At 32.5% G+C, this 55,092-nt stretch overlaps 2 protein-coding genes and 1 pseudogene across 5 annotated transcripts in view; 2 read left to right on the top strand and 1 right to left on the bottom strand.

Moving 5' to 3' along the window:
• Positions 1–6,077: 6,077 nt before the first annotated feature.
• On the top strand, positions 6,078–8,140 carry LOC145952755 (uncharacterized; annotated as a pseudogene).
• A 26,897-nt stretch (positions 8,141–35,037) lies between these two features.
• On the top strand, positions 35,038–47,077 carry LOC109805770 (structural maintenance of chromosomes domain protein). Of its 2 annotated transcripts, XR_002240345.3 has the most exons (6): positions 35,038–35,922; positions 36,429–36,592; positions 36,857–36,939; positions 37,297–37,415; positions 44,487–44,543; positions 46,608–47,077. XR_002240345.3 is itself a non-coding variant. In XM_020367965.3 (4 exons), exons 1-4 carry the CDS (start codon positions 35,297–35,299, stop codon positions 37,387–37,389), a joined length of 966 nt encoding a protein of 321 aa, XP_020223554.2. In that variant the 5' UTR covers positions 35,038–35,296; the 3' UTR covers positions 37,390–37,604. The 2 variants fall into 2 exon arrangements, 1 of the variants encoding a protein (XP_020223554.2); XM_020367965.3 differs by lacking the exons at positions 44,487–44,543; positions 46,608–47,077 and having other exon boundaries at positions 37,297–37,604.
• Positions 47,078–52,252: 5,175 nt separating this feature from the next.
• LOC109805769 (protein N-terminal asparagine amidohydrolase family protein) overlaps positions 52,253–55,092 on the bottom strand; it is a 6,016-nt gene continuing 3,176 nt past the window's right edge. For all 3 annotated transcript variants that reach the window (XM_020367964.3, XM_029272911.2, XM_083065772.1), the window contains exons 7-9: positions 53,888–54,066; positions 53,347–53,466; positions 52,253–52,650 (exon numbers count right to left, since the gene is read on the bottom strand). In XM_020367964.3, the coding sequence (XP_020223553.1) occupies positions 52,545–52,650; positions 53,347–53,466; positions 53,888–54,066 (405 nt within the window). In that variant the 3' untranslated portion in view covers positions 52,253–52,544. The remainder of the gene's footprint in view (positions 52,651–53,346; positions 53,467–53,887; positions 54,067–55,092) is intronic.

Below are 55,092 nucleotides of genomic sequence, written 5' to 3'. Positions count from 1 at the left end.
CTCTATAAGGTAGAAGCTCAACCTTATCTCTTATCTCAAAAGTCAAACCACTCAAAAATCTAGCAATGGTAATATTTTCTTCCTCCCTAATGCCAGCCCTCAATAAATACAACTCCATGGTTTGTCTATATTCTTCCACAGTCATATTCCTTTGATGGAGTCTTTGGAGCTTGTTGATAAGCTCCCTAGTGTAGTATGATGGAATGTGTCTCCTTCTCAAGACACTCCTTAATTCATTCCAATACTGTATTAGAGGGTCATTATGGAGACGCCTATCCCTAACTAGGGATGTCCACCAATACATGGCATGGCCTTGAAAACTTAAGGTGGCTAGAGACACTTTTCTTTCTTCACTCACTTGACGGCAAGTAAAGATTTGTTCAACCTTCATTTCCCAATCAAGGTACCCCTCTACATCATCTTTGCCATGAAAATAAGGGAGATCTACCTTAGATTCCCTAGCTTTGGGGGTCCTATGAACTCTCCTAGGAGGTTGTTGGTAATGATCACCTAAGGCTAGGCTATCATCATGCATAGATTCTCCTATGGTTGAACTATGAGCTTGAGAACTATGTTTACTTTGGTGTCTATGGTGCAATTTTTCTTCTTTTTCCTTTAATAAACGAATTTCCTCCTCTAAAAGAGCAAGTTGAGCTTCTCTTTCAAGTTTTTCTTTAAGTCTTTGTTTGGACTCTTGCTCTTTCCAAATTTTGAGTGATCTTAATTCATGTGATACTTTTGAAATATCATTGTAATCACTTGAATTACTATCAAGGAGTAGAAAATTCCTCCATTATAGGTGAAAGATTTCTTTTGATGAAAGATGTTTGTAAAGCAATTTTCAAAGGTTAAGACTAAGTACTTGGAGGACTAAGTATACAAATTGAACTTTGGAGGGAGGTGAGCTACTAGGAGCCACTTAATAACCAAGCCTCTTCAAGTAAAAATTACTAATCCTCCTTGTAGTTAATCCTTACCAAAAATCTTTTCAATGAAAATATTTTTAATGAATTGTGATATGTGAATAACTAGACAAATTAGCAACTAAACAAATAATGATTGCAAGAAATTAAAAGCTATCTAAACGTTTTCCTAAGGTGAGAGCTTGAGAGGTACCAAAGACCAATCAAGGACCACTCCCACTAAGTCTAACGAAATTAGGAACCTAAGGAGAGATGGTTGTGTACCAAAGACACTTCCAAGACACTCCTAAATGGCCAATTACAAAGAAATTAAAAGCTGAACAGAAAATTAAACGAGTGGCTTCAAAGAAAAGCAAAAACAGCCACCAAAATTAGTGAACAAATTAGAGACCACTTTTGTAAGGAAAATTCAAATTAGTAAGGAAAAATTAGTCTCTAAATCCGTCACTAATGCTCTATTTTTTTTTTTAAATCAATACAAATTAAATGAAACTCCAAGTTGTCTCCACGAATTTGATTAGGTGCAGCAGCCACAAAAACAATTTCCAGCAACAAAGTGTTTGGTGTTTGATTTAGTAGCCAATCCGAGAAGCTCTTTGTCACTTTCCTCCTCCTTATCTTAGTCCTCTTTTGATGACCCTTGTAGAGCTAGCTTCTATGGAGATAGACTAGGTCAAAAGTAGGCCACACTTTGAGTATAATATGAGCATAAAAACAGCCAAGAAAATTGAGATTTAACCAAGACAAAATGGAGTATAAGAGTAGATAAGATAGATGAGCAAATGAATAGGCTAGCACAAGAAGGAATAAACCTAGATAGGTTATAGAATTTGAATAACAAAACAAACACTCAAAGTTTGCAAGCTGAAAAAAAAAATGTATAACACAAATGATGCAATGTCAAACCGAGAAGAGCATTAAAACAATTCAACACAATCTCCTTTGTTTGGCTTTTACTTTGACAATTAAGTTTTGACTATTTTTTTTAATCAAATTTCTTTTGCATTTTTCTTTTGAACTTTGTTCTATATTTTTTTTATATATATGTTTAGGAGATGCCTTTTTCCTTTGTAAATTTGAAAGTCCAACTCTCGGTCACTCCTTTTGTTTTGGAAAGCACAAAAACCGTTTCAAATTAAGATGTAAATGAGAAGCAAATTAGGTCAAAATGAAATGAAATATAACATGTTTTTGTTACTTGCTTTGTCTCAAACACATGTCACGATTTTGGCTCCAATTTTAAATTTCAAAATATTCTGAACAAAAATTTTCAGCAAATACAAGTTACACAAGATCAAACTCACGGATTGAAACAAAAAAATTGTAAGACATTTTATAGTATAGGAAACCTAAAACTAAGAAAACTACTAATGATCTAATAGTAGTTTATGAACTCAAATCAAAAGCAAATTTATGAGCACACAAGGACTAAAAGGATCTCGGCCAAATCCAGAAAAAAAAAATTTCACAAGAAAATGAAAACAAAAAGTTAAACAAGCATAGCTAAGAATTAACAACAAAGAAAGAACTACACATGACTTCTAAACATTGATTCAAAAAGAAAATGACTCAAACACACAATTGACCGAAATTTTTTTTCAAATAAGACTCAAGCAAAACAAAATGTTCATAGGCAGAATTTTCCTAAAAGCATAAGAGATGGAGCATGATTCATGAAAAACACTTGATATAAACGCATATATGAATCATTCAAGCAACATCAACAACTAGATCCATCAATTTAAGGCACAATTAGATCTAGGAAAGAATCAACTCAACAATTGACAAGAACACAAAGATGAACACGGATCATGTGACACCTTCTACCCCAACATACATATATAGTAATTGTATAAAATAAATAAAATAAAATACAATTCTTCAACATAAGACGATCAAATCTCCAACAACATAAGGGTAAAGAGTTCACATTCATGAACTTAATCCAAATAACATGTAGAGAAATTACAAGGAAATGAAACTGAGTTTTTTTCAAAATGATTTAATAAAAATAACATTCCAATCTATTCCTATTTAAGCCCCGATGTCACATGTCCTATCAGAGCAAATCCCAACATAGAAGCCTAAGTTTCATCACCAACATCCTCAGCCTCATGCTGATAATAACCTGTATGACAGTTAGAGAAAACAACACAAGAGAAAAGAGAGTGAGAAACATCTCACTCTGACTCACAGTGTAGAAATATATGCCAAAAAGCCAAACACAAACAAAAACAAGTATAACATAGATAAATTAATAATAACATCACACTCATCCAAGACATAAACCATCACTTTATCATATAACATTAAGAATGCATATGCATGGACACAGACTACATATTATCATGCATGTGGCGCCAGTAAAACATCACATGGCATATTGCCGCTAGCAATACACGAAGAGTAGTCTAGGAGTACATGCCGGGTCACACCCTCTGCACACTCTCACTAGAAGGATATACTACCAGAGTCTCGTCGGGATAGCTAAGCCGCGCAAGATACATCCCATGCACACAATGGGCGAGACTGGGACTTCCAAACCAAGCTATCCCCAAGGACTAATCCCCAAAGCTTTTACACTAGGGGGCCTTCTCTGGCGGTGTATTCCATATCGTACCCTTAAAACACTTATGCAAATGATGCATGTCACTCAAGACTCTATGCATTCTCATATCTCATTATCATTTCTCATGGTCATTTTACATCATATTTCATTATCACATTTCATATCTCATGTTTCAATCACATTTCACATTATCTCATCATATTCACAAGGCCTCCACAGAGTACTTTAATTTATATCAAAACTCATTTATTTATAAAATTAAATACATATTTTTACATCTCATCAAACAAGAAATATAATAGAGCAATCAGAAATCAAAACAGAAAATATTTATATTTTGCCTATTTCTCATAGGGTTTCCCATAGGAACCCATAGAGCACTCTAAATCATATCAAAACATATTTATTCTCAAAATTAATCACATACTTACGCATCACATTCAACAAGGAACATAATAGAGCAATCAGAAATCAAAACAGAAAATATTTATATTTTGCTTATTTCTCATAGGGTGTCCCATAGAAACCCATAGAGATCTCAAATCATATAATTAATTGCATATAAGAAAAATAATAAACAAAACAGATACAATTGGGAGAAACCCCTCATACATGAGCATACAAAAAAAATATAGCAAACACAGGATTGGGGGCCAATCCCACTACCCAGCATATATTCCCACACCCAGAGCAAGATTTCTCACTCCCCCCCTTACCTGGATGAGCAGAAGACGGATGGTCTTGGTGTGATCTAAGATCGTTCCTGAGTACTCTTCCTTAGAGCTCTTTGTTTCTCCTCTCTTTTTTTTCCCTAACCCCTCAGAATGCAAATGAGGCAGATGGGGTTAACACTACCTGATTCCTTTCTTAAAATTAATCTATTGGGCTGGGTCAACCCAACCCATTTTCCTTCTCTTCTAACCCACTTCTCTTTCTCCTCAAAATATTTAAATAAAATAAATATATGTATATTATAAAATATTTTTCCTCTATAATGATAATATATTTCTGACCCAAAATATAATAATAAATTTCAATAACAAAATATCATATAAAATCAACCTTCTCTTAAAACATATAAATATTTATTTAAAAATACTAATAAAAATACTTATTTAATACGTACAAAATAATTTTCCAAAATAATAATTATTTAAAACGTACAAAATAATATTTCTATATAATTATTAAAATAATTATGATCAAATACCATATAATAATAATAATAACAATAACCTTTTTGAAAACTAGGGTGTTACAGATCATACAACCATTCAAAAGACAAGAACACTTATCTCTTGATGACCGAAGCTCTAGATATCACTTGATGAGGTTCTACTTCAAGAATCCTCAAGGAATGCTTCAATTCTTCTTGGATCCTTGGATGAAGTGCAAGGAATAGGAGCTTCCAAGAAGAACAAGGTAGCCAAGTCTTGACATAGCTAAGTCCAGATAGAAGAACAATGACCTAACTCTACAAGGAGAGGAGCTCAAGTAGGGTAGAGGTAGGTTTAGAGAGACTTTCGGAGGGAGCAATTTCAAATGAAGAAAACTCATTCAATTATGTCCAAAAGTATTTACAAATCTCGGCCAACTAGAATTTATAGGAAAAATTAGGTTAAGGTATACCATGGGTTAGCCTAAGGTTAAGTGAAACCATGGTATGGTTTACTTAACCTTAGGCGCCCAAAATTTGAATTCAAAATTCAAATTTTGGAGCCAACCCGATCACCCACCCATGTGCACTCATTTGGGATGTAATTTGGCATCCATTTGAGTTGCATTTCGATCACACCATGTGCATGTGTGCACATGGCCAAAATGCATACCAAATGTTATGCTAATTACATTCAAATGACTATATGTAACCCTAAATTAACCCTAAATTCAAATGACCATGAAATGAAATTCCTAGTCTAAGTGGCCAAAAATACAAGGCCTAAAATGAAATGTCAGCCCTAAGGCCCAAACTTACACTACTCCTACTCTACTTGGGCTTGAATCAAAGCCCAACTAAAAAGTGTGATGGGCTTTCCTTGAGCTTGGGCCCACTCCTCTTGGATCCTCTTTGCCATAACCCTAGTAGTTGGGCCCTTGGCCCATGGGCCTCCTCCATCATTTTCAATGGTTATTAATGTTTATATGTGACTATTATTGTGGGGAAAAGATAAAGTAAAAGGAGTTGAATAGTATATATCAAAAATTCGTACAATTTTTTGTAGTAAAGTAGTAGCTCTAGTCAAATAGAATATGAAGAATCAGATAGAACATTGAAAATTTTTATACTGATTCATCTCAATTACCAAGACTACATTTAGTTCTCAATCTAGCTAAATCCAACCAGATTGAGTTTTACTGTTTTTAAACAAAGATACAAGTATTCTTTGACTTGCTTCTTCAAACAACTATCCAAATATTCTTTTAACAGCAAGCTTCTTCAATGAGATGTACTGTATGTTTCGTCTTATTTACAACGTCTTATAGATGATCTATGTCTTACATTTCATCCGATAATATTTTCAAAAATATTTTTCAAAGACGTTTTTGTACACATTTTCTCTTTATAAGAATGTTTTGTTTGTTAGCATTCAAATTCTAAGTTCAATGGATCCATGATCATCTTTTGACTTAATAGTTACTATTTCATAAATTAAAGAGCCAGTAATTTATAAACCTTATAATAAATTATAAAATTAATAATTTTTTTAAATGATATATACATGTGCATGCATGTGTATACATATATACATAATATTTATTATTCATTAAATATATTCAGACAATCAATAGTAGATATATAAAAAAAAATTATATCAAAATAATTTTTTATTTTGATTGTTGAAAATAAATACTTTATTTCCATTCCTGAAATCTATTATTGCTATGATGAATTTAGACAATCAACACTACTAGTCTTATTATGTGATTAAAAATTTATTATTACAAAGTTTATTATGTATTTTTTCTTTCAAAATTAATGCAAAGTCATGTTACAACATTACTACTTTTATTACATAATTAACAATATTTTTTTTAATTATTTTGGGTAATACAAACCTAAAAAAGAAGAAAAAAAAAACAACTTCGATGTCATGAAAAATATTATGCCTATCATAATGAAGTATGAAATCATAATGAAGGACACAACTGACATGTCTAAAGAGCAACTTCGGTGTCATGAAAAATATTGTGCCGATCTTAAGCAAAAACATGGATTTTAAAAATTGTATTAGTTATTTAAGTTTACTTGTTTTGTTTGGGTAATGTAGCTATTGGAAACTAACCGTTGTAAAAGTAGTCATTGGAAACTAATCATTATGAATCATGCTATATATTTATGTGATGCTTTGTCATTCTCACATCTTCTCTTAAGCTTACATAATATTTCTCTCTTAGTCAAACACTTAAGTTATCCATAAAATGGACCTCAACGATGAGTTGGACGCACTATTGGATCAAGTCTTAGATGAGTCACTTGAAGAGAACACAATGGAAGAAGTGATAAGGTTGATCCTTGAATCAATAGGATCCAACAACATTTTTCGTTGTTCACATAGAAGAAAGGTGGTACATTGTAATCAGGAGAAAGGTTATGATCAATTGTTCAATGACTATTTCTCCGACAATTCGGTGTATACAAAGACTCAGTTCCAAAGAAGGTTTCGTATGCGAAGGCATGTATTTTTGAGAATCGTAATAGTCATAACCAATCACGATAAGTACTTTTGAATGAGGGTAGATACAACATGTAGAAGAGGCCCATTACAAAAGTGCATTGCTGCTCTTCATTTTTTAGCTCATGGCTCACCTGCTAATAATGTAGATGAATATATTCACATTGGTGAAAACACTGTTGTGGAATGCTTTCAACGATTTGTATCAACTATTTGTGCAATATTTGGGGATGAGTACTTAAGGAAGCCCAATAATGAAGACATAGAATGACTTCTACAAATAGGAGCAGCATGTGGCTTTCCAGGTATGTTGGCTCAATTGAATGTATACATTAGGAATGGAAAAATTGTCTTGTTGCATGGAAAGGTCAATTTTGTCAAGGTGATCATGCAAACCCGACAATCATTCTTTAAGCAATTACATCACAAGATTTGTGGATTTGACATGCTTTTCTTGGTACTGCAGTGTCAAACAATGACATTAATGTGTTAAATGCATCTATTGTGTTTAATGAAGTTATTTCGGGTCGTGCACCTACAGTGAATTTCACCGTCAACGAACCTAATATGATATGGGATACTATTTGGAGGATGACATTTATTTAGAATTTGCCACATTTGTGAAGACCATTTCAATGTCACAAGGGGAGAAGCAAAAATTATTTGCAAAACGACAAGAGTCGACCATAAAGGATGTAGAACGTGCATTTGGGGTGCTTCAATCGCGATTCACAATTATTCATGGTCCGTCACATTTTTGGGATGCTCATACCATGAAGAATATATTTTATGCATGTATCATATTGCATAATATGATCGTTGAGGATGAACAACACACTTATCAGAATCATATTGATTATGATATTGTTAGAAATGAAATGTTGACATTGGACGTATCTTCAGATTCCCATTCCAATTTCAGATATACATACTTTGAGAGGAGAACAACAGTTCAAAACAAAAATAAACATTGACAACTTCAAGCGAATTTGGTCAAACATATTTGGCAACGATTTGGAGTAGAAAATAACAAAAATTAATTTAATGTAAAATATTAAAATTTTCATTATAATGTATTTTTTTCAACGTTTTTATTTTAAATTTTTATATTAGTATGTATTTCAATTGTTACCATTTTATTTATATGTTATTTAAATATCATTATTTATAAATTAAAAAATTATTACATATTTTAAATATTAATTTTTTTTTCAAAATTAAAAAAAATTGTTACTTGATATGCAATAATTAAAAGTAAAATTTTAATTTAAAGGTACCATAATTTTAATGAAATTCAACATAAAAAAATATAAAATATTAAGTTCCTTAGAGTTGCTTGCAGAAGCTCTTGAAGTGAAAATAGAGTAAAGTTACTGACCACTAGACACATGAACCCATGCACCAAACAATTATTTAGAGTTGCTCTCATTGGAGATGCTCTTATAAGGAGGGATAACCCCACATGCGTAGTCTCTAAAACAAACAAATATGACCCATAATTAGGACCTAATTTAGACATAAAGTTTACATACTAATTTTCTCTCAGAGAATGGCGAAAAATAACCTTTCAAGCTTGCTAAAGACAGTCTTTAATCTTGATAACAATCACCACATACCTATGGTAAGGAAACATATCTCCTTGAAGTAAATTGATAGCATTTAGAGAGTTTGAGACACAAAAGAATATCTAGAAAATTATATCTCCATGCCAACTCCAAGCAATGTAGTATCATCAATAATTCAGCCTCAAGATTATATGTAACTCTAGCATCTCCATTAAACCATTTAAATTATGGTTGGTTAAATATTAAAAAAAATTGTGCAACATTAATATTAGAAAGAAATAATTATAAATATATATATATATATATATAATAATTTCCATACCTAGTGGTGAAAAATTAGAATACCATGCATAGAAAGAAAATATATATAAATACTTATAATAATAATAATAGATATTAAAAATTTCTAATTAATAAGTTCACATTAAATTAAGAGTTGTATTTTTATTTGCTAAATGTCATATGTGTAGTAATTAATATTCATAATTTTGTGAACAAAATTATACAAATTTATACTAATATATAATTTGCATAAGATACGTTGTTTTTTTTTTAAATACTTGTTATTGGGTGTTTATATTTAGCTCAATTCTCTATGTATGATTTGTCAATATTTATATATTATATGCAAAGAAAAATTACTTCAATCAAATTATTCAATTGTGAAAATAACACTTTGATAAAGTAACACAACACCAAACCAAAATTTATTGTAAAAATTATTTCTCTACGACAATCAAAATTCACTTTAATTAGATGGTTAAATTTTGACACAAACTTTTTTTGAGCCCTTAGTAGAAAATTTTTATTATTACCCAAACAAACAATGTATCTTATATCAACTTCATCAAATAATCTTTTGAATGTAGGTTTTGTGATAACAATTTCATTTACACTTTGTAGATTTAATGAACTTTTGGTTTTAGAATCTCCATCTTTAATATCAATCTAAAAAATGTCATAATAAATTTAATCAATAATTAATACTATATTTTATTAAAAAAAATTAAAGCCTAATGTATTCTATAAAATGAATTGTATCAAAGATTTGACATTAGCTAATGAATTGAAGGTGTCCATTAATTTTGCTTCCTCCTTATGTGACACCCTCTATCCCTTATACATAATAATAAAAAAATCTAAAAAGGAAATAATTTATAAAATAACTCAACACTAAGGTAAAAATACCACATTCTAAATTCAAGATTCAAAAGACTAAATCAAACTATTACAAGAAATTGCAGAAATATTTTCAAAGGAAATTAACTAGAATCCTCATTGCAAAAGAATAAAAAAGTAATCCTATATAAATCCCAATGTCACATGTAATCAAAGCATTCTCATCCACCACCTAAACTTCTTCAAATTGGAAACCACTTGTATATACATCAGAAAATAAGCACAAGGAAATAGGGGAGTGAGAACATATCTCACTTCGACAACTGGTACATGAAAAATGCCATGTAGCCACACATAGACACTGTGTACTTAAGTGATTATGATAAGTGATAAATTGATGAGTGATGAATTGTGAAGTGATAAAGTGATAATTGATTAATTGGGAAGTGATAAAGTGATAAAGTGATATGTAACAAAACGTGATGTGCTATGAATTATAAGTGAATTGATTATGCATTATAAATGCATTGAGTCTATGAAATATCTTGAAATTTAAAGAAAGTTTACTACTTAAAAAAATATCAATCTCTATTTTACAAACATAGTTCAACTGAGATATTTAATTCAAATATAATAATTAAGAGTTACATTTTGGATATTTAAATTTATATGATGCAATATATGTTGTTTGAAGTATCCTTGAAAAGTTTTTTGTGTTTTAAAATTGATTTACTATGTCTAATAATTTTTTTGCATGTAATTCGTGTACAAATATGCAAAACGATTGTTTATTGAATTGATTATAAATGCATGGGGTACAAATCTTATATAATAGTGAGAAAGGTTCTTTTTAATAATAGGATTTAATTAACTAATTAACTAATGACGCCAACATGCCCCCACAAGATGGTGGTGGAGGAATCAACATCAATCTTGGATGTCAGGCCATTGGTCTCTAGTAGAACTAAGAGGTTTGGTGAGGAGATTTGCTAGTTGGTGGTTGGAAGGAACATGAGAAACACCGAGTTTCGTCTTGTTGACTAAGTCACGAACAAAATGATAATCAATAGCAAGATGTTTCATACGAGAGTGAAAAACAAGATTGACACAAAGATACGTAGCTCTAATATTGTCATAGTAAATATGCAGGTTATCTAGAAGTGGCAGATGAAGTTTCTTAAATAGTTCTTGGAACCAAAAAAGTTTAGTTATGAATGACCCAATGGTGAGATACTCTGCCTCTATGGATGATTTGACCACAATTTTTTACCTTTTGCAAGACCAAGAAATAACATTTGATCCTATGTAAATGATGTATGCAATAGTGGATTTCATGTCAACAGAATCTCCAACCCAGCTATAGTCACAAAGGCATGAGGCGAAGAATCTCCACCCCACAAGATGGTGGTGGAGGAAGCAACACCAATCTTGGATGTCAGCTACTGGTGTCTGAAATTAGCAGAAAAACACATAGAAGGGGGTTGAATGTGTGTGTGCGAGAACGAAGAAATTTTAAAACTGTTTTCACAAAGAGATATTTTCCGTCTAAAAACAATATTATCTTGAACACTTGAAAACTGTGCAAGGTTGGCTCAACAAAAGATTTTTCGTCTAAAGGTTTATTGTCTGCACAAGGAAAATGTTTCTCAAGAGGAAAATGTTCTTTAAGATGAAAAGTTACGCAAGTATATTTTTCGTCTGAAGATAGTTGTAGTGAAAAATAATTAGTGGATGAAATTTTTAGTATGATATAATAGCTAAATAAAATTATGTCTGAAAATAGATAAAGAGTGTAAAGAGTTTTATACTAGTTCGCTCAACCTGAGCTACGTCCAGTCTCCTTCAATTAAAGGGTTCCACTAATCACAACAAATTACAAGCATTATCAACCACTTCTGGTTTCCCAAGTATTATCAACCACTCCTGGTTCGTCAACTTCACTTGTCAATGCTAGTATTCTTAAACCACTTATGGTTCATCGAGTATTCTCAACCACTCCTGGTTCTCCAAGTATTCTTTCAAATAGCCTTTCTAGGCTTTACAATAAATGAATGATTTGAGTGTGTGTATAACTCTCACAGAGAGGATATGATAATTTTTACACTCGCTTAAGGTATTCAACTTTAGTTTTACAAAGATGTGTATTCTGAGTGTGTGTGTGTTACTCTCACAGAGAGGATAGGATAATTTCAACACTCACTAAGATAAGTTATCTTAGATCTACACAGATATTCAAGACTTTACAGGAAGAGATTTAATGTTCGTTTTTGCTTATTACTCGTTTATTCACTTTTCTACATTCTTCTCTTGTTTGGTCTTGATATTTATAGCTTCGTGGTAAATTTACCCGTTTGAATTTGAAAGTGTTCATTGGAGCGGAGCTTTCCATTGGTGCAGATAGTAGTTCGTTCATGGCCATATGGATCTTTTCATTTAATGCATTTGATCTTGCATTAAATGTTTGCTTTGCCAAATCTGTGTTACGTGAAGTCTTTTGCGTAATTTGTTCACTTTTATGTCTAACTTCTGAGGTTAGAAGAAATACACACAGAATGGGGGGATTGAATGTGTGTGTTCGGATTCAAAGGAAAAATTTAAAGTTATTTCGCAAGAGTACTTTTGGTTGGTAAATTTAAGCAGAATTTTTCGTCTAGTGATTTTTGTTTAACAAAACTAATTTTCAACGTAGAAGATTAAGTAAACTAGTTTTCAGTTTGGAAAATGTTATCGTCTAGTAAAATAATTTTAACAAGGTCAAGTAAGTTTTCGTTCAAAGCTTTGTAGAAAAACAAAGTAGATCAATAGCAAAGTATGTAATGCTGAAAAGTGAAGAGAATGCATAGACAGTTATACTAGTTCACTCAATCTGAGCTACGTCCAGTTTCCTTCCGCATAAGGGTTCCACTAATCACAAAGGATTACAAGTATTCTCAGTCACTTATGGCTCGTCAACTAGACGTTAGTATTCTTAACCACTTCTGATTCACCAAGTACTCTCGACCACTGCTGGCCCATTGGCTTCACTCACCAACGCTAGTATTCTCAACCACTTCTGGTTCATAAGTATTCTTTCTACCAGCCTCTTCAGGCTTTACAATAATTGTAGGTTTTGAGTGTGTGTATAACTCTCACAAAGAGGATAAGATAATTTCTACACTCACTAAGGTGCGTAACCTTAGTTTTTCAAAGATAAGTGTCTGAGTGTTTGGTTACTCTCGTAGAGAGGATGAACTATTAGCAACACTCACTAAGATAAGCTATCTTAGTTTTTACACAAATATACAGGAATTTCTTATAGAAGAAAAAAAATAGTTTATGTTCTTGATTTTCCTTTTTGTATTGCACGTTTCTCTATTTCTCAGTTCTCTTCCTTCTTCTTCTTGGCCTCGATACTTATAGACTTTTGATAAATCTGCCCGTTACTTTTAATTTGAATTTTTTTCGTTAGTGTAGCCTTGTGTCGTTGCAGATGGAGGCTTTGTTCATGTTCATGCAGATCTTCTCATTTAATGTGTTTGATCTTGCATTAAATGTTTGCTTGTATTTGTGGAGCTTCTCTATGTAGTTGATTTCTTTGATATCTGACTCCAATCATGATCTAGGTATATTTGTACTTTCCTCATTAGTTTAGCCGTTGCGGTGCTGTCTTTTTCTGAAAAGTAAGTGTCCTTTCTCTGACGCACTCAACTTTGACTTGTGAATGCATGCTTGCCCAATTTTTTATTCATGATGATGTCCTCTTGTGTTTTTTGTATAATTTCTTTCAATGTGATTAGTGGACTTTAGACGTGCTTCAACATTCTTGACATCGTCTAGTTACAAGATACTACGTCTGATCTTGACTACCCTTTTCGTTTGAGTATGGAAGTGATAACTTCGTCTTCTAGTTTATATTGATTCTTTTTGATGGTCACTTCATGTTGAAGTCTTGGCCATTCATGTTGATGTCTTGGCCAATTTGCGTCTGATGCCTCAAGCTTCTATTGATAGGCTTTGTATTTTCTTTAAGCTTGAATCAACCTTAGTCTTGATGTTGGCCTTTCTATCATTTGATGTTTTTTCTAGCTAGATTATGCTTGAACATATTCCACTATTTAAACTTTTCGTTATCCGACTGAAACACTAATGCACATGTTAGTAATAACAATATGTATTATATTTGTCATATTCAAAACCTTGGTGGGAATTGTGAATGCGCTTCGTCTGACTTAACAATCTCCCCCTTTTTGATGATGACAAATATAATCTATCAAGTTCATATCAGATACAGAGCAGTGTCATGTAATATCATGTAATGTAAGGGATACTATAATCATTTTGTTTCTTGAAGTTCTTCCCTCTATGTTAATATTCTCCCCCTTACTACGTGATCGATTTAGTTTGATAGATTTTTTTTTATATTACTTCTCTCCCGCTTTGAAATCAACAAAAATAAATAGAGGGTGAGTATGAAATTCTAGTGATCATCTATCAATTCCATTCCTAGCCTATCTCTCAGCCAAACATATTTATCTTCTCGAAGGGGTTTGGTGAAGATATCAGCATGTTGTTCTTCAGTCTTAACATAAATCAGTTCAAATGTTCTTTTTTGCACATGATCTCTAATGAAGTGATGTTTAATCTCTATATGCTTAGTTCTAGAATGCAGAACAGGATTTTTAGAAATGTTAATAGTAGCAATGTTATCACAGAGTACAGGAATACTGTAATAGCCTGATTTTCACAGATTGTTTGAGGGCCCAAAAGCCCAATAGGGGTAATTTAGTAGCCCAGAATGGGTCGTTCTCAAATTAGAATGGGTCTTTCCAAACTACTAACATGAGAGTGATTTTGTAGTCCAGTACGGGTTGTTCCCAAACTGGAACGGGCCGTTCCAAAATACAAAAATTGTCTACAAATTTTAGATGGGAACGGGGCATTCCCAAATTGGAACGGGGCGTTCCAAATCACCAAAAATGCCTATAACCCTAGTTAGGAACGGGCCCTTCCAAGTATGGACGTTATGGGTTAAATGCAACCCTAGAACGGACCGTTCTGGTTTGAGAACAGGTCGTTCTAGATGTGAATTTTACACATGTCATCAGAGTCTAGAACGGGCCATTCCAGATTTGAAACGGGTCGTTCCGACGACGCTTGATACCTATAAATAGAGAGCTCTAGCACTCCCAAAAAACACACCTTTCAATTCTGACTTCTTTTAGTTTTGACTCCTTTATTCTACATTCTTTTCTTTTCCTTCTACACTCTCTAAAGACCAAGGGGCACTTAGAGGAGGAGATCAAGGAGATCTCTTTTTTAGTTTCAGCTATTGTTTATCCAGGTACGGGGGAAAAAGGGATTATTTGTATGCAGAGTTACATGAGGGAATTGGGTAGAGAAAGAGTCCCTTAGAATTATGGGTAATTTTATAATTGTTTCTATTTGAGGAATTGATGATCCCATTAGATTCTGTATGTATTAAGGATTAGAAATATATATTTCATTTGTGAAAATGATGATTTGGGAGAGAGAACGAAATTGTAGAAAAGTGCATATGAGTTAGGTTTTGGAAAAATTGGGGGTTTTACTATTTGATTTAATATTGTATTAAATTGGTGAATTAATTGGGTTTTATATTAATTTATAAATATTATTGTTATATTATTGTTATAGATGTGTATTCATGGTGAATTGCTTGATGAGTATGTGAATCATTGTATTGTGTTGACTTATCTGTATGTAATATGGAATTTGAGTTATGAAATGAGATGTGTGGAATGTGAATGAGATGTGATTGTGGATCCTCATACTGATGACCAGGGGTGAGCACGACCCTAGAAGGTTAAAAGGGTAGCGTGACCTTGGTACAGTGTTATGTCAAGGGTGAGCACGACCTTAGGCTGCTTAAAGGGTAGCGTGACCTTGGCACAATGTTATGTCAGGGGTGAGCACAACCCTAGGCTAAAGGGTAGCGTGACCTTAACATAGTAAGATTTGTGATGATTGTGATTATGATGTGATTGTGGTTCCTCATACTGATGACTAGGGGTGAGCACGACCCTAGACTGTTAAAAGGGTAGCGTGACCATGACACAGTGTTATGTCAAGGGTGAGCACGACCTTAGGCTGCTAAAAGGGTAGTGTGACCTTGGCATAGTGTTATGTCAAGGGTGAGCACGACCCTAGGCTGAAGGGTAGCGTGACCTTGACATAGTAAGATTTGTGATGATTGTGATTGTGATGTGATTGTGGTTCCTCACACATATGACCAGGGATGAGATGACCCTGGGTAAGTGATGCTACAGGGATGGCGTGCCCTTGGCATAGTGTGGGATGAGTGAGGCAATTAATACGTATCACTTGTGTCTAGAGTGGCACGACCTTGAGGTGGTGTGACCATTGACATAGTGTTAATTGTAAGATTTGTGATAGACTGGTGTGATTGTGAAATTGTGATGTGAATATGATACATGATTGATAGAATTAGAATGTATGGATATGCTTGTAAAGACTTCATTAATTGATGAGATTATGTTGTGTTTTTCCTTGTGTGCTTTACATATAGATGTTTTCTTTTCTCACCGTGCAATTGTGGATGTTTTAGGTGAGGAAGATCCAGCTATGAGTAACATCTAGAATGCCAACGGTTGAATTGTGGGTATACTTTGATATTGTGACATCGGGGCAGAAGATTTCTAGATTATTAATTTTTATATGGATTTGGAGTTGTACTTATTACTTTAAAAGTAATTTGTAAACTCTTACGTTTTATTTTTCAATGTTCATTTTCAATCATTTTGGATATTGAAGAACATTTGTGAAAGTTTTTACGTGAACCCTTTTACTAGTGTTGAAAATTTTATTTCCTTAATTTAATTACATTATTACGCTATATGTATTGGGGTAGTAAGGGTGTCACAAATACTACTTTCGTAAATGTCATAGTCTTCCAGTTGATGTTTAATCCATAGTAGCTGCGTGAGACATTGTCCTGAAGCAACATACTCAGCTTCACAAGTGGATAGGGTAATCGTGCTTTGCCTCTTGCTAGTCCATGAAACTAAGCAGCGACCAAGAAAATAGCATCCTCCGCTAGTGCTCTTTCTCTCCCATTTGTCTTCTGCATAATCTACATCACAATATCCTAGAAGAGAAAAGTTCTGGCTTCTATAGAAGCTGATGCCTAGGTTAGGTGTTCCTTTTAGATATCTTAAAATTCTTTTAATTGCTTGCAAGTGTACCTCCTTATGTCGTACTTGGAACCTAGCACAAACGCAGATGCTGAACATGATGTCGGGTCTCGACACTGTTAGGTACAAGAGAGAACCAACCATTCCTCGGTACATTGTGCTATCAACATTTGGTGATTCTTCGTCTAGACCAAGAGTTATTGAAGGATGCATTGGTGTCTTCATTGGTTTCGCATCTTCCATCTTAAACTTTTGTAGCAGTTCTTTGGTGTATTTTGTTTGATGAATTTTAACACCTTCGTCTGACTGTATGATTTGGAGTCCTAAGAAGAATTTCAGTTCTCCCATCATGCTCATTTCAAATTCATCCTGCATAAGCTTGGAAAATTCTTGGCAAATATTTTCATTAGTGGCACCAAAAATTATGTCATCAACATAGATTTGGACTATTATGAAATCATCCTTGATTGTTTTCCTTGATTGCAGCAGTGTTATCACAAAGTACAGGAATATTACTCTCATAGATGTCGTAGTCTTCTAACTGATGTTTGATCTAAAGCAATTACGTGAGGCATTCTCCTACGGTGACATACTCAGCTTCGCAAGTTGATAAGGCAATCGTGCTTTGCCTTTTGCTAGTCCATGATACTAAGCATCGTCCAAGAAAATGACATCCTTTGCTAGTGTTTTTTCTCTACCATTTGTCCCATGTGTAATCTGCATCACAATATCCTAATAGAGAGAAATTTTGGCTTCTATAAAAGTTGATTCCTAGGTTAGTTGTTCCTCTAAGATATCTTAAAATATGTTTAACAGCTTGTAAATGTACCTCCTTAGGTCTTACTTGAAATCTAGCACAAACGCACCCTGAACATAATGTCTGGTATGGATACTGTTAGGTACAAAAGTGAGCTACCATTCCTCGGTACATTGTGTATCTACGTCTGGTGAATCTTCGTCCAGACTAAGAGTAGATGATGGATGCATGGGAGTCTTCATTAGTTTTGCATCTTCCATCTTATACTTTTTCAGCAGCTCTCTTGTATATTTTGTTTGATGAATTTTGATCCCTTGGTCTAACTGGACGATTTGAAGTCCTAAAAAGAACTTCAGTTCTCCCATCATGCCCATTTCAAATTCATCCTGCATAAGCTTGGAAAATTCTTGGCAGAGATTTTCGTTAATAGCACCAAATATAATGTCATCTACATAAATTTGAACAATTATGAAATCATCTTTCATTTCTTTTCTAAACAAGGTGCTATCAATTTTTCCTCTAACGAAATTGTTTCTTATTAGAAAAGAGCTTAGTTTATCATACCACGCTCGTGGTGCCTGTTTTAGTCCATACAATGCTTTGTTTAATTTGAAAACATGTGATGATAGCAAATCATTTTCAAAACCAGGGGGTTGGCTTATGTAAACTTCTTCTGAAATTGTTCCGTTTAAGAATGCGCTTTTAACGTCCATTTGATATAGTTTCATGCCAGTACATGCAGCAAAAGCAAGCAATATTCTAATTGCTTCTATCCTAGCAACTGGTGCAAAAGTTTTGGTAAAGTCAATACCTTCTTATTGTGAGTACCCTTTTGCAACTAACCTGACCTTGTTCCTTACGACATTTCCTGTTCGTCCAATTTGTTTCTATACACTCATTTCGTACCAATGATCGTTCTATCCTTTGGTATTGGAACGAGTTTCCAGACGTCATTTTTCTGGAATTGGGTGAGTTCTTCTTGCATGGCTTGAACCCAGCTTTCGTCTAACAAAGCTTCATCTGTGGTTCTTGGTTCTTGATTTATGAATCTGTTAGGAGTTATTTTATGAGTAAATAATGTAGGCAAATCTTGCATATAAACTGACAAAGCAGATCAATAAGGGGTAGAGAGTTTTGTTCTCTTTTATTTTATTAACAACTTGGTGACACAATAGGCAATATCAAGTCAAGTTAAGGATAGATATTGTAGAGACCCAATAACTTGGCGAAACTCATGCACATCAAACGATGAGGTGTCATTACAGTTAGAAGGATTGATCAAAATGGACATTGGTGTACAAACTGGCTTGGCGTCGTGCATGTTGTGTTTATGCAGCTTATCACGAATGAAGTGATGTTGGGTGGAGAAAAGTCCATCCAATGTAGGGATCAATTCAATACCAAGAAAGTGACTTGGTGACCTAAGATCTTTAAGAGAAAATTGGTGGCCAAGTGATAACTTAAATGAATGAAGAAATTTGGGATCATTACATGTGAGCAAAAGATCATCAACATATATGAGAAAGTAAGCCGATATGAGGCCTCAACAATACACAAATAAGGACATGTCGGATCTTGAATTGGTGAATCTAACTTTGAATATAAATTGTTTTAGAGCAAGGAACTAGGCCCAAGGGGCTTATTTAGGACTATATAATGCTTTGCGAAACTTGCGCACATGATCAGGGAATCAAAGATGAATGAAGTTGGTGGTTAAGACATGTAAATGTCCTCTTCAATAGTGTCATGAAGAAATGCATTATTAGCGTCCATGTGAGATAAGGGCCAATGTTTGGAGAGAGTCACACATAGGATCAACTTGATTGTTTGGGGCTTAGTGATAGGGCTGAATGTATTAGTGTAATCAATACCAAGTCACTGATGAAATCCTTCAACCACTAGACGAGCTTTGTAACAAGCAATGGAACCATCTATGTTCTGCTTGAGACAATATACCCATTTATTACTAATGATGTTGTGTTGTTGCTTGGGAACTAGAGCCTATGTGTCATTCGCCATTATTGTATTGAATTCATCAAACATGGTAGCTTTCCATTTAGGGACTTTAAGAGATTGAGTGAGGCAAAAAGGTTCAATGTGTTTTGGCATTGGATATTTGGTGGTTATGTTAATTTGTTTGGGTTTAAAAATATCATTTTTAGAATGACTAATCATGGGATGGGTTGAACGGGGGTGCAATTCATCTGCAAGAGAATAATTATCAGAAGAAAAAGTGTGCAAGTTGCATTTTGTTGACCCAAGGGTAGTGAAGTGATAAGGGGTTGGACAGGCAAAAAAGGAATTGATAAATTTGGTTGGATGACAGGATTTGGTGAATTTGAATGGATAATAGAGAAATTAAGGACCCTTGGTGGTGGAGTGGTACAATCTGAAATTGGAGTATTGCATTGGACAGTGGGTTGCGACACATGAGTGGGACCTGAAGAAGATTGGGTTATTTGTGTGATGATGTAGGTGGGGAATGTTGTTTCACATAAGTGGTAAGGGACAAGGAAGTAAATTCGATAGATAAGGGAAAAATCGTTTCGACAAAGTGAACATGATGGGAGGTGTAGATCTTTTATGAGGGTGGATGAAAACAAAGATAGGCACTTTGTGTATTGTTATATCCAATAAAGACACACAGTTCAGATATTGGCTAAAGTTTGTTTTTTGTGTATGGTGCAAGCCATGGAAAACATGGACATCCAAAGAATCGTAACTTTGAGTAGTTTAGGGGTGTTCGAAATAAAGTTTCAAAAGATGTTTTAATTATGAGAACAAGGGTGGGCATACAATTTATTAAGTAGGTTGTAGTTTGTAATGCATATGACCAAAAGATGAGTGGTAGTGATGCATGATGAAGTAGGGTTTGGGCAATTTCGACTAGGTGGCGATGTTTACATTCAAATAGGCCATTATGTTAGGGAGTGTATGGAGGAGTTGTTAAGCGCAAAATCCTATGTTTTTGAAGAAATGGTCTTGATTGATATATTCGCCACCATTATCATTGTATAATGTTTTAATCTTGCAATCAAATTGGTTTTTGACTAAGGATTTAAAAATAAGGAAGATGATCGATACATTAAATTTTAACTTAATGGCATGTGATGCTCAAATAATTCATCAAACAAGTGCTGGAATATAAATTGTTACAATAAGAGATAAGATTTTGAGTAACTAACTTGCTAATTATGCTAACAATAAGATATAATTAACTAATTAACTAATCACACCAATAATTCGATATATGTAAAATTATGAAATTTGGTTGGATTAATTATCTTTGGAGCATTATTTGATTATTTCCAACACATGATTGATTTATTATACCTTAAAGGGAGATTTATGGATATTATTATAAATTATTTAATTCTCGTGATTTAATTTCATTTAATTAACAAGTTTGAAACTTGATTTGTTGTTGATTGAATTTGAGTTTTAACAAATATGTGATATTGTTGTGCACCTTTGATATTGAGGGAACATGTGAATTGTGATAAATGATTGAAAAGCCTAAGTGAAACTTAGATGTGATGGAAATTGTGAAATGTGGATCCACATGATATGTGGAAGTGATTGTATAAATGAGTCTAAGTATAACTTAGCAAGGATGTGACTTATGAAATGTGTAAATGAGAATGCTAATTATGTGATCATGCACGTGGTTTGTATGAAATTCATCAATTGCATAAGTGTTTTTTGATGGATATGGTGCATAACATCACTAGGGGAGACCCCCTTGTGTAAAAGATTGGGGATTAGTCATCGGAAATAGTTTGGCTTGAGAAACTCCAATCTTACCCATTGTGTGCATGAGGTGGATCTTGCGCATGCAAGTTAACTATCCCAATGAGACCCTAGTAGTATATCCTTCTAGTGTAGAGTGTTGTGATGTTTTATAATTCACACATCAATACTCAATTATAACATATCCAGAACATCTAATTACACCACAAATTACACTAGGTTCAGATTTAATCCCTCACTCACATACATACAGACATAACCTAAGGATTTGGGGTCAATCTTGCTACCTACCAACTAATTTGAACTTATAAAAATCGTACTGAATTTAAAAGAAGTTCACTTAAATTGAATTACACTACACATTAGTTCCAGTGAACTGAATTGAACTATTCTTTTTGTTTCATTGAACTGAACTGCAATTCAAACTACATTAAACTATTATGATACTTGGAATTGAACTATTTTGACATGTTAGTCCGTCAAGATAGGAAAAAATTGCATACAAGGGTTTCTTTGCATCACTACACAAACTATCATAAACATGTGTGTATTTGAAAAAATCAAGTTCAACATCATGAATTACGTCTTCTAGTTGATTGTCCATTTTTAAATCAACTTCTTCTTGTGTTTGAGACACCTGTGCGCTTGACACATCTAAAAATTCACCATGTTATACTCATATTATATAACTTTTTAGGAACCTATCACACAGAACATGCTCTCATATAACCTTTATGGGATTGCTTTACAAATTCAAGCAATTCATACAAGGATAGTAACATTCATTTATGCAAACTTAAGAAACTCTTCCACTTTGTTCTCTTATTCAATAGTTATGTGTAAATATTTGATCCAACTATGATCCATCACTATTTTCATCTAACATAATCCATGTAAACCTCACTTTTAAATACAAGGTGCAACCTTACTAATTCAGTAAGATAATTCTTTATACTTGATTATTATGTACAGGTCTAGTCTATACATTAAATTTAACAAAATTTTGGCAATATTTTGTATTGATTTCTAAGTACACAAAATGAAAGAGGTTACATCAAATTCACTATAATCAATTTATGCACTCTAAGAATAAGGAGAAATATTATAAACAAAAATCTTATCAAATTTAAAATAACCTCTACATATATTAATCAATTATAAAAAAAAATATCTTCCCAAATTGTCCAAATGGACAATCCAATATTCAATAAAATAATTATATATTAATTGTATAATATTTGTATTCAACCTCAACTAAAAAACTAAAAGGGTATATTGGATTGAGATTTTATAAGACTATTTTAGTTAAAAAAACCTTGTAAAATTTAAAAGACTTTGTAAGAATGTTATGACTTTTAAGATTTAAAAAAAAAACTTTGTAGGAATATAATAACTTTTAAGATTTTCTAAAAGACTTTTATAATCAAAATTTTGTGATATGGATTTTAATTGATTTATATTATAAGATTTCAAAAGATTTTGTGAGATTTCAAAAGACAATGTGATTTTTATTTTTAAAAATAATACAATTAAAAAAATATGATTTTGTGATAAGGTTTACATAAAGAAAAATAAAATCAATACAAAATTTTCAATCTTTTAATAAACAATTGATTCTATTTTGATCTTCTCCTTAGTAACATTTTTCTACCTATATCTCTTCATGAATTGATATTTTCTCAGTCATTCTAATGAATTTTAACAATATGTTAAAAAAATTTATATTTAATAACAGGTAAAAGTTTTAAAATTGATTGGCATTATGAGTTGACTCATTGGCTCACTAGTCACTAGATCAATCTAGGTTGAACTCTTTATTTTACAGCCCAATAAAAGATTGTGCCAATTGGATTGGTAAAAATTAGGCCAAAAGGTACTTATTTGGTTTGATGATTTTTTCCCTTTTGAAATTGCATGTAAAATTATTAAAAATAAATAGTTATTCCAAGTTACACACACATATTAATTTAATTATATTCAAGTTGGTATTGCATATAACTTAAATAGTAACACTTTCACTCTCATAATCATACACTCAAGGTTTTTATTTTTATCATTTTTAAAGGTATATTTTAGATATTAATTTTATAAACAACTAAAAAGTTTCTCTTAAGTTGTGTTTGGATGAGGAAATATAAAAGTTGAGATGCTTGAAATTTTAATTATTTTGCATGAATAATTTAATTTAAACTTCTTAAATTTCAAATACTTAATGTATAAACATTTTTTTTATTATATTTTTTAAAATTTGATATTACAATATTAATTTTTATTAAAAATAAATAGTTAATTTTTAATAATTAAAAAAATTTAACAATAGATAATATTTAATAATTCAAAAATTATTTTAAATATTTAATAATTAAAAAAATAAACATTAATAAATTATACATCAATGAGAGAAGAAGAATAATTTTGATAGATAAAAAAATAGGAAAAATAATAGAGAGAAGAAAAAAAAAAGATAAATGAGAAAGATGAATAAAAAGAGAAAGAGAAATTGAGATAGGGAAGAGAAGAGAGAAAAGAAGCAAGAAAGACCATAAAGAAAGAGAGAAAAATATGAGATAGGGAGAAAGAGGGGAAGAGATAGATGAGAAAAAAAAAACAAGAAAGACAAAAGAAAAGATTTATGAGAGAAAAATAAAGAGGATAAATAGAAGAGAAAAAAGTCATGCAAAATCTCAAATACTTTTATAAGATTGTTGGATGAGTGAATTACATATAAGTTTTAATATAAAAAGTCTCACAAAATTCATTATTCAAAATAATTCATTATTACATAATTTTCTTATATTAAAAAAAGTCTTCATTGAACACCATAATACTTTTTTTTTAAAATCTATTGAAATCTTAATTCAATATAACTTCCTAAGGTTCGGTCACATCAATCCTAATAACTATAATAAGACATCAATAACTACTATAAACTATAAATATAATAAAATACATAAAATCAATCTTATAATAAACACATAATCAAGCATGAACCACAAAAATTAAATTAGTAATAATTGAAATATTAATTTAATTATTACTCACTTAATTGAAATAGGAATATATTTTTTATTAATTATAATTTATATAATACATATCTCAAAGGGTACTTAAAACATATCTAACTTAATATCCAATATTGTGAGGATATCTAAAATATATATAACTTTATATTTTTAAGTGATATTCTAATTAAATAAATTATTAACTTGTTTTGGGTTTATTTAACTAGATCTTAGGTACCTGTTACATTTTAAAGATAATAATACAGTTTTATAAATTTTATTTTAACTTAATTATATTTTCTAAATAAATCCAATTTATGAATTTATTTAAATAGTTCATAATGTGCTAAAACAACCTTTAAAGAATCTCAAATCAATCCCAATAACACAACTCCAAATAAATCCCCTAATTGAGCCATCAAATAGCCACAAAGTCATAAAACCCTCAAATATGCACAACGACAAAGCCACAAAATAACAACTTCAATAAAAAAATTCACCCATTCACATAGAGACCAATCAAACACCTTTTTATTTTTTATTTTTTTTATTTATGAAAAGCTAGGAATGTTAAGCATTACTATAGAATCAATACATCCCAACAATGTTGACACCCTAAGGCTTACCAATTATTTGCAACACCCCCTAAATAATATTAAAAAGATAAAATTTAATAGAGAAATTCATAAGGGGACTAGACCAATACCCATGATACATTTAACAAAATCCAAACATTGGCAAACTACAATGATTACGACAAAAATCTCCCCTAACAAATTTAGGAAGAAGGTTCCACCAAACAAATTTATGTTCAATCCCATAAAACACAAATTTATCAACACAAGTATTACTCTCCAAAAAATATGAGATGAAAATAATTGCATATGCGAACATAATTATAGATGTTGCTTCCTTCTACTTCTTATGTTTCAAGGAACAATAGTAACATCTCTTAAGACTGTTAGAACCAATTTAGAATCATATTCTAACCAAAGGTTATGCCAACCAACATCATAGACATGCTTAATAGCCATCATAACAACTACTAATTCAGCTTAAAAGGCATCCAATGAACCCAAATATGTTACAAATCCACCCATAAATCCAACACCTAAATTAGTTCACAAACTAATTCACCTATGGACACAAAACCTACACCAAAATCAACCCTATGAGCACATAAAACAAAATTCTATGTGCACCCAAACAAGCACCTACAAGCAAATAAAATATGTTAAAATCATTATCAAACCAACCCTAAATCAATGTCCCTAAACAAGTTTGATTGAGCTTTACTTGATGACATAAAAAATTTAATTCAAATTATTTGAGTTAGGTTGATCATGAACACTTCTACTCAACCTTGTAATTTTAATAATTATTAAATGAATATTCAGTAAAAAAAAATTAGGTTACAATCCTAATTTGGTCCCTTATAATATTTTAAAGTTTTAATTTGGTTCCACTTTAATTTTTATGTTCAATTTGGTCTCAATTTATTTAAAATACTTCAATGTGGGACTTCCGTCCAAATTTCACTAACAGGGTTAATTGTTGACCACGTGAATGCCTACGTGGATTTACCATAGGAATTACGGGCGTCATTCTCACGGCTCTAACTTAGTAGACTTTTGATGTCATTCATTCTTGGGAATCACGGGCATGATTGAGAATCATGAGTGTGATTCTCATGACTCTTACTTAGCAACTTTTTGATGTCACTCACATTGTGGGAATCACGTGTGTAATTGAGAATCATGTCACGACTCTTCTTTCGTATATTTTTGATGTCATTCACGTCGTGGGAATCACAGGCGTGATTGAGAATCACGAGCGTTATTCTCACGGCTCTTACTTAGCAAATTTTTTATGTGATTCACGCCGTGGGAATCACAAGCGTGATTCTCGAGCTCCTACTTAACAGATTTTTAACCTGATTTACTTAATACTGTCATAAGTAATGTCATACATAATTGTCTCATAAACTTCAATATTGTCATATAATTAACACTTAATATTGTCATACACAACACTGTCATAAAAGGAAATTACATCATAAATAATTAATTAACCCTAAACACAAAATACTATCTATTTCAAAATAAAATCTGTGACACCCTCTACCCAACATACATATACAATAATTATAAAAATAAAATTCTTCATCATTAAAAACCAAATCTCCAACCACATAAGGGTAAAGAGTTCACATGCATAAACTTAATCCAAATAACATGTCAGTGAAATTACAAATAAATAAAACTGAGTTTTCAAATAGTTTAATGGAAATAACATCCTAAACTAAGCCTAGCTATGCCCCGATGTCACATATCCTATTAGAGCATGCCCAACTGAAACCTAAGCCTCATCACCAACATCCTCATGCTAATGATCACTTGCAACGCAATTTAAACACATACAAAGAACAACAAGGTAGTGAGAAACATCTCACTCAGGTTCAGGTGCAAAAATAAAGATTAGATAGCACACACACACAACAAATATATTACAAGTCACAAGCACCAATCACATATAAACAATACACATACATAATCAGTATCACATTTACACTCATTTATCATACAATAATGTCATGGAGTCGACTCATAAACGCATGCATGTGGCACCATACGGAAGTTTCACATTTCTCATCACTTCATGAATACATCACTGGTGACCAAAGGTACACCTAGAATAGCTTGTTACATCACTGGTATGCAGCCTAAGCGGCACACCTGGAATAGATCATTTCATCACTGGTGACCCAAGGTACACCTTGTTAGCTTGTTACATCATTGGTGACCCAAGGTACACCTTGTTAGCTTGTTACATCACTAGTATGCGACCTAAGCGGTACACCTGGAATAAATCATATATGCACATGATGCATGTCACACATTCACTATTTCATTGACTCAACATTTCACTTGTCATGGAATTTCATGTCTTATCTCATTTCATCACATTTCACATTCTCATAGTCATAGTTTATCTCATTTCATCACGTTTCACATTCTCATAGTCATAATGTTCACATTAGCACATTCTCATTCACATCATGTCTCATGTCATTTGTTCAGATTTCACATAGTCATACTCATAATTGTTCCTCATAGGTTTCGCACAGGAACCCACAGAGTACTCTAATTCATATAAAAACTTATCTAATTTTGAAATCAAATACATATTTACACTTTACATCACACAAGGAACGCAATAAAACATTCAGAAAGCAAAACAGAAAACATCCATATTTTGTCTATTTCTCATAGGGTTCTCTCAGGAACCCACAAAGCACTCTAATTCATATCAAAACATTTATTTTCAAAATTAATCACATATTCATACATCACATCCAACAAGGAACACAACAGAACAATCAAAAGGCAAAATAGAAAACATTTATATTTTTCTTGTTCGTTCCTAAAAGCATACACCAGGCAAGGGATTGGGGGTCAATCCTACTACCCAATAATTATTCCCACACCCCCAAGCGAGGTTTCTCACTCCCCCCTTACCTGGATAAGTAGAAGACGAAGCTAGAGCGGAATCTGGTTGATCTCCTTTTCTTGGTTCTCCTTGGTCTTCAGAGAGTGTGTCCAAAAGCAATGCCATAGTCTGTTATTTATAGATGTCAGGAGTGGCCAGAACGGCCCATTTTAGACCCGGAACGACCCGTTTTAGACTCATTCATCATGTGTAAAATTCACATCTAGAACGAGTCATTCTTAAATCAGAACGACCCGTTCTGGGATTGTGTTTTAACACATAATGACCATGTTTGGAATGGCCCGTTCCCAACTAGGATTATAGGCCATTTTAGTAGTTTGGAACGACCTGCTCCAGTTTGGGAACGACCCGTTATGGGCTACCAAAAATAGGTTTTTTTAGTAGTTTGGAACGACCCGTTCCAGTTTAGGAACGATCCGTTCTGGGCTACTAAATTACCCTTATTGGGCTTTGAGCTTTCAAATAATCTATGAAAATCGGGGTGTTACAACTCTCCCCTCCTTTTTGAAATTTCGTCCCTGAAATTTACCTGAAAACAGAAATGGGTAGGCTCCTCGCATCTTGCTTTCTAATTCGTAAGTCGTAATCTCTCTAGTCCCCTTTCGGAAACTATACTAGTAGGAAAACCTATATAACCTCACTACCTCACTGATGTACAACTCTATCAATCTCTCTAAGGAATATCTATTATCAATAAGGGTAAGACAAGCAAACTTGGTGAGTCTATCCACTATAACCCAAAAAGAATCAAATTTCATAAGCATCTATAGGCAAACCTACAACCAAGGTCTATCTACACACCATCTCACTTCCAAAATGGGATGTCTAAAGGTTGTAAAAATCCTAAAGACTTATAGTGTTCTACCTTAGGCTTCTGGCATACTACACACGAGTACATAAATTCCTCTACTCCTTTCTTTACCTTAGGCCACCATGCTTCCGTTGCGCCACTCTGATACATCTTAGTAGCTCCTAAATGAATGCTAAGAGTACTCTTATGTCCTTCCTCTAAGATCATCTTCCTAAATTCAGGATTACTAAGCACCTAAATTTTATTCTTGAATTTCAAAACAACATCAACTCCTACTCAAAAAGGGTTATCTATACCCCTACCAATCCTCTCTACTTGGTTCACTAAGAAAGGATCTAACTCCTGTGCTTTTATAATCTCATCCATTAATTCACTAATCACTTTCAACATACTCAATTAAATGCTCCTAAGGGTAATCTCACACACCAAGCTTAAGTCTCTAAACTCTTCGATTAAATCCAACCTTTAAATCATCAAAGATGATAGGTGAATGGTCATCCTAATCAAGGCATCTGCCACAATATTAGTCTTACTTTTATGACCCTCTCCAAGGATCAAGTGCCTAAGTGTAAGTTCACTATGTACTCATACTCGATCTTCAAGTCTTGTCACCAAAATGAATCAACTAATTATGTTTCTCCATTTTCCTTCAACAATTCATTCGTCACTCTAGTCATACCTAGTTTCACATTACTAGGAGTAATCTCACAAGTCAAACTTAAATCCTTAGACCGAGCCAAAAGGTCCATCTCTCTAATCTTAAGGGAAGTTAAATGTAGAGGTTTCCTACTCAAAGCATTGACCACCACATTGGCTTAACCCAGATAACAAATAAGATCAAAATCTTATTCCTTAAGAAATTCCAACTATCTCCTTTGTCTCATATTTAACTCCTTCAAGTCAAACAAATATTTAAGGCTCTTATGATCATTAAATACCTCAAGCTTAGAATCATATAGGTAGTGTCTCCAAATCTTAGTATAAATATTACAACCGCTAACTTAAGGTCATGGGTAAGGTAATTTCTCTAATGAATTTTCAATTGCCTAGAAACATAAGCTACTACCCTTCCTTCTTGCATCAACACTTCATCCAAACCCATCTTTAGAAGCATCACTATATACCACATAAGACTTACTAAAATCCGGTAATATTAACACTAGCCAATCTTTCCTTAAGAGTTTGGAAACTACTCTCACACTTACTATCCCACATAAAGGCAACTATCTCTTCCTGGTCAATCCAATCAAAGGTAATGCTATCTTAGAAATTTCCTCAATAAATTTCCAATAACAAAGAACTAACCCAAGAAAACTCCTAACCTCATTAATAGACTTTTGGTATCTCCCACTTAAGCACAACTTCTACCTTAGGTAGATCTACGTTATACCTCCGCTAGAAATTACAGGGCCTAGAAAACTCACCTCATACAATCAAAAATCACACTTAGATAACTTAACGTAAAGCTGTCTTGGATATATTTTCACCCTCAACTCCAATATGATATCACATCCTAAGGTCAATCTCACTAAACACACAAACATTCACTAATTGATCCCTAAGGTCATCTATCCACATATCAACATACATGCATATCAAATCATATTAGAATACCTACTTTAAACCTTCATATATACCATCTCTAAGCATGCACGAATCAATCACCGTTTACTCCATATAGCATGTACATGAACCAACTTTACCACATAGCATCATACAACCTTAAATAACCTTTCATTCCATATGACAATGTCTCAAAACATCATAACCAAATTAGTTTTTATCATTGCATTGCCTAATCAACCTAAAAACATTATTACAACATACATCTCCCTTCAACAACTGTCAAAGAAATGATATATAAAGAATTATACTCATCCAAATGATCTCAAACATATCACAAAAGAAAGCTAAGAGAATAAGCTACAACCCTTATGAAGACATGAGATTCTAAAAAAAAATAATCTTCTTAGCTTAAAAATTCCAAAACCACAACAGATATATTTAGCGCTAACAGCTAGACCTCTAATTACCAAAGCAGCTATAACTAGAGTTCTAGACCTCCGTTCTACCTGATCCTAGTTCCATTGGAAAGATAACATCCAAGGCTTCAACTTTCCTGAAGACTACAAAATCTAATTTTGTCAATACGGTACTCATACTGGCACAACAAAATTGCAGTGAAAACATCCTCTACACTAGACAATAATAGTGTATCAACATCTAAGGCCACGAAAATACCTCAACCCTTCCAAACTCACTCCTTTCCCCCTCAAACTCATACCCAAGCTTCCCATTACAATCCTAAACCAAAATAACTCATATATTCAGCGCAAAAGACTTAGAAACTGAAATAAAACTTACATGCTACCTAAACCATAAAAGGTTAACATGCAAGCACCAACAGTCAAGGCAATTACCAACATTACAATCTCTCATCAAGAATACCAAAACTGCAATTCTCAACATACAACATCCTTGGATTCAATCGCTACAACTATAGATTTTAGGAACTCTATCAACCATAAACTCTCAATACACTCAACAAATCAATGTCTCACCCACATCCAAGGTTCCAATAGTTTCTAGTTGATTAGGATGATGCTTCCTCCACTACTACTTCTTACGTAAGCAAGAAGTATCAAAATAAACAAGTAATCATGAGAATGAAGAAAAACAATCATAAATAGCATCATTTAAGCTATATCATGTCTATCAGCCAAAGTCTGAGGAAACGGTACACACAATTAAATAAACAACAAACATAATCAATCATCACACTAGCATATCAATAAGTTCCACAATCAATTCATTCCATCATTCATCTACCAAACAAGCATAGTAGACTCATAACCCACGACCGATTGGATCAACCTGCTCTGATATCACTAAATGTGACACCCTCTACCCCAACATACATATCCAATAATTATAAAAATAAAATTCTTCATCATTAAAAACCAAATCTCCAACCACATAAGGGTAAAGAGTTCACATGCATAAAATTAATCCAAATAACATGTCAGTGAAATTACAAAGAAATAAAATTGAGTTTTCAAATACTTTAATGGAAATAGCATCCTAAACTAAGCCTAGCTATGCCCTGATGTCACATATCCTATTAGAGCATGCCCAACTGAAGTCTAAGCCTCATCACCAACATCCTCATGCTGATGATCACCTGCAACGCAATTTAAACACATTCAAAGAACAAGGGAGTGAGAAACATCTCACTCATGTTCAGGTGCAGAAATAAAGGTTAGATAACACACATACACACAACAAACATATTACAAGTCACAAGCACCAATCACATATAAACAATACACATACATAATCAGTATCACATTTACACTCATTTATCATACAATAATGTAATGGAGTCGACTCATAAATGCATGCATGTGGCACTATACGTAAGTTTCACATTTCTCATCACTTCATGAATACATCACTAGTGACCAAAGGTACACCTAGAATAGCTTGTTACATCACTGGTATGCGGCCTAAGCGGCACACTTGGAATAGATCATTTCATCACTGGTGACCTAATGTACACCTTGTTAGCTTGTTACATCACTGGTATGCGGCCTAAGCGGCACACCTGGAATAGATCATATATGCACATGATGCATGTCACACATTCACTATTTTATTGACTCAACATTTCACTTGTCACGAAATTTCATGTCTTATCTCATTTCATCACATTTCACATTCTCATAGTCATAGTTTATCTCATTTCATCACGTTTCACATTCTTATAGTCATAGTGTTCATATTATCACATTCTCATTCACATCATGTCTCATGTCATTTGTTCATATTTCACATAGTCATACTCATAATTGTTCCTCATAGGTTTCACACAAGAACCCACAAAGCACTCTAATTCATATCAAAACTTATCTAATTTTGAAATCAAATACATATTTACACTCTACATCACACAAGGAACGCAACAAAACATTCAGAAAGTAAAACATAAACATTCATATTTTGTCTGTTTCTCATAGGTTTCTCACTCCTCCCTTACCTGCATAAGTAGAAGACAAAGCTAGAGCGAAATCTGGTTGAACTCCTTCTCTTGGTTCTCCTTGGTCTTCAGAAAGTGTGTCCAGAAGCAATGCCAGAGTCTTCTATTTATAAATGTTAGGAGTGGTCAGAACGACCCATTTTGGATCCGGAACGGCCCGTTCTAGACTCATTCGTCATGTATAAAATTCATATATAGAACGGACCATTCTTAAACCAGAACGACCTGTTCTGGGATAGTGTTTTAACACATAACAACCATGTTTGGAATGACCAATTCTTAAACCAGAATGGCCCGTTCCTAACTAGGGTTATAGGCCATTTTAGTAGTTTGGAACAGCCCGTTCCAGTTTGGAAACGACCATTTTAGGATACTAAATCACCCTTATTGGACTTTGAGCCTTTGAATAATCTGTGAAAATCGGGGTGTTACAAAATCAGCACACAACAATCTTCAACTTTGTCATGGTTTCCATTGTGGTCGTGCTTTCCTAGGCTTCAACTTCTCCCTGAAATTCTTCTTTTGGCTAAGATGACTTTGTTATTTTTTTCCCTTAGATGGCTGAGATGGATGGCCTACATGAGATCCCTGGGATGGTCGGGCTTGTTGGATGGGGTGAGATGGTTGGGCTTGCTGGATGGTCTAAGAGGGTTGGGTGGGTTGAGGTGCTTCATTTGGTGTTGGAGTGTAACTTAGGTTTTCCTTGTAGGTAGATTTGTATAATTTCAGGTTCAAATGTTGGGTGTTCGATATATAATCTAACATTTTTAAACTAGCTTGCTATCCTTATCATTTCCATGGCCCCCTTATCATCAGACAACAATTTCAATCCATTCTCAAAGTCCACCCCACCCACAAAATACCACATCTTATTCACTATAATATATCCCATTTCCCTTAAAATATCCAATATTTCATAATAAGACCATCTTTTAGGGTCACAGGACCATGTGGAATCATGACCCACATAATCTAACTTCCCTCTATTCACAAACTTCCCCCATGATGGACAACTACCTCAAAATACTCATCCATTTTAAGCAACTTCTATAAAAATAAAAAAAAACACACATATTTTAATATTAACCTATTGTAATGCATATTTGCAATTATAGAAAAATAATTAATTAAAAATTAATATAAACAAAAATAATTAATAGAAACAATTAAATATTCATAACACATTCATAACATAATATATGCATACATAACAACCAACACACGAGTGGGCTAACATAGTAAAAAAAGGAAGATTAATAGGCCAACATATGCAAATAAATTAGGATCAGTGTATCAATGTATTAGTGGGCCAACATATACATGTATACGTGGGTGAACAATGTACAAGTCAGTGGGGGCCAATATATGCGCAACACACAACACCATTTTTTTTTTACTTTATTTAACTGACAAAATGTATCATACATTCTTTGGGGCCACACAATAGCATCAAAAGTTCACATAATAACCAAAACACACCATAAAATATCAGGAACCCATTGTTTGGGACCACACAAAAAACAAAATCTATCCAATAAACATCAAAACGCAACTCATACCCCAGGCCCACTATCAACCCTAGCCCCACACTCACCCCAATAAGATCATTTAGTCAAACGCGAAACCAGAAAATCCTAAACTCAACACTTACTTGATTTGAACACGACCCAAACACGACTTCTTCTTCTTCACATCAATCATGAAGGAACGCGACTTCTTCTTCTTCCAAGACCTAACAACAACAATTCTCTCTCGTGACTCACAGTGAACGAACATGACTTCTTCTTTTAAGACCTAAAAATAACAGCACTTCTCTCTCGTGACTTTGAAAAAGGAAAGAGTTAATCCACGTTGGAAATAACTTGAATAATCACAAATTTAATTATTTTCTACATGGACACTCTTAAACGGCGTGTGAGAAATTTAGACGGAAAACAAATATTACAAACATTTTTGACAGGTGAGACTAAATTGAATTCAAAAATTAAAGTGAGACTAAATTAAAATTTTAAAATATTATAAGGAACTAAATTAAAATTTTAGCCAAAAAATTAATATAGTGAATTTTAAAAAATTATATTACTAAAATTACAAAATTAAAAATTTAAATTGAGGATTTAATATATTTTTCAAAAAGGGGTTTAACTAGTAAAAAGGTTAACAGTATTCTCTCACCGGGATAGTGAGTGCAGTGCTTAGTTCAGCACTCTCCTCCATCAACAACAACAACCACCGCGTCTAGGTCATTCCACACTCTCCCTTCGCACCCAACAATGCTGTTTCACATACCCTAATAACCCCTTTTCCCTTCTCCAAAAAGTAACGCTACTACTTTTTTCTTTTCAGACCCTAACATCGAATACCCACATTCCCAATTTCCCTCAACTTATTCTCTCACCACCGATAAAACGATGTCGGGCAGAAACCGCGGGCAACCCCTTCCTCCTCCGCGCGCCGGGCTATCGCCGCCGATCCACGACCCGGTGTTCGGCGCGAGGGCCCATCTGGTGGGGCACGTGCCTCCCCACCCGCACCCGCACCCGGTGCTTCTAGAAGACTTCCGAGACCCGCAGCAGCTAGGGCTGGGCCCGCGCGGGCCCATCCCGCTGCACCCTGCGGCGATCATCGAGGAGCGTCTCGCGGCCCAGCACCAGGAGATCCAGGGCCTCCTCGGCGACAACCAGAGGCTCGCCGCCACCCACGTGGCCCTCAAGCAGGAGCTCGAGGCGGCCCAGCACGAGCTCCAGCGCGTGGCCCACTTCCGCGACTCCCTCCGGGCCGACACCGAGGCCCGCATGCGGGAGCTCTACGACAAGTCGGCCCAGCTCGAGGCCGAGCTCCGCGGCGCCGAGGCCGCCCGGGCCGAGCTCCTCCAGGTCCACGCCGACGTCAAGGAGCTCACCGCCGTCCGCCAGGACCTCTCCGGCCAGGTGCAGGCCATGACGCAGGACCTCGCCCGGATGACCGCCGACGCGAAACGGTTGCCGGCGCTCAGGGCAGATGTTGAGGCCATGAAACAAGAGCTGCAATGTGCAAGGTAGTGGCTGTTTCAATTTGAGGCAATGCTATAATTGTGCTTAAATTACACTATGTGATGTATAGTTAACCTTTGTTGTGGCTAATTTTTGAATTATGTTGCTATTGACTAGAGTGTGTGGTGAATACTGAATGTTCTATGTATGGCAGTTGACAACATATCCACACTATAGTGGGAATTTTATGAAGGACAAAATTTTGGTATAATTCCTTAGGTGTGGTTGGTGCTGTTCTCCAATTAGAATTGGAGATTTACCACGATATATTTATAAATGTGTATTAATGAGACCTGCATTAAAAGCAAATGCATAATATCAAGTAAATCTCCAGTTTTGATTGGAGAACAACACGAAGCACACCTAAGAACTGTTCCTAAATTTTGTCCTTTTATAAAATGCATACTTTTAGGATTGTAGAGTATGGTTTGGATGGTGGATATATGATGGTGGCTTAGGAGGGTTTACTGTGATGCTGAGTTGATGTTTTTAATTGGGAATTGGCTTTTAGGGCTGCCATTGAGTATGAGAAGAAGGGATTTGCGGAAAACTATGAACATGGTCAAGTGATGGAGAAGAAGTTGGTTGCGATGGCTCGGGAGATGGAGAAACTTCGTGCAGAGATTGCTAATGCAGAGAAAAGAGCACGGGCTGCTGCGGCAGCTGGGAATTCAGGTATGCAGTTTTATCTTTGATATGGTTTTGTCAAGTTAGCTAATTGCAATTTTTGACATCTAGTGGTGTTGGGTCCGGTTCCATTCTTGTGTGATGAGCTTTTGTTTTCATGTTTTTAGAATTCATCGTTTTGGGCCAACTATGACTGTTGTAGTTGGAATATGTGCTGAGTAGTTGACCAGAATCTTGCCCCTTTTTTGTGGAATTTAAGCCTACTGATGCTCTTACTTTGTTTGTTGTTCTTTTCTTTGCTTTTGTTTGTAGGTCCAGGGTATAATGCAAATTATGGCAATGCTGATGCTGGATATGCTGGAAATCCTTACCCTGGCATTTATGGCATTAATCCAGTAAGTTTTGTTGCATCTCAAACACGTCTTAACTCTCAAGTATAATTGAACTTATAATATGCATTTGTTCTTGATCAAAACTGAGTGGACCAGTCTGAACCAAAAGGTAACTGTTGGTTTTAGTTTCTCAGTCAATCACTTCCATTTGGGATTTCTTGGGAAGTCTGTATGTTGTTTGTTCAGTACTTCAGTTGGATTGGTGGAAATGACCTTCATAAATGTTACTGAAACCTTGAATTTGTTTATGCTTGCTTACATATGGTGGACCTGTCTACAGTGTATATGGTTATGTAGTACTCTTTTATGATCTTTCAGTCAATTTGGATATTGTTATTTGCTAATACTGGTAAATTTCAGGTACAGCCTGGTGTGGAGAATTTTCCTCAGTATGGACCTGGACCTGGTGCTTGGGGTGCATATGACATGCAGCGTGCTCAAGGACACAGATAGATTCCTGTTGAGCAATCTAATAACTGGTATCTTGGGCTGCAACTTTCTAGATGATTGGTTCAGGGTTTAAGAGTTATCTACTCATGAACATCATGGGAAATTATCTATTAGATGGTCCTTGAAGTTGTACTTACATTAAATAGCTTATATGTTGGTTGATGGTGTAGATGATGTTTGTCTATGGTGTCAATTAAAGGATATTTTGCTTTATACTATCTTTTTATTGTGGTGTGGTTCTCATGCTAGTCTTGCTCTTTAATTTGTCTTTAGCTTGTGTTTTCTTCTATTCCTTTCTGCTATGGTTAGTTGAAGGTTACTCATTGTTAAAGTTGTGCAAGTATAGGTGGATTTTTGGTAAATATTAGCATCTTGTTAACCATCACCACCTCCCATGACAAGGAAAAGAAAACTTGTTTTTGATTTGTATCCCTTACTTTGCATGTAGTAGGCTCTCTAGGAAATGGTTTGAATTTTCTCAAGGTATAAAATCTCTGTTGGAGTTGTTAAAAAACTTAAAATAGTTGGATTTTATTGAAGTATCAGCTTCTCGATGACCATCACTAGCCCAGAAGAAAACAAGGAAAAGAAAATATTTGCTAGACCTAAAAAACTTTTTGTCCTAAACTTTAGTAATCTGAAATGCTCTCCAACTCCAAGGAAAGGTCCCTTATTTGGACAGTGATACATACTAATGGAATCTTGTAGATTAGACCTAAAAAACATTTTCTCCTAATCTGTGTGATGTGATGTGCCGATTCATAAACAGTTGCACATTTATTTCTACATTGCCCAAGCTTCAACTGTAGACCTAAGAAGTTTTTATCTCTTAATGGTTCTGAGGATAAATAACTTGTAAGAAGCAAAGACATAAAAGTTTTATAGCAACTTGCTACATTTACTGTTCTGTTGTTATTCAGTGAGAAAGGAATGATCAAGTTTTGAAGGAAAATTACCATTAGCGTGCTTTGGCACAAGGTTCTTTTTCAGTCGTAATACATGGCTCAAGATTTTCTTTTGGAGTCTTTTTGGTAATTTCATAGATTTACATAGGCTCTGGTGAGCATTTTTTGATCATGATTTAATTATTTTTCTGTTGATTGTTGGTTTCCTTATTGTTTTGTCAATGGAGGATTCTCTCCTTTCATTCTATCTTTTCACCATTGAGAAAAAAGGCCGGTTAGTGGTTGGTGTGTGTGTGTGTGGGGGGGGGGGTGTTGTATCTTAAATATAAATATCCAAAAATATTGTTCTGATTTGCAAATGGGATTAGCATTGCCCTGTAGAGATTTCTTCCATACAGAGTTGGCTTATAGAGAATTGAGTACAAACCCATTGAATTCAGTGAAATACATCATCTTATGCTTCATTTAGTCTATTGACTTCCTTAAAAGTAATAACAGCGATCTTATTAGATTTTGGGTGGATGCATAGGTGGGGGTCCTAGGGGATATTTCTTTTTCAGAGGCATTTGTTCTCAGGTCTCAATTTTTTCATCATTGTCCTATCCTAAATTTTATCATGATCAGTTATTTATCCCATTTCTTAGAAACCTTAGTGAAAGAAAATTCTAAATTTGTTTTCCTTTTTTACTTGTTAGTTTTTGCGCTTACATCTACTCATTGGTATAAGAGATTAGGATTCTATCAATTCTTTTGGTGTGTGACTGTGTTCTCTTGCTTATCTTTCCTCTAGTTTCGCATCCATTCTCCAACATAGCTAAATCCTTCTTGAAAATCCCCATCAACATTCAAAACCCCCTTAATGTTGAGTCTTGTATCTAAATAACAGTAGTTAATATTGAATTTCAAGAAGAAACTTGAATTCTCCTTGCATTCATTCATTGACTAAAAATTGGTTAAGGTGGTTTGAAGTTTTGAACACATTCAAAGAAGGCTACTGAAAACACCAGTATACTGTGGGTTTTTTAGTCTTGTTAAAAGGGGGAGATGGAGACCGAAAAGGACATTAGAGGAAGTATTTAAGAGAGGATCTCAAGGTGAATAATAGCTTGAAGATTTAGTCTTTAATTGAACCGAATAGTGTCATGTGGTCCATGTAGCCAACCTCACTTAGTCGGGTAAGGCTTTTGTTATATTCATTGGCTAAAAATGAGAATATATAGGAAAAAGCGTGGCAACAGGTCTGTCGGTGAATCCCTTTAATTTTAGTTACAAATCTTTTAATTAAGGAAACAATTCAAAAATAGAGAGATATTAGGATATAACCTCCCTAATATCGTTATTAAAAGTTTGAACTAACAAAAGTGGAAATAAAATAACTTAAATAAGGAAATGGAACCAATCATGGATAAATTTATCCCTAAAATTTAGAGATTGAGATGTGAATGCAACACTCCCCTTCAAGCTAGTGAACATATGTTGATCATTCATGGTTTGGATTTCTATTAGCTTTGCAGAAAGAAAATAAAATTCTTGACCAAACTTTCTTGTGTATATTTCATTGACTATAACTGAATACAACAAACTATATTTATATAGTCTTGGAGTGTCTAACATAAAGCAAACTAACTATGCTAACTATGCTGTAACTAACTACACTTATAAAAATACAATTTTATTATTCTATACGATACTCTAATAGCCCTCTTTAAACTTAGGGTGGTTGAGGAGATTCAAGCACTCTGAGTTTGATCTACAATTCATTGAAGCGAGCAATAAAGAATGGTTTGGTAAGTGAGTTAGCTAGCTGATCAACACTAGGAATATGATGAATGAGAAAAGCTTTGGAGATGACTTTCTCGTAAAGTTAGTGGAGGTCAAGTTCAAGATGTTTCATCCCTGCATGAAGTATGGATTATGAGAGAGAGCAATGGCACTGAGGTTGTCACAATATGTCATTGAAGAAGTATGAGAAATACACAACTCAGTGAAAAAAAGATTGAAGTTGAAGCCATATAACCTCAGCAACATTAGTTTCCATGCTTTTGTATTCAATTTCAGTGGTGGAATGAGCGACTAGAGCTTGTTTCTTAGACCACCACAAAACCAGGTTAGAGCCAAGAAAGATTCAAGATCTAGATGTGGATCATTGGTCATCTGGATCGTTGGCCCTGTTAGTGTTGCAATATGCATGAATGGAGATAGGACTACCAATAGAGGAAGTTTGGAGTGAAAGCCCATAGGTGATAAAACCCTTTAGATAACGCATAATGCACTTTATGGCCTATCAATGAGACTCCAGAGGGTTTGCCTTGAATTGGTAAACTTTGTTAACATTAAACACAATTTTGGGGTCGAGTGAGTGTGAGGTACTATAAAGCATCGACTATAGAGGGATAATGGTGTGGCTTCAAAACTGTATCAATTCCAACTTTCATCAATTTAGTGCTCCTAGCCATAAGAGTGGAGATGCCTTTTGCTTCAAGCATCTTGTAAATATTTGACTTCAACACCCAAAAAATAGTTGAGCAATTCATGTTGTTTGAGGGTAAATTGTATATTGGGTTTCTTAATGAGATCATCAACTAGAGTGGAAAAGGATTTAGTGATAAGAATATCATCAACATATATTAACACATAGATGAATGTAGAACTAGTCAAATACACAAATAAGGAGGAATCACAATGGATAACAACAAAACCAAGCTGAATAAGTGTGTTTGGATACTAATTTAAAACTATATCCAATAGAAAAACACGCAAAAGCTTGTGTGTAGATTTTTTTTTTAACCCTGTTTCCCAAACACATTATAAAAGTGGTTGCAAGTTTATCATACTAGGCTAGAGGGGCTAGCAACAAATATTCATTGTTGACATTATCACAAAAATACTTTCGTTGGCTCTGTGGTTAATTTGAGATCCTTAATTCCCCCTGGTAATCATTTTAGCCATAATTCTTTGCATATGCTTTGAGCCAATAATTTGCTATATCATAATGGATTATTCCTATCATCCTATGCCAGGAGTATTCTCTTCTTCAAGTGTCTAAGGATTGTATAAGCACCCTCCATGTGTTCTTCATTTGGTTTTTAATGAATTGGCTCACATTACTAATTGGTAACGTTGTGTCTAGCCTAGAGTGTGATTGTCACAAGTAAATAAGTTTCCCTACCAATCTTTTATACCTTCCGGTGTCATAAGAGGGTTATCTTCTCTAGAACCAACTTTGTAGTGTAGTCCTATTGGAGTATCTTTTGGCTTGCATCCTAACATTCCAATTTATTCCAATAAATTTAAGATATACTTGTGTTGAGAAAGTATATTACCTTTGAACGAGCTACCTCCATAGTCCATACCAATTCAAATTCTTTAATAAGTACTTTGATAGGGACTAGGGTATTGTGGGTACCTAAGTCCTACATCGAGTCAGATGCTTGTTGGAGTACTTAAGAGGCTTGGTTATCCCCCTTTAACATCTAAATTTTTAGAATGGGTTCCCTAAGTGTTTGTTGGGCCCATAACCCACAGGTCCCTAATTGAAACCCAATCTAATACCAATCGATAAGCACCCAAGCTCTTGATAACCCTCCCTTGGATACTAGCTGTTAAGGAGGAGAACCAAGCCACTTGTACTCCACCTAGCATCCCATACTACTTAAAATGGGGCTTTAGGCACCCCAGAATACCCAAATCTCTATCAGACTCCTCTTAAGTTGGCTAATTCCTCTGCCAAATCCCATTAAAATAATGTCATCAACATAAACAATAATAGCAATCTGACACTTGGAGAGAATTGTGAACAAAATGTGATCAACTTGTCCATATAAGTACCGGACTTCTACTTCTTAATTGCCATAGTGAACCTATCAATCCATGTCCTTGAAGATTGCTTTACAGTTTACACCATATATGGACTTTTGAAGTTTTGCAGATGTTAATATTGCATTGTGTCAAAGTCTGGTGGAATGTCAAAGTACACTTCTTCCAAGTCACCATGGAGAGAAGCATTCTTCACATTTAGTTGATGAAGGGGCTGGTTTTGATTTACTGCTAAAGATAGCAAAAGCTGAATAGTATTGAGCTTGACTTTGGGATTTGGGGGTGGGGATATTTCTAGTCAATGCCATAGGTTTGAGTAAACCCTTTAGCTACAAGTTGATCTTTATATGGACTAATGCTTCCATCAAGATTCTGTCTGACTGTAAGAATCCACCTGCAACACACTGTTTACTTACCTTCTAGCTCATGTTGAGCTTGCTGCAGCTTTGATTTTAGTTTTATCACGTATTTCTATACTCCATTCATTTGTCATGCGACTCTCCCTTTTTTAGGTCACGTGCTTGTTTACACCCATAGATTATTCTGCACAGCAGTTGTACAACGATTTAGGTTTTCATATAATAGATATACTCAAAAGCTCGTAAGACATGCAAAACAATTTGGGTGGTGGTGGTGAGGGGGGGGGGGGACTTTCATTTAGTCAAGCATTAGTTGTGAACTATGCTTCATATTTTATCCTTCGCAAGTTTGGTGAGTCAGTCTACATTCAAGGAGAGATGTTGTATTTTGGGAATTTTTCTATTCCTTTTCTGAAGCAGCCAAGATCTATTTTTTGGGCATCATATATTCACCCTGGAGTAGAAGGATGGAGTCTTGGTTGTGTAAGCTATGCAGCTTTCTGAATGGTAAATTCTTTTGTATAATTTCCTTTACCTTTTCCATATCCCATGATGTGTAGCTATGAATGTAGCATCGGCAATTTTGGTTATCCAAATGCTAATGTTTCTTTGTTGTAGATTTAGTCTACTATGGTGATTGGATAGTTTATGTTTGTTTAAGCTTCTCTACTATGTTAGATCTAAATTTTTTTCTTGGTTGGGTGATCTGGTTTGTGTTTGTTTAGATGATAGATACACTCCTGTTTATGCCATCCATGCTTTATGTATGTCTATCAAGGCTATTTTTCTTTTTGTCTGTTAATTGGTTTCGCCCTCGATTGTTTAATATCTGAGCAATGTTGTACTTTTCATTTGCAAATGTGTGGAATAGAAATAGAAAAAATGGTATGATAAAGTTTGGAGATGAGGTTTGAGTCATAGACAAGGATTAGTGTATTTGTGCCAAAAAATAGGACTTGGTTACTCATGTATAGGTTGTTGCTCTAAAGGTGAGATTTTAAGTGTTAAGTTTGGATTGATTGATGAGAAGGCAAAGAAGCTATATAGGATCTGTTTGGATAAACTTCTCCATAAACACTTGTAGAAGAAAATCAGAGGAAAAATGAAGTAAGTTTTTTTTAAAGCTAAAATTAGCTATTAGTTTATGGCTTTATGCCTAAGCTAGTTTTGTAGAAACTCTCACTTTAGTTTCTCCAAAACATGTTTTTTTTTATTTTAAATTTTTGTATAAACTAATTTGAGTTTATATAGAAACATATTTCATTTTTTCTTCTTTCTTTCTCCTATAAGTGATTATGGAGAAATTTATCCTAACAGATCTATAGTTCATTTCACAGTGATTTGATTTTAAACATTAGAGGTGAACTTTTTTACTTGGTTTCTCCACATAGACCTTTTCATAAAGGATTTCAGTTTTTCTTTTGAAGAACACAGTTGCTGTTTTAAGTAATAAGTTCAAAAACATGATAAGTCATATTAATATAAATAAACACTGCATAACATTTTGCTCTCCTTTTTCTTGCCATGTTTAAGACTGAAAATGATTGGTATGAATTACCTTATTGTCAGTTCTAATAACAAGTGTTCATTGTTATGTTATTAATCCAAATATTCAGTTAATTTGTGTTTTTTTCTCCTTTGGGTTGGGTTTTGGGGGGGGCGGGTGTAGTTCCTTAAATTTGTAGTGGAATTTGACGTTGCTTGCTTGTTACTTTGTTATACGATATATCAGGTCTGTTTTAGATTTGGTAGAATTGATTTCAAAAAGTTGAGGTTACCCAAATACAACGGTGTGTGCATTGAAAGCCATTTTGTTTAACACAAGTATGTTTGGGGTAAAACAAATTGGGTGATAGTAGTTTAACGGAATGATATCAATTGCTTAGTGGGAAAGGCTTTTATTGTTATACTGTTGTTGTTGTGTATACGTCATGTATTGGTTTTATATAATGATTCATTATCATGGTTTTTTAGTGCGTGCTCTGTAATGACATAATGTTTTATTTATTTTTTTATGTAGGGTTCTGAATTTTGGGCCCAAACGTTGTGCCTTTGATTCCTTGGTTCACCTCTGCAGGTATGTTCTATTTGTACCCTAGTTTAGGGGCATTTTGTGGGGTTGGTTTTTCTTTCAAACATTTAGGGACTTGCAAACTTTTTTTTGCCTTCTTTCATCAGTTTTAACTAGCATCCTGTGCATTGTATGAGTATTTTGAAGTTTATGCAAAGTTTGATAAATAATCAAAGAAAAAATTAAAAGAGAATGTTTAAAATTATAAAAGAGAAAATATATTTAAGGTTGTTAAAAATATTTGCATAATTGTTCTAGATGAATTTAGATTTAAAACAAAAGGAATCAAAAATGAAATTTGTCATTCTTTAAGGGAGAGTACATTGAGATCATGCTTGTGTTTGAGAATAGATTATTTTAAGAAATAATCACTTATGTTTCAAAAGATTAAAAAGTCATTAAAAACATGCTATTATTTCTTTAAAATAAGCTAAACAAAATATGCACTTATTTACTCTCAATTCTCAAAGGTAAACGGGGATTTGAAAGTAACTAATTTGAGTGATAGCAGCTGAGATTGGGAGACAAAATTTGAACATAAAAATGAAATTCAATAGTAGTTAATTTGAGCATATAAACAACTGATATTTAGGGAGAAAGAAGAAATTTTAATGTGCAAATAAGATGAGAGTTTTTAAAAAATATAAAGTTGTTTTGTGTTGGTAAAACCACGTCTTAAGGAGAATATGATAGAAGTTTGTCTCCCATTCAAGAATGAGGACTATATATAATTATGTTGGCTAGACTATTGGTTCTGTATAAATTACGTTAATTAAAGCGAAGAGAAAGAAAGTAAAAAGAACTTGGAGGACAAGGTATCATCCATGGCAAAAGAGAACACAATGAAGCAAAACAGCTCAATCTGTCGATCTTTATGCATAGCTATATCTGTTTATGAAACATCCAAAAATGTGCCTTGCACTAAACAGATCTGTTATGGAATTCCCCCAAAAATGATCATTATGATTTATACCAAACAGAAATCAATGTTGTCGAGAACCGACGAAACTTCCACAGAATAGTTTATAAGTTTGTTTGGGTAAACTTCTTTAAAAGCACTTTTTTATTTTTGAAGAAAAATGAAATAAATTTCTTTGTAACTAAAATTAGTTTATACAAAAGTAAATTTATAGGAGTTCTCTTATATTAGTTTCTTCAAAACTTATTTTGAAGTTATGCATTATGAAGAAACTTATTTCATTTTTTCTTTTTCATTTTTATTTTTAAAATTGTTTATGGAGAAGTTTATCCAATCAATCTCTTTCTCTCTCTCTCTCAATTCAAATTGACGGGTAATCACAAAATATTTTGTACATTGATTTGAATTAATAAAACGGAATATCAAATAATTTTTAAATTTTTAAAAAATTTGTAGACTTGATTTACGTACTAAGAATTTTTAATTTAATTATTGAATTATTAAAATTTGATGTAAAACATGAGTTTTTGAGTAGACCTACTTATAGAGTAAGTGGACCACTCTTTATATATATATATATATATATATATATGAGGAGGGTTATAATTATACTGGTGTAACTTTTATTAAGTATTACACCATTCAATAATTTTATATTAATTGTAAATTTTGTAAATCCAACCGTTAGATTGAAAGTTCTTATCACTTTATATGTGTATATCAAACTTTGTTAAAATTGAGCAACAACTTGAAGGTAATCAAAGTGTTTATATTTTAATATATTTTGAAATGAATATATTACGTCAATTTTGTTTTATAAAAATGAAGTATCAAATCATCTTGAATTAATATAAAATTTTGTATATATGATCTAAGAATAAAGAATTTTCAATCTAACGGTTGGATTTACAAAATTCACATTTAATATGAGTTATTGAGCGGTGTAATACTTAGTAAAAGTTATACCGATGTTATTATAACCCTCCTCTCTCTATATATATTTTTTCAAAGAATCAATTTTAGAATACTCCTGTTTATTACAATTTAATAAAACATTTGCTATAATGTAAACTCTCCCCCTCCCCAAAAAATGTGAAAGAACTCTTAATTGATGTGTCAAGAACACTTACACTATTACTTTTATGCTTTAGTTTGAATTGGCATCAAATTGGATCGTCAAGGATTATAACAAGTTTTCCGCTTCAACACTTGATGTTGGAAGTGCAAGGACATACAAGCTTACGGTAAATTTTCACAAGCTTGCACCCAACTTTTTGTAATCAAGTCGTTTGAGTTTAATTATTAGTCAACGTGTTTGTTCTACAAGAAATGTCTTTCAAGGGTTAATCTTCAATGTCTCGTTTGGCTACAGGTGATGTTTTGTATTATATGGCTTTTCAGATAGTAAACGAGCACTTAAGTCTGGCTTGATTATTTAATCGAGTCCCAATCTCTATATTAATTGCTTGTGGAATTGCTCAATAACCCATGGTAGTATTACTCTGGAATAATTCTCAATAGTTAATTTACTTAATAACTCATAGTCTATATTAAATTTTAATGTATAATATGCTTTCATAAATATACAATAATTTGAATTAATGTAAAAAAGTATTATGTAGTTTAATTTTGTAAAAACTTGTAGTCTTTTTATTTATTGAAAATTTTTAATTATCAATTGGAACGTTAAAATTTAATGTAACCGTAAGTTATTGAGTGAAATAGCTTTAATAAGAATTACTTTGGTGTATATATATCAGATAATTCCATTTTTATTTAATATTTTAAAAATATAATTTTGTTTATTATCATGTTTCATCATTTAGACTTACTGATCATCAAGAGTTTTTAATTTATCAATTAAATTCTTGAAATTTAGTGTAGATTATGAATTATTGAGTGAAATAATTTCACTAAAAATTACTTTTGTAAATCTCTATCCTACATCTTGCTCTCTATATATATATATATTGTTGGACAATTGTATTTTTATTTAATATTTCAAAAATATAAAATTGTTTATTATCATCTTGAAGTAGTTTTTAAGAGCATTTATTAAAGGGTTAAATATGTTTTTAGTTCATCTAATTTAGAATAAATTTATTTGTGATCTTTTAAATTTAAAATTATTGTTTTTAATCTTTGTAATTTTTAAAAATATTGTTTTACTTCTTTAAATTACTGATAATATATTTGAAAGTGACAAATTAAAATAGTTATGCAATATTAATTAAGTATAATATGATGTTTTTACTAATAAGGACATTAATAAATATATTTTATGCGATAATATTTTATAAATTCATTAACAAAATTTGAGTATATGGATTAAAACATTTTTTTTTTTTGAAATTATAGGGACTAAAATCAATTTTATGTTTAATAGATTAAAAATAAATTTATTTTAAATTTGAGGGATTAAAAATATATTTAAGCTTTTATTAAGTGTTTTGATTAGATAGTTAATTTATTTTTTATTTTTTAAAATTTTAGTTTGAATAGGACAATTTAGTTTTTACCATAAGCAGAAATAATTTTAATATATATGTATATATATGATTAAATATGTTTGTAGTCTTTAAACTTTTGTAAATTTTTAATTTTAGTTTTTAAACAATTTTTTAATCAATTTTAGTCCTTAAATTTTTGTAGATTTTTTACTTTTAATTTTGGACTTTTTTTTGCTTGTTATCATTTTTTTTATCCCTGTCATCAAATTTTGTTCATGGAATAAAATGGTGCCAATGTCAAACCAATTTCAAGAGAAACGGTACCAAGTGCAAAAGTCACACAAACCTTCCCAAAACTCAAACCTTGCATTCCAATTAGTAAAAATGTAATTAAAGTCTAATTTTTAACAAATAAACCATCAATAACACCAATTAAATGTGTATACCAAAACATCACCAATCTTGTTAATTTTTATACTTTAAGGTTTTTATAGAAATTACTCACAAATTTATGATTAAAGAAACTCATGAAATTCTCTATGTATTCAACTCAATTATGACATATAGGACACATACGAAAGGTATGGAACACAAACTCACAGTATATATACTAGAATCTAAATTTCTTCCTGAAAAACATGCACAAACAAGAGTCAATCTCTCCACCACGCAAATAACTCACACCCAAGGTAAGAATTTCGTATCTTTAGAAGGCTCAAGTTCTCTAGACAACTCTTCAAACACAGAGAGACGAGCATAAGCGTAGAAGAGAAAACATAACAACTAGCTAAGCTAAAACCTCCCCTGATAAAACCAACTCATTTCTTTTTAATAAAATAAATCATAATTAAATAAAACTATAACATAAAATACATATTTTCCAAATACACTTAATCAAAGAATTAATTTCACAACTTTCCTTAATTAATTAAAATACATAATTAAATAAAAACATCTCAATTATTTTTCAAAAACCCCTTAATTAAAGCTTCTTTTTATTAATTTATTTCAAAAACTTGGGATGTTACACTAAAGAATATCCTAAAAATATATTCTTCTACATCTAAACTATATCTTAAATATTTAAATTTGGAAATTTAAATTATATTCACATGTTGCTCAATTATTACATGTCATCCAAAATTAAATAGAAAATGACAATGTGTTGGTGAGTAACATTACTTGACAATTACTTAGTTAGGTTGGTTTTCTTGTAAGGAAAAACATTACTTTTTACTACATATATGTTGTTGTGTTTATTTATTTTTATTTCAATTAACAATTATAATTTAATAAAATAATTTTTACCTATATGGCTAACTAACTATAGGTAGTACCACTCACGAACACTTGTTAGCATGTTGCATTTATTTTTGAATGACATGTTAACCATAGACTAGAATTGCTTAATTTTGAAAACTAGAGGACTATATTTACAACAAAAAAATTTGGAGGAACAAAATTTTACAATTGGAAAATTGTAGGAACCAAAAGTGAATTTAAGCATTATATTAATAGAACTATGTAATATGTTGTATCAACTAAAATCCATATACGTTATTGGTTTGCCCAAGCTTGCATATGCACCTCAAAATGTTCATTAAGTTCCTCTAAGAGTTCCCATGAGTGAACACAACCTTTGATGTGAATCGAAAGAGAATGTTTTTATTAATTTGTGTCAAAAATTATATTCTTTTTTTTCTTTCTTCCTAATACAAAGATACACTTGTCCATCAACAACATAACTATGAAAATAAGAAAATAAGGAAAGATTATAGGATAAAATCAAATCCCCTATAATACTTCTCTTTTACAACAATTTGCTTAAGTATACTACTCGTTATCATTGATTGTAGCCAAGACAGAAGTAGTTCATCTTGCTCTTAGGTTTGATATGTAGGATTTATAGATCAATTAGCACAATCTTCTTTAGAGAGAAAACGTGATGGAATGCACCAAATAAAAGTGAAGTATATGACCTCTAACGATTGGTTCGATCTTCTATCACCAAAGAAAAAAGTTGTCTTCAATGGGATTGAGGAAAAGCAAATGGGGCTAACAAAGGAATAGTCTGAGTAGAAGAGGAATGTGACAAGGACAATCGGGGAGATAGAGATCTAACTATTCATGAAGAACCCTAAATTTTAAGCTCTTATACCATGTACAAAAAGTACAATAAAGAGAGAAAAGAACACTCTCATCTTATTACTAAATAAGAGTTTGTACAAAAAAAGATATTGAGCTTATGTACATAAAGCCTATTTATAAGAAAAGTTCTGCTAAAAAAAGATATTGAGCTTATGTACATAACGCCTATTTATAAGAAAAGTTCTGCTAGCAATGATGATGTAAGAATTTGTTATAATTGACAAGTCAATTATAACAAACTACAGAAATTATAGAAAGCTAAGAAATCAAAAATACAAAATACAAGAAATAATATTTTCTTGCAATTAGCTTGTCTAGAGATACGCAAGTCCATTTAAAAGCTTTAATATAAAATGAGTCTTTATGTAGGATGGTAGACCAAGTCCAACTTTAAAATAAACTTTAAAAAAATCAAGTTATATATATATATATAGAGAGAGAGAGAGAGGATTCACTTATTCCATAAGTAAGTGATGATAGACTTACTCCATTCAATAACTCATGTTTTACACCAAATTTCAACAATTTAATTATTAAGTTAAATATTTTTAATGCATAGATCAAATTTGTAAATTTTTAAGAAATTTGAAAATTATTTAATATTTTATTTCATTAATTTAATTTGGTAGATAATCATAAAAATATTTTATACATTGATTTTAACTTATATAACGAAGTATCATATATTTTTTCAAATTTTTTTTTAAAATTTGTAGATTTAATCAATTAATTAAGAACTTTTAATTTAACAGTTGAATCATTGAACTTTGATATGGAATATAAATTATTAAATGAAGTAAGTCTAGGTAGATTTACTCTTAAAGTATGTGAATCTATTTACTCCAAGAATAAGTTTTGATAGACTTATTCTACTTAATAACTCATGTTCTATATCGAAATTTAACAATTCAACTACTAAATTAAAAATTCTTAATGCATAAATAAGTCTACAAATTTTTGAAATATTTAAAAACTATTTAATATTCCATTTCTATAATTAAAACAATGCATATATTTTTTTTTATGATTATCCGTCAATTTAAATTAATAAAATAAAATATCAAATAATTTTCAAATTTTTTAAAACTTTACAGACTTATCTATGCATTAAGAACTTTTAATTAAAATAGTTAGATCATTAAAATTTGATGTTGAACATAAATTATTTAGTAGAGTAAGTCCAAGTAAACTTACTATTAGAGTAAGTTGAACCCTAATAATATGTTGGGCCAACTCTATAACTCTTGATAGACTTACTACACTCGATAATTTATGTTTTACATCAAATTTCAACGATCAAACCATTGAATTAAAATTTTTTAATACATAGATCAAACTTATAATTTTTATAAAAAAAATTAATACATAGATCAAGCCAACAAATTTTAAAAAAATAAAAATTACTTGATACTTCATTTCATTAATTACAATTGATAGATAATCATATAAATATTATATACATTGATTTGAATTTATATAACGAAGTTTGTATAGTTTTCAAATTTTTTTTATTGATTTACAAACTTGATCTATTTATTAAGAACTTTTAATTTAACAGTTGGATCATTAAAATTTGATGTAAAATATGAATTATTAAGTGAAGTAAGTCTCCCAAGACTTACTCATGTCTTGGGAGACTTACTTCACTTAATAATTCATATTCTATATCAAATTTTAATGATTCAACCGTTAAATTAAAAGTTCTCAATGTATAAATTAAGTGTGAAATTTTTTAAAATTTTAAACATTATATGATACTAAGTTATATAAATTTAAATCAACGTATAGAATATTTTTATGATTATCTATCAATTTGAATTTAATGAAACAAAGTATCAAATAATTTTCAAATCTTAAAAAATTTGTAGACTTTCTATGCATTAAAAACTTTTAATTTAACAATTAGATTGCTAAAATTTAATGTAGAATATGAATTATTGAGTGGAGTAAGTTTATTACAAAATTCACATTTAATATAAAATTATTGAACAGTTTAATACTTGGTAAAAATTACACCGGGGTTATTATAACTCTTATCATATATATGTGTGTCTTTGAACTAACAACCTAGGTTTGGACCTTGAATGTTTTAAACAGACAAAAGCTATTTATGTGAAACTTTATTTGATCTTGCCTATTTCCACGCCAAGTAACATTTCTCTTGATAGAAAACCTAAGCTTATGATAGATCTTGACAATTTTGACAAGAGCCATGGAATAATGACTAATCTTCACTGTGGTACTACTCCACTTATCAGTTATTTGGTTCTTCTGGCTTAACATTATTCCTACTGATGTCCCCGCCAACAATTTTTTCTCAGGACAGTGCTAATTAAATACTATAGTAGTTTAAAACGAATCTAAGCCAATTAACTGCAATTTGATAACTTACATGTATAATGACAAATGAAATGTTCAATGATAGATGACCATTATAATCAGGCAATCTAATAATTGAAAAGGATTAGCCCAAGCAACCTTGGAATGTCATCAACATCTTCTCCAACTTCCATCAGAACTCCTTGAAAAAGCGCGAGGCTGCTTCTTGGGAAAGGTTTCTGCCCAGTGTGGATGCTCAATCAAATAATTCCACTGCCTGAAGATGGGAAATGTGATAATTATATATCAAGTGATATTTAGCAATTCGAAGGTTTACTATATAATGGGGTGCATAGATTTAGATATCAATCTAGTAGTCTACTTAGATATGCATAGAGAAGAGAAAATGAATTTAATCTTACAAAAACCCTGGCACTTCTTGCGGAGAATATATCAGAGAAGAGAATTAGATCCAAAAGTTTGAATTTCATCATCATTTAAGAGAAACGAAGAATAACTAAGACAAATAAATGGAAGAGGGTTGAAGTTTTAACGTTGAAATTAGAGTACTGAAGGGAAACCAACCTTACCAGTTGCATTGCAGCTACAAGAATATTTATTTATTTATTTTTTCAGGAAACTAAAAGTATAAATTAGACTGTTCAATAAGGTATGCAAGAATGTCTAAGTAGATTATAAGCTATAAAGGATATTTTAAAAAACAATAAAATAAAGATGAATTGTCTGGTATCCATCATTTTAAGACATAACAAAAGTTTTATCTCACTAGGTGATGTTGGCTATATAGATTACACATCATTGAACTTGATAAAAAACCAAATTATTAGAGATATTATTCACTGAGATTCCTTTTAATAATTTCTTCAAATGTCCTTGTCATTTTAAGACAATGATGAACTTTTAAATAAGATAATACCTTGAAACATAAGATCAGTATCAACCATATGTTTACCTTTTAAGATTATCCACAAAGTCTGGGGCCTCAGCAGTAGGTGACGTAGAACAGATTGAAAGAATTTCCGAATCAGAATAATTCAGAAGTGACAAAGCAATATGATATTGGCGAATAGTCCTAAATAAGGGGTGAAGAAGCATCAATATTCTAGAATGGAAGAGAAAGGAATTTGTGCAACAATGTAAAGACTGTCAACCAGAGAAAAATACATAATTCATTACCCAATAAGAAAACTATTTTAACCAACATGCATGCCCTAAGCACAATTTATTTTTCATTTGAACTTTACTAAAAAGAACATGTCTCTTATGTAAAAAAGAAAAAAAAAAAAAAACAGAACAAAAAAAGAAGGATGTCTGCCCACCTTTCATTTAAATTGAAAGTACATCATACTCTTAACTCACTAAAATTAACGAATATATACTCGTACATGCTCACTTTAGAGGAGTTTCTTCCTTTATTTATTATTGCATTGGGTTCATAAGTTTTTTTTCACAATCAGGGTTTGAAAATGAATTCATGAAATTTCAATTGTTACCAGCAACAAGGAGCGATTTTGAAACAGTCAGTGCTACAATCATATGTTTCGAGTAACTTCCCCCTCCAGCTGGCATCTTCATAAGAAGCAGATACTCTTATTCTTCTGACAATTTCATCTGGACATCGAGAAGTTCTATCAAAAATAGCTGGGATGATAATTCCTGTTGTAGTCTCCACCTGAAATGATGCACAGGATGTTAGAAGTCAAAGATCCCATAACAGTTTGAACACACGTGTAATTAATTATTCACCAAAAGAGTACAGCAGCTTTTGCCAAACTGTTACAACTTACAACCAAAAATGTATCACATTATTATACTTTTTAAGTACATTTTCATGATATACGTGTATGTAAATTTAAAATAGATGATACAGATACTGTCTGTTCTAACAAAAGTTTTCAATGGATACCATGATTTGTAATGATTCTGAGTAAGCGCCAAGGCATTCCTGATTTCCTGTGGTTGTATTACTAAATTCTTACCCAGTATCAATATGCATTTTGAAAGTGTCAGTTGTTGTGTTCTTAACTTAATATCCAGATCAAGATTATTTTTGTATAAATAGCATGTTCATGGTTAATACATCCAAACAGTAAAAAAAATATGCTGTGATGTGAAAGTGTTAATATATAGATCCTTGCCCATTAATGATTCAAAATATATTATGCCTTTGCAGACATTATCCAAAAATTTTAAATGAGGGAACAAATGAGTATTCCTATTGATGATTGAAGATAATGCTAAACATGAATGTTGGTAAAAGTAAAACTAGCAGAGAATAACCAACTCTGCATGCTGTATGTATAATAGGTATGTTAGAGAATATTTAGGATACAATTAGATTCTTAGATTATCTTAGAATATATTGTAGTATCGGTTAGTTAATTAAGGAAGAAATTTAAGAGGTGGTTCCTTTAATTAGGGTTACTTGATTATTAATCATATTTTAGGGTGCATAGACTTGCGGAACCATTTGGATATTCAGGGACTATACTAAGAATAATCCTTGCTCAGAACAGGGATTCCAATGTCCAAATGGATTCTATTGCAAGGAGCAGAAATATTTGTGCGGAGCATAATCAAAGATAGAATTTACTGAATGATGATGTAATGATTTCATTGACCATCAGGCTGAAATAATACGCAAGTTGGTTACAATTTTGCTTACAGCAAAAAGCAAATTCTAACGAACTTAGTGACA

This window comes from Cajanus cajan, chromosome 10 (assembly GCF_000230855.2).
Source record: "Cajanus cajan strain Asha chromosome 10, NIPB_CcT2T_4, whole genome shotgun sequence".
In the NCBI taxonomy this organism is placed as follows: Eukaryota; Viridiplantae; Streptophyta; class Magnoliopsida; order Fabales; family Fabaceae; genus Cajanus; species Cajanus cajan.
This window is presented reverse-complemented; position numbering and strand designations above follow the sequence as displayed.

Coding starts and splice junctions, on each gene's coding strand:
- LOC109805770 (XM_020367965.3), top strand. CDS start 35,297: ATGTCGGGCAGAAACCGCGGGCAACCCCTTCCTCCTCCGCGCGCCGGG. Junction 35,923..36,428: donor CAAGAGCTGCAATGTGCAAG/GTAGTGGCTGTT, acceptor ATTGGCTTTTAG/GGCTGCCATTGAGTATGAGA. Junction 36,940..37,296: donor GCATTTATGGCATTAATCCA/GTAAGTTTTGTT, acceptor GGTAAATTTCAG/GTACAGCCTGGTGTGGAGAA.